The sequence below is a fragment of the Glycine soja genome, chromosome 18 (genome assembly GCF_004193775.1).
Source record: "Glycine soja cultivar W05 chromosome 18, ASM419377v2, whole genome shotgun sequence".
Classification (NCBI taxonomy): Eukaryota; Viridiplantae; Streptophyta; class Magnoliopsida; order Fabales; family Fabaceae; genus Glycine; species Glycine soja.
Window position 1 is genome coordinate 53,919,510 of NC_041019.1, and position 72,089 is coordinate 53,991,598.

The window sequence follows — 72,089 nt, forward strand, 5'->3', positions numbered from 1 at the left end:
AGCCCTCCATGCTAGTTGCTCACACCATCTTCTCCACTTTTGGCAAAATAAGGTTTCTTTCGAGAAAAAAAATAAAAGAGAAAAAAATAATTTTTTAAAAAATTAAAAAAATTCCCACGTGCAATCTTACTAACGCGTACACGTGACATCACACGTGACATGCTTACATGTCTGGTTAAGGGTCATGTAAGTTAATAATGGATCATGACTAATAGTAGGGACCTATGATAAAATTTTAAAATATTAGGAACCCAATTCGAAAAAAAAAATTATTAGGGACCAAATACAAAAAATGAGTATATATCAAGGATCAAATGCAAAAATCAACTATATATTAAGGATAAAAAAATAATTTTTTTTTCTTACACAACCATTATTATGGAACACGAAGGTAATAAATATTAATGAGTTAACAGTTAAATAGCGCTGTATTTATTTATTTATGTCTAGAGAAGCTTTGTTCTCTCCCATAATTTACATGTGGAACAAGCTTTACATTTAAGGAAACGTGGTTGTAACGATGAGATGTGGAATAAAATGCCATTGTTAACCATGTATATGAATTAAAAAAACTAGCGTATCTTAATATCCGGAGGCAACACCATGAGAAGGTTCTTCACCATGCAAAGGTATGAGAAAGGGTCATTGTATACATAAATATGTAAAGAAACTGTTTTTGGATTTGAACTTATGACTAATTGGTCACCAAGGCACAACTTTACCATTGCGTCCGGCTCGATCTCAAGAAACAAGATGAAAATTTCCTTGGATTAAGGTCAATTTCTGCAACCACTCATCTTGTTTTAGGGAATTGAAGATGCATATGATCAATATGTATTCGATGTGTCAAAATTTTCAAGTTGCTTGGTAATATATGTACAATAATTTGCATATTCCATCTATGGCAGCCGAGGCTTCGGATATGCGATTGGCTAAAGTCAAGGTTGATGCTGATTTCAATGCTCCTTGTGACCCCTCCATCCTTTATCCTGCTGAGGGCAACATGCATTGGTTCACGGCAGTGACAGCTTGCGCAGTTTTAGATGTTCTTGGTCCTCCATACTCTGATCCTGATGGAAGGCACTGCACATACTACCAGAATTTCCCTTTCTCCAGCTATTCAGGTATCTTCATATCCTTTGACAAATACTACTAAATAATGTCCATTGATTACCCTTTGTCCAACTTTTCTGGTATCTTAATATTTTTAAACAAATGATAATTAATATACTTAATCAAACTCATCTTTTCTGACAACACCCCATAAAAATGGGATAATTATAGGGTGGTCTAGTGAGTTTTGGAACTCCTATGATCCACTAATTTTGCTTGTTTGGGTAACCGTTTACGAGAGTTGATCTTGCTTTGAAAGTGAGGTGGAAGAAGGAAATTTTTTTGTTACTTTTTGATGAGTTAAAAGTAATTATGATATTTTGAAACGATGATCCATAAACTTAATTGGTGAGTGAATAATTTTAATATTTATTTATTAAGAAAAAGACTTAAATATATTTTTACTTTTGATAAGTTAGTGTTTTTTTTTGTCCGGTAAATTTATTTATTTATTTTAAATTTTAGTTGCTATAAATGGACATTTTTTCAATTTTGATTTTTATAAGTTTTTTTCGTCAAAATATTCTTATAAGTTTGTGTTTTAATTTTTTTAATTTTAGTCTCTTTTAGATTTCAATTTTTTATTTATATTCTTCATATGTTGGTGCTTATGAGAATCAAAAATTAAAAAGAATATAAACTTAAAAGGAACTAAAAATGAATTAAATTTTTACAAGGACTAAAATTAATTAAAACAATATATCTTCCAAGGACTATAATTATAAAAAAAAATACAAATTTACAAAGTCTAAAAATGAATAAATTTTTTAGAAGGACTAAAATTAAAAAAATACAAATTTTCATAAACCGAAAACATATTTTTAAGACTAGGAGAAAATAGTCTATATATTGACGGTTGCTGGAAAATTATCTTAATTGCAAAATTCATGGTCTGCCTTAATCATTTGGCTGTTAGCCTGTGTTGATGTATAATTTTAAAAACATTAAATAATTCATTTACCAATAAAAATCAGTGTATCATTAGTAGTCCAAAACTTGTAGATTATCACTCTATAATAATCCAATTTTTCAATCGTATGCACAAGGTAGCTAGTTTCCAAAGCCATATATTATATATCGCCCTTTATTGGCATAAATGTATTATTCAGTATTTTGGCGGCTCATTTCTCTTTACCTACATACAATGATTTGAATCTTTTGGAAATTTCAGTAGATGGACTATCCATACCAGAGGAGGAAAGAACAGCATATGAATGGCTTCAAGAGAAGGAGAAACCTGAGAATTTAAAAGTAGTTGTAAAGATGTACAGCGGCCCAAAAATTGTGGAGAACTAATGTTGTCATGTCACCCAACATCTACTTGTTCCTATGATCTGTTGCTGCAGTCAAATGATATTCCTGTTGATCATTTGTCTTATTCTATCCCATTTGATGCCACCCTTTTGTCCTCTTGTGAACCTTGGTCTATCTTTATACCCTTTTTAATTAGTATTTTTATTTTCTTCTTCATGGAACATGAGGCTCTTAATTGGTGCTGTTTTGTGCCTACAGTTAGTTATTATGTACATACAGAAAACAACAAAAGACAAACATGATGCTTACACTGGAAAATAGTATCAAAATGAAGGTGCATATTGCATAGTAATGAACTGGTTTTCTTTTTCTTCTTTTTTTTTTTTTAAAAAAAGATGTGCTTGCTTTTTAGCTGGATTTATTTAATTCAATTAGTCTGATGCCAAAAAAATGGTGCATTTAGTGAATTGGATGGGTGTATAGCATTGATTTTAAACTGAACTACTAATTGAGCTGCAGTTAAATAGCGAATGCATTGGTAAAGATATATTTTAAAATTTATTTATTCTTAGGAATCGAAGATAAATTAGTCAATTGAGTCTCTGGAGTATTTTAAAATTTATCATTCAACAATAAAGCAGGATAATATTTATAATAATGATCCAGTAAAAAAAAAGCTAGATACCTTGAGGATTTAGACTAGTGTTTTAAAATTCGGCTTGGATCGGCTTGATCAGAAAATAGAACCTACAATTTGTTCAATTTTGTTATTCGATCGAATGGATGTGCTAATGAACCCGTGTTAATGTTTGGAAAATCGGTATTAAACCAGTTAACATTGTGTAACTATGTTCGAGCTTTTGGCATTATACCAACATCAATAGAGAATAAGGAACAAAAGATATGCTTTTCTTTTTCATTTTATTCATTTAAAAAATATACATCTGATTAAATAATTTTCAAATGCAATTAGATATTAACATTTTGTATCCTATTTTTCTTAAAAACACTAATGGAAATAAGGATAAAATAATACAAAAATTTGATAAATGTAATTACTATCTATTTAACAACTATATTTTTTTAGGCTAGCGTCCGTGATTTTTTAAAGATATCTAGAATTGTCTAAGATTGATCATTTTAATGATATAATATTTATCCGATACTTTTGACGGTTTAAAACCGTCAGAAGAAAAAAGATATAACTTATACGGTTAAAAACTACCAAAATGTAATGGGTGTTAGCATATCAGTATTTTGATACAGAACCGCAAATATTTGTTACAACAATTGTTAAATACATAATAAATAGCATTTATCAAGTTTTTATAATGTTTTATTATTATTATTGTCGTGAAATAACAATATAGGATGTAATTTATCAATACCTAATCGTATTTGAAAATGCTTTAATTAAATGTATATTTCTAAATGAATACAATTTAAAAGAAAAATGCATCTTCTATTCTTTTTTTCTTGACATTGGTACAATGCAAAAAAAAAAAATGTATATCTCTGTATTCCTTATAAATTACTTGTTTTTTTTTCTTACTCGAAGGCCATGATTTATGTAGGAAAAGAAGACTAAGATGAGAGAGGCCTATCAATAAACAACAAATATCAATTGCGCACTACCATAAGGGGTGATAGGCCACGAATTTGATAGATCCTAGCTCACAGCACATTGTGAACACATAAATTATGTTGTTAACTAAGATCATTAACTTGTGGCCATAGATGCTATGGAATTGATTTGGTTTTGTCCAAAGTTTGTTTATTAGGGAAAAAATAGATATACCTTCCTTTGGCATTGCACCAATGACCTTGTCAAAAGAACAAATAATTTTACAAGGATCGAAGAAAGAAATATACCTTCTTTTTGGCATTGTACTAGTGTCAATAAAAAAGAAGAATAGATGATACCGTTTTTTTTTTTTCTGTATTCATTTTAGAAATATATGTCTAATTAAATTCTTTTCAAATAAGATTAGGTATTCATCTATTACATCCTATATTTTTATTTAGAGATAATAATAATAATAAAATATTATAAAACCTTGATAAATGCTATTTATTATGTATTTAACAATTGTTGAAACAAATATCTTGTGGCGTTGTGTCACAATACAGATATAATAACACCTAATATATACCTTTTTGCACTTTTTGTAACTATACTGATTATCATTTTTTAATGGTTTTAAACCATAAAAAAATTAAAGTATCTCGGGTAAATAGTTTGTGACAAAATCTTTAAAAAGTAATTAACATTTTTTGATGATTCTAGAAATCTCCAAAAAAATGACTATCATTATCCCAAAACAAATATATTTGTTAATTACATATTAAATTGCATTTATCTAGGTTTTAGATATGCAATCCATTTCGCCACCAAAAAAGAAATGGATGCAGAATATTAATATATATAAATTGTATTTGAAAAGTATTTAATCAGATGTATATTTTCGAAATGAAAATAGTCAAAAGGAAAAGTGTATCTGTAGGTGTACAAGACTTAGATAAGAGAGACCTAGTATTTAATTTGGATTACAAATATAAATTGTGCACTACCATTATACATGTGTATGTATAGGATGATAGGCCATGGATTTGCTAGATCCTCAAAGAAATGATTAGTGAACTCATAAATTAATGTTTTTAAGTAAGAACCTTAACTTGTAGCCATATATGTTGTGGGATTGATATAGTTGTGCCAAAGTTTGTTTATCTTGGGTTGACGATTTGATAAGTGTATTAAATGTCCAGGTAGTAAAAAATTTGAAAGTTTGATTGTCAATTTTTACAGAGACTTTGTTTTGTATTTATGTTGTATAATTTTCAATTTATAAGAGAAGAGATAAAATGAAGTAACTGATGAGTAGCAAGAATAGTAAATAATAGCAGATATTAGTAGACAAAGAAATTAAAAGAAAACAACAGAATTAATAAAGAATTCAATAAAATGAAAATGTCAGGACCTAGTATGTCTTATTTGTCTAAGATGTATTATTTTTGAATTTTTCTTTATCAATCACGTGAATTTATCATACCCACATCTATTAGATTACTTGCCCTTGATGTCTCATGATGACAAGCCTATTTTATTTATCTATCTCCTAAATGTCTTTGCAAAGATTCAATAAATAAAATGCATGAAGTTTTAATTTTAGATGTTTACTTTCATGCATGGACATAATGCAATTATTTTATGTCTAGCAATGATTTTATTAAGATATTCCTTCATTTTAATTCTATTAAAAATTACTCTCTGTCAAACGACTAATCCTTAAAACGGATACAAGCAAAACCTTTCTTGTATTCTTATTAAGGATTATTCTCTCTCGAGCACCTAACCCCCAAAGTAATACAAGGATGAATGATGCAAGAAATAAAAATTGAGAAAAGATAATAGGACAAAAAACACTTGTTGCATTGATAAATATGAAGTATGCAATACATCTCTTGATTTTTTAGGCCTGCTAGGCCCTAATTAAGGGATTAGCCTCTCATAACCATGAGGACCTTACACTAAGATAAAGGGGTATAAGAACGGGTGGAGGAGAAGGGATGGAAGAAAGAATAGAAAAAATGATGGGAGAGAAGAGAGAATTCTCTAAGGAAGAATTCTTAGGCTTTAGGTGTGTATGAGAGTGTTTTGAGACTCGGTGTGTCTTTTCTCCTTGGCTTGACTCCCTTTATAGTTGCTGGAGTGGACTTGGGCCTGCGTACTCGCGCTTAGTGTGCTCTGCTCGCTTAGCGCGGGTGCTTGTTTTTGCGTTAAGTGTGCAGAGCGCGTCGAGTGTGTCTTAGACGAGACCTGATGCTAAAATCTTCATATTTTTTATATTTTCTGCATCTTTTTGGCTTTTAATCTCTCATTTTCATATCTGCAAACCATGAATGGGAACAATTAGTCGTTCTTAGCAATTAAACATGAATAACTGCTAAATAATCATTTTTAAGGACATTTTCATTATATTTTTATTATTACAAATCGCTTATATTTAACCGTTATCATTAATTATGCTCAAAAGTTCAATCTAGGCAATAAGAGGAGAGGAGGGTAAAAAATTTTGTGATTCTCCATTTACATTTGAATTCAACTTCTGAAATCGTATAAATAATTTTCATGGAGAATAAAATATACCTTTCTTTTGGCATTGTACCAATGTCAAGAGTGAACGAGGAATAAAAGATATTTTTTTACTCTTTTTTTTTATAAATAAATTACATCTTAATAAGTACCTTTTTATGATAAAAGATTAGGCGAGCTCAAGCATCAAAATAGCCGCAAAAATCCCAACTAGCTAGGTTGGCACCTAATGGACTATAAACCATTTGCCTAAACAGACCCAAATATTATTAATAGAAAAAATAGTGAATTCAAACAGCAATAGGGAAACAATCCCTGTAAACTTTTTTGAGATTTATTGAACAATTGATATTTTTATATGATTGTCACAAACTAACACAATATTTACCCAATACTTTTGACAGTTTAAAATCACTAGAAAAGGATAATCATTGTGGCTACAAAACACTAAAAAATATTGGGTATTAGTATATCAATATTGTGACATAACACCACAAAATATATTTTTTACAACAATTGTTAAATACATAATAAATAACATTTATCTAGTTTTTATAATGTTTGAATTAATCTTATTATCATGAAATAACAATAAAGGATGCAATATGTCAATACGTAATCGTATTTGAATTGAAATAGATATATATATTTCTAAAATGAATACAATAAAAAAGAAAAGTGTATCATTTATTCCTCTTTCTCTTTTAACATTGTTTCATGACAACTTCTACTTGGTAAGCTTAGTTTCATGTGCCAAGTTGGGAACCTTTTTGTTTCCGTTGAATGAATGGACTTTTAATCTGACGGCCATTAGAGTTTGTTTGAAAATGGGTTAGACATTGATGATGATGGTTAAAGAAATAATATATATCTTTAATATTTTTTTCGTGTATCCGAACTAAAACAATAAAAAAGCCAAATGATGATAGCTTGATGAGTGGTCCACGTGAATTAGCACAATATTATGTTGGATTTAGGGTTAGTAAAAAGGTGAAATCGGTGGAAAATTTTTGCCAAAACGTAAGTTGGATGCAGAAATTAATAAAAAAATAGAGCAAAAAGTGGAATGCATTTATGTTAGGATAAAATAATGAAAGATAAAATTCACAAATTTTTAAAAAATAAGAGATTAAGTACATCAAAATAATTTGTTAAAAATTAAAAATTTCACCCACCCACCTTTACTAACCCTAAATGCAACACAAAATTGTGCTCATTCACGTGGACCACACACATCAAGACGACGCTTGTTTTAATTCTGATACACATTTGAATTTAGCTTCATTAATCATATAAGTAATTTAATTACAAGGAAAAAATATATATACCTTCGTTTTGGCACTGTACCAATGTCAATAGAGAATGATGAAGAAAACATATGTTTTTCTTTTTTACTATATTCATTTAGAAAATATACATCTTATTAAACACTTTTCAAATACAGTTAAATATTAATATTTTGCATCCTTTTTTTAATTTTTTAATTGTGACAGTAGGGATAAAATATTATAAAACTTGACGAATGCAATTTATTATAATATATGCAACAACTATATTTTTTTTGGGCTAGTTATTGTATTTTTCTTTTTTGAAATTTCTAGAACTTTCAGATTATTTTTTTTCAAAAACTAATATAATATTTACCTGATACTTTTTTATGGTTGAAACCTTTTACAAAAAATGCTTTAGCTTGACTGTTAACATATTAAAAATATTATAATACTAGTAAAAATATTTAAACTTATATTTGAAATGTTATTAATCTAATATATGTTGTAATATTTTAAATATTAAAGTACTAATAAAAATATTTACTACATACTTACAAGATGTGATATAAGTGACAAATAGCTTATGTTAGTAATTCAATCCCTCACTATATATGTGAATAAAGTAACATGGGGGAAAATAAATTTTCTCTTAATTAATATTTTATTTTCTTGAGAAATTAATCTCATAACTTTCAACTATAAAAGAATAGATTACTGTTAGCAAAAATAAAATAAAAATGAATAATTTATTTTAAATATGTTGTTGTAATGTTTAGCTTAACTATGAATTTTTTTGTTCTATAACATATTTAATCATATGTGTTTTTTGTTCTTGAGTATTATATCCAATAAATATTAACAATTTCTACATATTTCTTTATACTCATTATCCCTCTTTTTTCTTATAATTTACATTCAATATAAAAGGCCTGATCATGACACAGGTAAAAGGACTAATAGTGAAATATAAAGTTTAGTCTATTTAACAATTAAATATTGTTAAAGTAAATTATACTCCCATCTAGATGAGACTATTATATTGTTTTCTCTTCTGATAAGTTTATAATAAATTACACTACTCTCCCCTAGAGATGCGAGTATTGCATTGTTGTTTTCCTCTTATGTTAAAATATATAGTTTAGTTCATTTAATTTAATAGTCTGTTACAAAAATTGTAAAAGATTTTAAAATATATTTTAAAGATTTGTGTTTAATTCTATTTTACTTATATATATCTTTTTTATTTTAATTTTGATTACATTAAAATATATTCTATGAAAATAATAATTAAAAATCAATATTTTTAGATATATAATTGAATTTAGTATAATTCATACTACTTTATTTAATATAATAATTGATGATATAAATTATGCACATATATATATATATGTATGTATACGTATGTATTTCTTTATTTATCAATTTATTTAAAATATATGCAGTTGAATATATTAATTTATTCTAACTATGTTTATTTAATACTAAAACTTAAAACTATAGTAATATTTTCGTTGTTTTATAAATTTTTATAATTCCTTTTCTCTTTATTAAATAATGAAATGAAGCACATAAGTTCGTCAAATATGAATTTATCATGAGTCTATAAATAATAAAAGAAATAGCAAGATCATGCGCGCAGAAACAAAGCTCTGGCTTGTCTTCAAGTTTCGCTCACACCCACGAAAAAATATAAAAAAATAAAAAACCAACACTTACCTCCTAGCTCCGATATCTCCAAAATTCTCTACTCTCTCACTATTTGAAATCATCAACAACATCACCATTTCTCCACACCCATACACTCTAGAGCTTCTAAATAATCGTTGAAGAGGTAGAAGATGAACCATCCACCCCTCTACAAAAACATGACGATGAATCATTCATTTCTCTCTATACGAGACCAATTAACAACAAGACTACTAGAGAGTTACACCAAACACCTGCGCTAGAACGCCTGCATGTCACAACCTTCTTTGACTAAGTAATTTGAAAATTTTAGGATTCATTGTTCGTGATTAAGCGTTTCCTAATTTGTTCTTTTAAAAATGGTTATGCATATCAATTTGATGATATGACAATACCTCATTAAAAAAAATACTAATTGACTCATTAAACGTGAGTGTCTATTTGCCATGTACGCAATGACACTAATGATGTTAGCATGTTGGATGAACAATAAAAGGTTTTGTACTTATTTTGGGAGACTGAAGTATAACATAAAAAAAAAAAATTGGAGACTAAATTCGAATTTAAAATTTTATAAAAGAACAAAAAAACATAATTTATCCAATAAATATTATATAAGAGTTAGTTAATTGTGTTAGTTTGCAACATCAAGTTAAAGCATCAAATAAGTCTACAATTTATAGTGATTTTTTTTTTCTTTCCAAATAGTTTCAAAGTCAAAATTTGTTTTGGAGACTAAATTCGAATTTAGCGAATTTTAGAAGAAAAAAAAAATCCAATAAATATTATATAGTAAGATTTAATTCATTGTGTTAATTTTGCAGCATCAAGTTCAAGTATCGAATAGCAACAGAGGGGTTAGACTAACTTATTAGCCTATTATAAGATACGTTATAATTAACAATTACTCAGAGCAGTGGAAAAGGTGCAATAGTACATGCTAACCCATTGACAAGTAATAGTGGTTGAACGTTGGGTTTGAACAAGACCAATTCTACAAAACATTAATTAAAACTGCACAATGGAAAGGGTAAAACAGTTGATACATAAGTGAATATTACTTGACCTCCAATCTGAAGAACCTACACCGCTCGAAGAGGCGCCTTTATTAATTAATATCCTATGCCTATACGGTCGAAATATTAAGGCCTACGTCAAAATGTGACTGTATATATATATATATATATATATATATATATATTGGATGGCCTCTTTGTCATATATAGTTCTGAATTTCACACACAAGCCCCCAATGCTAGAAGCCAGAATCAAATACTTAATTATGTTCGGTTGCCAACTAGAATTAGGGAATGGAATCTAAGTTATTTAATTTAGTCAAGCCCTAAAAAATCCATTGGAGTTACTTAATGGCTAACCGATGCATACTTGTATGAATGTAAGCATTAACTCCACGAATTATTTAATTAATTATCACATTGACACCATTATATGTTTTATAATCCAACTATCATATCCAAATTATTTTAAATGTTTTCAGACGACATTTTAGTAATGATATATATATGATTTTTTTCTTTTATCTTTTTACTTTGTAGTATCTTTCTTGCTCCTCCTTAAAAATAATATATATATCTGTCATTTTCTGACATTTGGTATCTAAATATATTAAAGGGTAATACGTAACACTCAGATCCCGAGACATACACTTTGGGCTAGTTCCAATTTTAAAAGGTTAACCAAACATAGACGTTATTTAAAAAATAATGCAAAAAGACCTACAATATTTGATCGGGAACAACTATTAGAAAATGTAACAGTAACAGTAATTAAGGACCGAAAACTCAATTTAATTTAGCATTTGTCCTGTGACCCTTGTTTGGTGCGCGACCTTTGAAAACTTGGTAAGTTAATTATTTCTTCATATTGTATGATCAGGCTTTGAATGAGCATATTTTATGCCCAATAAATTACATTTATTAATAAAAGGTTTGTTTTTGTATGAAAGTAAGTAATTAACATTGGAAAATCGTGCAAAATACGTTTTTGTTTGAGACAAATAATATATTTTTTTTAAATACCCAATTATTTTTATACTATTAATGTGGTGCTATTCTGCCAACTAAAACTGAAATAATGTAAATGATCCGTAAATATATAGTATAACATATTTTTTACTATATAAGACAGATATAATAAACACTAGAGTTTTGTATGCATTTCAAGAATGTCATTGTAGAAGTTTTTTAGACGGTGAATCAATTAAAAATAATTATTTAAAAAACCAATTACCTTAATTACCATATATATAGCGTATGTAATCTAAAGATTAATTCAATTTAGATGAAATAAATCTTAAACATAATAAACATTTCAACTATTAATTACAGAAGGACATGGAAAAGATGAACACGATGACTAGTGTTAATTATATAATCAACTTGTACATAAATGATAGTATAAAACACCAAGTAGTATATTTTTATTATCCTTCGTGGCAATGCATTCATAGAAAGCAGGTCAATGGCACACTACGTTGACAGAAGAGCAATAGCTTACAACCATGCAGCGTGTGGACCGCGTAATAAGGCTACACCATTGACAAAGATTTCAGAGGTGCTCTCACTCGCCGCCATGGCTAATAACTGGTTCCATGTTGCAACTTTGACCACATACTCCATGTGACGTCCTCTCATGAGTACCAAGCTTCAACTATCAAATTAAGTAATGCACAACTTGTGTGTCAAAATTCTCCTTTTCAACCTCATTTATGACTCAGATTTGGGTGATCATATAATTAGTTTAACCGTACAATAATTATAATAAGTCCCACAAATATTATCTTACCAATTTGGTGTTGACATTTGAAGGGTGGTGGCTGCGTAATGGTAGAGAGCTATTGGATCTGTATTTCTTTAATTAGATTTATACCGTGTCTAGCTCATATAGTTGTTTGGTCTATAAGAGGGTATGTGTTGCACAATTGTGCCATTTGTATATTTTGAAATTGAGGGAACTCTACTTGAGAAATAGTAATAATTGAGGCCATGTCAAAAATGTCTAGCCCCAATGGTCCAGAGATAGAAGAGAAGAGAGTTACAAAGGTATATGCTACTCCTTTCCCTTCCCTAATCTTTCTTCTTGTGCATCCTATACTGTTTCTGAATAATTTTCTCTATCTTATATTCATGAGTGTCTTTAATTAATTAACAAGGTATATAGACAGCTTTCTAACTTTGATTGAATACTGATATATCTCAGGATTTTTTTAATTACATCACATCAATCAATCTATTAAATTTTTATTTACAGAGTTTGACGAAAATATAGAAAGATTTCTGTTCATGTAAAGCAAACCTTAACCAACCAAGCAATTATTCAATTGAATGAACAAATCACATGTAGTTTGGCATGAAAAATATGGAAGAGTAAAGAATAAAACAAAAGTTTCTCTTCAGGAATCAAATAGCTGATTAATTGTTATAATTACTGTTTGTTTTGAAATACAGGAAGATAAATTCAAATCTGCTAAAACTGAAATGGGTGAGGTGAAGGAAGAAAATGAGAGATTGAAGATGATGCTGGAAAGAGTAGAAAAGGACTATCACTCCCTTCAACTCCGTTTCTTTGACATCCTTCACAAAGATGTTTCAAAGAAGGGTTTAGCTGTTTCATCTACTTCCCTTGATCATGAAACTGCAGAGCCTGAGCTTGTGTCACTTTGCCTTGGAAGGAGTCCAATGGAGCCTAAGAAAGAATTAGCAAGAATTGGATACTCCAACAAACCAAAAGAAGAAGACGTTGGACCCAACCTTACTCTTGGATTAGACTCCAAACACCTTTTGTCAATGGAGGTTGTGTCTGATTTGAGTCCCACGAATAGCTCAGAAGAACCAAAGGAAGTTGAAGCTGAGGGAACAAATCAATCAGCAAAAGTGATAAATGTAAATGATGACGTTTCAGATCAAATGCCAGCCAAGAGAGCCAGGGTATCTGTGAGAGCAAGATGTGATACTCCCACGGTCAGTATCAAAGAACAATAACGCATCTTAATTTGGTTATAGAAAATGTTTTGTTTTTACTTTTTTAGTTTTTTTTGATAAATAATTATAAAAATATTGCTTTGTTTATAATTTTTTATAAGAAATAATATTTAAAAACAAGTTTTGCAAACCGTAATAAAGAGAAATCAAAGTGATATTTTTTCTTAGTATTTATGAAACAACCAACTATGCACGTATATTTTCATTCTTGTATTCTAGGATATGATATATATATGTGTGTGTGTAATATCTGGTGGTATGCCTTCCAAACAGATGAATGATGGATGCCAGTGGAGGAAATATGGACAGAAGATAGCAAAGGGAAATCCATGTCCAAGGGCATACTATCGTTGCACAGTTGCACCAACATGTCCAGTCAGGAAGCAGGTATACATACATATAGTTTAATTTATATGCCTTATCAGTGTAAACTTACTAAACATTGTCATCAAATAACAATTCACTTCATCATCATATTAATAAATTGGATAACATAATAAAATAGTAAATTCCTAGTGAATATCTGTCTAAAAGTATTATAAATTCACAGTATATAAGCTAAACTCATATATGCATTATTATTGTTGAATGCAAATTGAAGTTTCAGATGTATTGAGTAATAATACCCCAAATTTAATGCATGTATGACTTCAGGTGCAAAGGTGTGCTGAGGACTTGTCCATCTTAATCACCACATATGAAGGAACACACAACCACCCTCTTGCAGTTTCAGCCACAGCCATGGCTTCAACCACTTCAGCTGCTGCCTCCATGCTGTTGTCAGGTTCTTCAACATCTCACCTTACAAGCCACAATTCTGCATCTTTTGGAAATGCTCCTACCACACTACTCAATGGTGTGAGTTTCAGTCACCAGTTTGATGAACTAAGAGCCAAACAAATGTTATCACCACCAAACCATGTCTCACCAAATCTGTTTTCAACAATCACTTTAGACATGACTTCTTCAGCTTCTAATTCCTCCTCATCAACTCAATTCCATCATCGCTTACCTTCGACGATTGCTTCAATTTCAAACCCAAAATTTTCTCCAGCTAGTCTCAGCTTTTGTTCCCAAGATAATAACTTCATACCATCCATTTGGGGTAAGGGGGGTGACACTTCCACAACACCAATTGACAAAATCCCCATGACTAGGCCAGTTATCAAGGGAAATCAATATTTCCAAGAAAATTTCTATCAACAAAGCATAACAAAGCAAACTCCTTCCAAAGAAGCTTTGGCAGAAACAATAACAAAGGCAATCAGCACAGACCCGAGTCTTCGTTCAGTAATAGCTGCTGCAGTTTCATCAATAGTGGGGAATGGATCAAGCAGTGGGAACCAAGAGGAATCAGACAATGTTCTTGGTTCAGGGTTGAACTTAAAACTTGGGGAGCATTTTCAATTGGCTTCACCCAATCCCTTGAACCAGAATAGGAAAGAATGCTTAACAAGCTACTTCAAAAGTTTGTCCTCAAAGAATTCTGAGGCAGGAAGCTTCATTTTTCTCCAACCATCATTGCCATTTTCTTTCTCCAAGAGTAGCACAAATCAGGTCAACCATTATGTTCAAGAAATGAACTCACATCATTAGCTTTCTCTTCCTCTTTGACTTGGCCAAGATCCTATTATTTCATGTCAAAATATATAGGACCCCACAAATAATAGATTAAGTTTAGAAACCAAAAGAACGACTAGCTAGCTAGAAATTCATGTTGTCTCCCCCTACAATCTAGTTATTCAATTCCATTTTTGTAACACTCGAGCATCTGCTCAGAGTATAAAGACAACCTATTACAGAAATTATTACAAAAGTCTAGCTACTACTATAAATTTCATGCTTTAGATTGCTCTAAAATCAACGGACCATACAACGCAGTTCGCAAGGCATACATGCATGCCTAATGTTTAATTTTTTTCAATGTAGTTAATTATTTAACTAATTTATTTGCTTAGCTCTATCTGTCGAGTTTTACAATTATCTGGATTCATACTTTTGGAATAACAAGGCTAATTACCAAATGTTACGGACTGGGTATAGGCCCAATCCATGTAATCTACTAAGCCTACATGGTTTAAGAGATTATAAAACACGTGCATTGGCTGAGGGTAAAATCAAACACTTAGAGCAGAATTCTTCTACACCTGTCAAGAAGTAGCTTATAACTGCCCACAAGGGGACTTGATCTTGTGCCACATACTTTTTGCAGCTGTTGGGAGTATAATAGTTGAGCTTTTGTCCAACATTGAATAGCATAGCAAGTAACTTGTGTATTGGTATATAAAGAACTTTAAGCAATTGTTTAAATCAAGTTGGGTGTGTGTTAGGAACGCAAGCATAGGGTGAAAAGAACAACCTAGCTTTGAGGGCTAGGAATCTCCATAAAAGAGAAAGATAAGGAAGAAATTTGTATTATTTTTCTACCTTCCAAAGGAAAGATCATTCCTACATATATAGAGCTAAGTGCTCAGGGACAAGCTCCCGACAACACTAACGGAAAGGATAAAAGCAAATAACAAATATCCTAACAGAATGATAACAATATTATTCTTTTTAACAACCCACTATCTTATTAGCACGTTTTGCTCCTGCTAGCCATTCTGCACATACTCTTTCAAGTAAGCTGGTTGTACACCCTTCCTTTTGGGCCTTGTAGCCCTTGTTTCTTGCAGACCCCAGTATCAACTGTATCATTCCCGAGCCCATCAAGTAACACCTTGTCCTCAAGGTGTTACGAGTCCGTCCAAGTCTTCCAGGATCCCAAGGTCTGTTTCGGCGAGGCTCCTCTGGGTCAACAGCCGTCCATAATGCAAACACAGTTGGTTGGCGCTTGCGTAGGTCCATAGTATTCAGTTCCCATCTCAGACAACGTCATGTTTCTCCCTTTGAAAGCCTTGTCATTAGGAGCTGTTGCACGTCCATACTGAGCAACAACATTGAAGAGCTTGTCGCATGAAACGGCGGCGCGAGTGTGGCAGAGATCGAGTAGGTAGGCAGCAGGCATGGGAAGTAGAGGCGGCAAGGGTGTAGGGAATGGTTGTACAGGTGCAGGACATGGAGGCACAGTCGACATGGGAAGCGGAGCCGGTAATGATGCAGGACATGGTTGCATGGGTACGGGGCATGAAAACGGAATCGACATGGGCGACAGAGTCGACATGGACGACGTTGTCGGCATGGGTGATTGGCTTTGTTGCATCTTGAGAAGTCACAAATGTTTTTCCCCAAGTCTCATGATGACAAATCTATTTTACCTATTTATTTTTCAAATGTCTTCGCAAAGATTCAATAGATAAAATGCATGAAGCCGTAATTCTAGATACGTGTTTTGATGTTTGAACATAATGCAATCATTCTATGTCTAGCAATGATTTTATTATGATATCTTTTCCTTTTAGTTATATTAGAAGTTATCCTCTGTCGAGCGTCTAATCCCTAAAATTGATGCATGCACACCTTCCTTATATTCTTATTAAGGATTACCCTCTGTCGAACATCTAACCCCTAAAATAATGTAAAGATGAGTAATGCATGAAATTAGAATGAGAAAAGATAATAGGATAGAAAATACCTGTTGCATTGATAAATATGAAATACATCATACATCTTTTGATTTTTTAGGCCTGTCAGACCCTAATTAGGAATTTAGTCTCTCATAGTCATGAGAGCCTTGCACTGGGATAGGGATATAAGAACTGGTGGAGGATAAAGGACAAAAGAAGGAAATAAAAAAAATGATGAGAGAGAGAATTTCCTAAGGAAGAGTTCCTAGACTTTAGGTGTGAATTAGAGTGCTCTGAGCGCTGGAATGGACTTGGGCCTTCGCGCTGAGCACATCTTGGGCTGGGCCTAATATTTCGTATTTTCTGCATCCTTTTTGCTTTTAATCCTTTCATTTTTTATATCTGCAAGGCATAATAGGAAAAACATCAATTCCCAACTATTAAGTATGAATAACTGTTAAATAATTATTTTTAAAGATATTTTAACTCTATTTTATTATAAAAAATAACTCTTATTTAGTAGTTATCATTTACCCATTAGTTAGGTTCAAGTTTTGTCCATTTAAGATTTTTTTAAACTAAAAATTTAAGATTTAATGATTAAAATTAGAAATGAATTATAAGAATGAGAAATCACTCTAAAAAATTATTTTTACAAAATAAGTATATATATATAGGATTTTTTAGTATGAGTGTATTAGTAATTAACACTATAAATTTTAAATAGAAAAATCAATAAAATTCTTTATTGAAATGATTTTAACTTAAAAATATCATAGGATTTTACTATTCAATTTAAATAGTCATTTCTCTCTCTTGTCCTACCATTATTAAATTTTCAATCTCTCTCTTCTCTCATCATATAATATAATAATAAATTATGAAAATAAATGTATATATATTTTTTTATATTTCTAGAACATATTTTATATATATATATATATATATATATATATATATATATATATATATATATATATATATCCCTCGCCATCCAGTATTTTCGTGACTTTCCTTCATTTTCTCCACGATCCTATACCTTTTTTATTTTGCAAGAATGCTATCACATTCATCTTTGACAGAAAACAGAATAGATATATTTAAATGAATAATATATCCAACCGAGCCATATATTTATTTATGTTAGTTAAGTTTTGTAAGGTAGAGATTACTTTCTTCGGCAAGATATATTATAAAAAAATTTCAAGACGGCGATGTCTTCATAAAATTGTCTTGTATCACCGTCATAGAAGTTTACGTGAAGAAAAAGGAATATATTGATCACCAAACATTGCCTTGTATTTCTTCTCAAAAGCTACAGAAAGAAAAGACTGAAATTGGAAATCAATAGGTAAATTCTGTTCATTGTTATCTTGTATATTGTGTATTGTAAATTACACCAAATATTATATCATTTAATGAATTTTTATTATATTTTTAAAGAAAATCTACTATTATTTGAGAAGTTGTTATATTATTGATTATATTTATAAATATTATATATTAATATAAAATTATTTGATACTTCCTTAAAATACATCAAAATATAATTGACCGGTTTGTCATTGATCTGTTAAGGGTTTTCATTTTGTTTTTTCATTTGTCTCGCGGGTAGACTCTGGTAAGTTGTAAGTGCACTTATTGGATGTATGTATATTTTTTTTATATATAGAAATTGAAGATATATATCGATTGAAAATGAATTATAACAATTCATACATTTTATATTTAACTAACTGAATTAGATGTTTTATATATCAACTGTATATTTAATTTCTCTAAACCATTTTTTTTGTTTATTTTTTATATCCCATGTTGAATTAAATATTTCTCTTTTCTTACTTCTTATCTCTCCTAAAAATAGAAATAATTATAAAATTGGATTGTGTGTACGTGAAGATAATGTTACCATTATTTCAATATAAGTTAAATTCAAAGTCAACGATTTCTAGATATGATTGCTCTCATGCATACTCGGGCTATTTTTCTTTCTCAAATAATTGAGTCTCTTTGACATAATATAATTAGTTTTCCAAACATATATTATATCTTGCTAGTTGCCACACTCCCTTCATGATCCGTTTCCAAGCCACAGCCAAAATACAACATGCGCTTAGTTCTTTGTTTATTGTTGTTTTGTGTTTATGCAGTAGTAGTCCGTGTGGCAAGGTCAGATGTACGATATTCATTTTCCTCTATATCGTTAATTCCCAATATTGTATATATACTCCTCATGAATTAAAATCAATCTAAGTTACTATTCATTGATTAATTTCTTGATTTGAGGGGCTTGGACAACAATCACAAAACTGGTTAAACCATGGTGGAGATTTGTACAACAGAAGATATGCTAACAAAGAGCGTAAGATCAGCCCCGAAGCAGCGCCAAACCTATGTTTGAAGTGGGAATGCTTTGCTGGAAAAGATATCACAGCAACACCTGCCATATATAATAGCACCCTTTATTTTCCAATTAAGCTTGAATGGTAACATCTATGCGGTTGTTAAAGAAGCTGACGGATCGCTTGTTTGGAAGCAGAACTTGCAGAATCTGACAGGACTACATGGAACTGGCTTTGTTCTCAATGTAAATTGGACCGTGTCATTTTGATTAAAAAACTTCTTTTTTAGTGCTCTCTCATCCATGGTATATTAAAATTATCTTTATCATTTCTTGCTTCCTCACCCCAATAAAAAAATTAATATCTGACTAAAAACACCAACTAATAATTTTTTCTAGTGGTCATCATCATTTTTAATTAAAAAAACAGGATGCGACAAGTTTTTCTTACTAGCAGGATGCGACAAGTGATTTACATGAATGAAGTAATTAACATGCTTAATTTATTCTTGTTTTATATTTTCCCACTTTAATCATTCTTTCTACATATTGAAAAATTTGACAGTTTGATCAGTACAGAAATTTCTAAGGAACTTCTTGTAGTGAAAGGATACAAGAAAGGAAACAATTAATGTTTCACACACGGCTTCCTCCTACGATTTTCATTGGATTAAAAGTGAAATAAAGAGAAAACAAAAAGGAAAGAAATAAAAAATAAAATATTAATTATTTAGATGAATATAAATAAGAAAAAAATAAAAAAGATCATTTCTCTCTGTTTATTTAGATGAGTGAAAAAAAATAAGTAAAAATAAATAAATAAATATACATTATGTAATTTTTATAATAATTTAAATAAATAGATTTAACTTAAATAAATTTAATATTTTAAATATATTATATGTATTTAATTTATAACATTATATATATTTTCTATCTCTCTCCGTCACATTAATTACCCTGTCTTATAGTTTCTCTTTTTTTTTAATACTTTGTAAAATTTAAGTATGAATACAATTTGTGTTCTATTTTTTTAAAATATCACTTTTTCTTCGGTATATAATTACATCAATGAGTTTTCAATATAAAACTTCATCTATATTACTGAAATATTTACCATTTGAGGGACCCTAATGGATTTTTTGATAGTCCTCTGAATCACTTGTTTTGACCTTTTCGTCTTATTTATTGTGCATTTGTTCTGAACTCTCCACAGATGTTACTATGTGGGAACATTTTCACTGGATGAAAGCTTAACCATTGAGAAATGCTGTATATTTCGTAGAAGTTTTGTAAAACTTGATGCTCGATCTGGTACCATCTTGTGGAAGACCTATATGTTACCAGATACCAATAACGCGAGAGGAGACTATGCAGGAGCTGCAAGTTAGGGAAGCAGCCCCTCCATTGATGTTTACAGAAACCATGTCTATATTGCCACTGGAAACCTCTATTCTGCCCCATTACACATACTTGAATGTCAAGAAAGACAAAACAATCAAACTAAGCCTACTCAACCAGATGAGTGTATTGAACCAGAAAACCATTCAAATTCTATCTTGGCCCTTGATTTGAACTCTGGGAATATTACATGGTTCCGCCAGTTAGGAGGCTACGATGTGTGGTTCGTTGCATGCAACAATGCTTCAAGCCCTAATTGTCCTCCTTCTGGTCCTAACCCATGTAATTTAATTGTGGGCTAGTGATTTTATGGTCCACTGCTAACCCTAGTAACAGCACTGCTAATGTGACAAAACAGGCTAACCGGTAGTTTCTTGTGTCAAATCTCTTTTATTGATAGAAAAGCGCATGAAGATCTGTGTTCACTGACTCCAGAACGCTATGTAGTTGATAAAGGCCATCCTTAATTAATTTTCCCTTCCACTAAGACCTTCCCTTCATTTTGTGATTCGCAAAGCAAGTTGAACTGCGAAACTCAACCCAGATGTCATTGTTAGAAGTTAATTGAGAAAAGATTCTGTGATCATAAGTTCATACATAATATGCTTATGATATAGGGGCATTTGAGGAGTGTTAATTAAGAGCAGTATGACTAGTGGCATGAATTTTAAGGCTTGCACCATTACCAAATGCCAACTAGTCAAGCGATCCTTACCATTATGTTAATCGAATTCTTAAAGTATGTCTGGAGCATGTGTAACATAGTTGCTAGCTCTGCAATCAAAATACCAATCTAGAACCTAACAATACTGGGTGCAGACTACGCAGACACTATGGATATGATTTGCCTTATCTAACGTCTTTCATTGTTGACCCATATAGCTTTTATCAAACTTGCGGTAACGAATGATTGGGTTTGCAACACACCGCCTGATAAAAAAAAAAATCTATCTTTAGAGAATTTGCCACATCTTCTTCCTCTTCATGGAACTCTCTAGTTTTTTCCTCTCCAAGTCCACTGGTTCAACCTCCTATATATATTAATTGTGTACATTTGTTGCTATGTTGGCAGAGGGATTCAAGTTCAAATTGGACAGATTGTTGATAAGCTCCAATCCATCCTATTTTTTAAATGTGACAAGTTGAGCCTAAATTTCAACCCTAGTAAGGTGTTATTTGTTTAACAACTGAACATCAATTTGATTGTATTCACTGTCCAAACTTGAGCACGCTTGAGTGTTCAAATCCAACGTAGAGACAGGACTTCCTGCAAGTGCAAGGTTACATTCTGTGCACTTAATTTTATTAAAGTAATCATCCATTTTCAATCTTTCTTTTTTGTTTTATGGAACTTCATTTTGGGGAATGTGATCTTGGATATCGTATGTGCTCAAACTAAGCTTTGAGCCTCTTACCAAAGCTGGCGTGAGATTTCAATGTGAAGTAACAGTTTTGCAATGCTAATAAGAGTTATGGAGTTTAGTAACCATCCAAGTAGCAGTTTATTAGTCGTTGTTGTCCATTCTTCAAATCCCGAGCTAGACTTAATTCTACCTTCACTACTGATAAACTCTTTAGGAGGTCTTTTGGTTCTAAAATGTAACCAGCCAATTTTTTAGAGACGAAGGGCTCATGATACCGAGAAAGAAAACATGGTAGAAAACGTAAAAACGGTTGTATATTCTCATTGATTGTATCATTGACGATTCCATATTCAAGTCGGAGATTAAAGCCCGGATCTTGGTTGAGGAACTAAGTGACGAACCACTTGTAACAAAGCTCGGATCTTGGTTGAGGAGCTAAGTGACGGACCACTTGTAACAACGACTTTTGGTGAGTAAGATTTAAATTCAACTTGAACTTACAATATATATATATATATATATAGAGAGAGAGAGAGAGAGAGAGAGAGAGAGAGAGATTTTGGGAATGAGATAACATATAAGGAATAAAAATTGATACACCTAACACAACTGATAGGGTTCTTATGCTATCACTTAATTGGCTTCAAAAATTATTTTTGGCTTATTTAATAAAACACAAATGATAAGGTTGTTACAAGTTTGTATAAATATATTGTTCTGACTTAAGCTTTATGTTTTTTACATGGTATCTTTTGTTTGCGTATCTCTAGACTTATGATCATACTTAATGATAATTATTAAATAAATGTTTAAAATTCTATTAAATATAGAGAAACACAGGAAGGAAAATATATATCAGAATAGTAGTTTCCGTTTTATATTAATCCATTTATAATTTGTACTTAATTGATAATCACATAACTTTGAAACAGATAATTTTTAATAGCTTTTTTCTTTAAAAAAGCTAATAAAAATTAATTATTCTTTAAAATAAAACTAATACAAACACGCGTATTAATCACACTAATTGTTAGACACAGAAGGCAAAGAGAAACTTTCCACTCGTTAAGTTCAAGGAATACCCATAAGCAACATTGTATCCATGACCTACATATATGCACCCATTGCTGATTGACATGCCTCCATAGACACTGGCTTCAGTTTTATAGGACCATAAAATTTTCCCACTCTTGGCATCAATTGCATATATGTATCCCATTCTATCCGCGGATCCAGCAAAGGCAACTTCATTTGCTATACTAACAGGGCCATAAGCAGTGCTATTACCGGGGTTAGCTGTTGACCATAGAACTCTACCATTGTTGGCATCCATTGCCACCCACCCACCAGCTGTTGTAATCTTATTTGATGGTGCAAGAGTGAAATTTTTGGCATCAGAATTGACAATGTTGGTGTAAATCCTCTTTTCATCAGTTGCTGCACCCCATGATCCACCTCCTGCAAGGCCGTATGGTCCAGCTTTCTGTAAATTAATAAAAAAAAACAAAAAAAGAAAAAGAACAAAATGAAGAAGAAAAAAAAAGAATGAATGTATAGTTTTCCAATTGATAACAAGTTAGAGGCGCACGCGTATATATCAAGTTTATATTTAAGGTGTAAGAGTATCACAGTTATATTACAAATGAAAAATAATTTATGAACACCTAACATATACGTGGCATATACAGAGAGAAAAGAATACTTATGTAGATATGATACGCGATATGACTTAATAGAAAGAGAAAAAAAAAAAGGCCTTGATAGAGTGTTTGCCTTTGATATATATGAATGTTGATAGATCATCACTTGACACTTATTATAAACAAACTGAATTATCTCTCATATCATGTTTTGATTGAAAATATTGCAGTACGTAAGTTTTTGCAGTTATTATAGTGGAGATATAAACAAATGATGATTTAAAGAATATCCACCAGTTGTTCGTTGAAAAGTGGGGTGGGAGGGAGGGGGAGAAGAATAGAAAACCATTATACTATAAATTATCTGTTACCTTATACCAAATGAGGTTGCCATTATTCCGATCTAAAGCCCATGCAAAGCCACTTTTCTGGACCGCAACAACAATATCTTTCTTGGTTCGATTTATGTATATGGTCAACATCATTGGTGCTTCCCCAAAATCAATATCTGGTTTGTCTCCTAGAGGAGGACAATCAGGACTGGGTGTTGAAGTATCACTACATGGTAAGATTGATACATCGTAGCCTCCAAACTGGCGGTACCATATGATTTTCCCAGAATCCAAATCAAGGGCTAAGATTGAATTGGAGTGGTTGTCTGGTTCAACACACTCGTCTTGTTGAGTAGGCTGAGTTTGATTAAGTTGTCTCTCTCGACACTGTTGTATGCGCAACGGGGCAGAATAGAGGTTCCCAGTGCCAATATAGACGAGGTTTCTTTCAACATCAATGGAAGGGCTGCTTCCCCAAATGGCAGCTCCTGCATATTCTCCTTTTGTGTTTTTGTTATCTGGTAACGTATACGTCCTCCAGTAGATGGCACCAGATCGAGGATTAAGTTTTACAAAACTTCCACGGAATGTGCAGCATTTCTCAAGGGGTACAAGAGACTCCAGTGAAGATGTTCCAACATAATAACCTCTGTGGAGAGTTGAGCATAATGCAAAACATGTAGATGTATTTAATTAATCCAATTTTAAATGCATATAAAAAAATAAATATTAATCATATAAATATCAAAATTTAAAGATTACTTGACCATTTTAGAAAGTCGGTCATCCATTTAATAAAGCTCATCCATCTCACTTATCAAAATGATTATTATTAGATGTTTTTAATTTTGACTTTCACCCCGGTTCTAATCATTCATATGTTGGAGAGATTCGATGGGTACACCTGTGAACCACGAGCCATCACATAAGAAAATCGACATCACACTCTAACCCAAAACTTTAAGACTCAAGTAAGTTTATGAGTTTTCTTTTCATTTATCTGATATTCAATCTTTTCACTTTTACCCGATATGCAACTTCACCTTATACTTGTAACTCAACATCATATTTTCCCTTCTTCTCACTTGATGTCTCATGTTTGTCAATATGTATGATCGCACATAATAAAAGTGTCATTTATCAACAATTGGGATATTTTTCAACTGTTTGTGTTTTAGAATAATCGTTACTATAATTTTTGTGTGATAAAAACTAATGTATTAACATAAATACTAGTAAAAATTTTACTGTTTGTGTTTTAGAATAGTTTTTACCATTAATTATTCAAAACTAATAGTAAAATTTAAAGTCATGAATATCTGATTACTGCGTATACCTGGTGCTGCTCATTTCTGAAAATAGTAAATTAACTGGCACCCCCGAGGTTTTGTAAGATTGCACAAAATCTTTATTTTCTATCCCTTAGACTAATTTCCTTAATTATTTGAAAAATATTACGCTAACATCTCTTATGTATTACACAAACTTCCCTTAACTTCTTCAAAAATTTTACACAAAATTTTGCTTAAAGTCCTATAAGGGATGTTGTTGTAAATATTGAAAAAGCAGGGAGAGTTGTGCAGTCTCATGAAATCTTAGAATCTAACTTTTAGAAAAATTCATATTTTAACAATTATTATTTTAGTAAGTGATGGGATGAAATCTTTCTTCCTTTGTTTTCCTTTTTCTTTTCACTTTTATAATAAATTAATTTGTCAACATCATTAATTATATAAAAAAAAGAAACAGATTAACCGGCAAAATGATTTTTATGTTCACAACTTAAAAGAAGTTCCTTAACCCTGTGTTTGGATTGAGAGTTTTAAAATAACAGAGAATTTAAAATGCAAAGTAATTTAAATGAAGAAAATCAAATTTCATTCAATTGCAAAAATAATCTTTTTGGGCTATTAATTTAATTTGGATCATTTGGTTAATATCTACTTCTCATCCTTTCAAAACTCAACTGATTCGTCTCCACTATATTCTTCTACCTAAGAAACTTCTTCAACGACAATGGTCCAAAATTCTAACTATTGCAATATTCTCATTGATGGACCGAAGACCAAGCATTAACCATGTTTGAAGCTTTGCAACACTGATAGTATTGACAACGAGGAGTCACGACACCACCACGTTGAGGGATCCATGTCGACATTGTCGACGGTGGTGGTGAGGATGTCAGAACTTGTACATCGGTGAAACATACCTGCTGGCAGCAATCAACATTGTGTGTGTGCCATGTCTATCAAAGTTCCACAGCAAAGGATGCTCGAGTGTTGAGTTTTTCAATTTGTGCCCTCATCCCGGTTAAGGAATATCGTGCACCGATGAGTTTTCAGTTGTAGGAGGTCGCTGAAAATCAATCTCATGGAGTAATCTTCTATCATCAATAAGCAACAGAACCGAGAGAAAAGAAGTGTGTGGTGTGACGGGTGGAATTTGAAATTCCACCTATTTTAGGGGAATTGTAAATTCCTTATTTTAAAAAAGGAATAGAAATTTAAAGAAATATTCTGATGAAACATTTTCCTGAGTATCAATTCAAATACCCTAAAAAATTAATTACCCTCTTTAAATACTGTATCCAAATACACGGTAAATGTTTCTTTTGGTACTCTCATTAGAATTGGAGTTTTAATTTGGTAATATGTGTAATGAAGGTTTATTAAAGGTAAACATAAATATTTACTCGAGTGAAACTCAATTTTTGATTAGAGAACAACAACAAAAACATATGTAGTATTAATTGTATTTAAGTTTTGTCCTCCTTAACTAAATTATTTTCTCAAAAGCATCGTTAGTTGATTAATTTGTCTCTTCGTTAATTTACCATGAATTATTGGAGTGTTATAGCTGAGAAAACTGGAAATTAAAATCTTTAAATTCTTTATCAGAACAGATTTATTAATGGAGATCTTGAAGATAGATCAAAGTTAATTACAGGTAGAAGATGATGTTTTCTTTGCCACTTATTCATTAGCAAGGTTAGAATGAATGAGATTATGAATGGAGAACATTTACAGTAGTACTGACCTGTTGTAGTACGTTCCAGACATGGTGATGAGTGCTGCAGGATGGTAATCCAAAATGGTCTTCCACACAAGCTCACCGGTTTTTCTTTTGAGTGCAATAACAGCAGCAGGGCCATAGACACCAATTATCAGTAAATCCCCAGCCACTGTGGGAGTTGACCGTGACACTGTCGAATTTACATTCTCAACAAGGCCATCAGGTGCTTTCAGACCTGTCAATTTCTGCAAGCTCTGCTTCCAAACAAGTGATCCATCGGCTTCTTTAACTGCATAGATGTTTCCATTCCAGCTTGGAAAATAAAGGGTACCATCATATATGGCTGGTGTTGCAGTGATGTCTCTGCCTGCATAGAATTTCCACTTCAAACGTAGGTTCGGTGCTGTTTTGGGGCTGATCTTACGCTCTTTGTAAGCATATCGCCTGTTGAACAAATCTCCACCGTGGTTTAACCAGTCTTGTGATTGATGCCTAGGCCCCTAAAAGCAAGAAGAAAATGGGAACCAATATTTAGATAATTTTAATTAATGAGAGTAATCTTTAAAACTAGCTAGTTACACATGCAAGAGCTTTAGGGAATTAACAAATCGATAGAATGGGAGTCAGTATCATACATCAGAGTTTGCTGCAAAGACCATTACTACAGCATGAACGACATAAAATAACAGCAAACGAAGATCCAAGTGCATGCTGTATTTAGGTGGTCTCATGGAATTGAATCTAGAGATGGTGTAGCAATTTCCAAGATATATGTTTGAGAAACTTATTTCAAAGATACCCGCGTATATATGGAAAACAAAAGTGGCCTAACTATGTTTTAGTTTGTATTGCCTTCTATAATTTTAAGAGAAAAAAGATTATAGCCTTCTATAATTAGAAATATTTTTTTTCTTCTAAAATGTCGTATAAAGTAGGTGGAATGGATAAAGTATATTTCAGGCAAACTATTAGATGATTTTAATTGTTTGGTTATGCAAGTCATGGTTATTAATCATAATTAATGATATAATATAAATGATTTAGTGAGTCAGGCATGTCTAACTCCATTGTGGTCACTACTAAAATTAGGGTGAAATATATTGAGTCAGTGCATGCCTAAATTGATCTAGGTCAACGTTGAATTGATGAGTGTGTATGTGAAATTTATTGAGTTTGTGCACACCTAGCTCGATCGAGGCAAATACTAAAATTGATGTGTGTGTGTGAAATTTATAATGCACCCCTCGCTCAATTGAGAGGTAAATACTAAAATTGATGTGTGCGTTTGTCACATAGGAGAATTGTTGGTAGAATTCCACACAAACTAGCATAGCGTGGAATTCCTGCAGAAGCGCATGGTGATATGCATCTTTTCTAAACCTTAGGTATAAATAGATGGTTTTGAGATTGATTTGGGAGAAACCTTAGAGAGAAGAAAATACTAGGATCGGGATTGAGGCATAATCAATAGAAGATTTTTGTGTATTATGCCTATCAGAGTGTCTCACATTACAAGGAATCCATCCTTTCATTCTAGGACAAAGTTCACAGTACATCCAATATCTCTTTGTTCAAGAATTAGTAGAAGAAAGGAGCATAGATGTGCAGAAAATTAACACCAAATATAACCTAGCAAATGCTATGGCAAAGTCAATAATTAAAAAAAAAAGTTTATATATATGGTGTCACTCCTTGTGTATTATAAAGAACGTGTGCAACAAGGAATTGTCAAGGTAGAGAGATTTTTTGAAAGATCAGAATAGTGAATTTAAGTGGGACATTGTGAGAGGTAAAGCCACTTTGGTGGCATAAAAGGAAAATAAGGCATGGATGGCGAAATCTATATACCTCTACATATGCTAGGCCGGTGAATTGGTTGGACGATAGATATGCTTTTTAACGACATTCAATGCTTAAACTCAAATTGTTGGCTGTAAATTAATAGCAACCCATTTGATCATTATTTGCATCCCACTCAAGGGAGAAAAACATATAAGTGTTTCATCTACTTTATAGAAATTTAGGTGCATTATTCTATTATAAGAGAGGAGTGTAATTGTTTCCTCTTTAGTCTTGTTTGTGGTTTTTTTCTTATCAGCTAAGGGTTTTCCATGTTTAAATTTTGTGTTTCAGTTCCTATTTTTCAATTCTATTTTGGCTTATTCCAATTATTGAGATTTATGTTTGAGGAATTTGTTTCAAAGAGAACTGCACACACACACGCATATATATATATATATATATGGAGAAGAAAGAATAATAATATATAAACACTGTAACATATCAAATATTTTATTAATATTCGATTATTTCTCTTTATCTCTCTTTATCATTCTTATTATCTACTATACATACCTACATTTCTATCACTTCTATTTCATTTGTTTTCTCTCTAGATATCAATTACCCTTGGGATGTGGATTGATCATTTTCCGTGAAGAAAATTGGCCTAAGGATGAGGACAGCTAGACATTAAAATATTTGACTTTGAATTCAAAACATTAAATCATTTTTTAGTTTAAATATATTTTTTATCTTTGTAATAAATATTTAATTTTTTTTGTTTATTTTCTAATAATTTTTTTCGTTGAGTTTTTAATAAAACAATAATTTGACATTTTGTCCTTAACACTTATTTTAGTTTTTGATAAATTAGTAAATTTTGTATTTATTTCTTATTTATTTTTTTATTTGTTATTAGTCAGGACTAAAACAAAATTCACTAATTTATCAGGGACTAAAATAAAATATTAAGGATCAAAAATAAAATTTTTATTTTCTTAGAGATTTAACCTAAAACAAAAATTTATTAGAAAATAAATACAAAAATCAGATATTTATTGAAGAAGACCGTCCAAGTTTACAAAAGAACTCAAGTTATCAAACAAAACTTATTAAAAACATATTTGACTTAAAAGAAGACCGTCCAAGTTTACAAAAGAACTAAAGTTAAGTAGCGGAATAAAATAAAGTAAAATAACATGTTTTGAACATCATATAATTAAAATAGAAACTCATGCCTCAATGTCACATCCTATCAGAGTATTGTGTCCCAACATCCTTTAGGCCGAGGTTCTTTAAAGTCATCCACCTAGTCATTTGTTTCCATAAACACAAGGTTCGAGATCATCACATGATCCAAACACAAACAACACATAAGGAGTGAGTTATCACATTTCTAAATAAAATACATTATAGAAAATATTTATAACATAACTCAACTTAATACAATTCATGTCACTTCACCACTTTATCATTTAAAATTCATTTTTCAATCACCAATCACATTTTACATGAATCACACACTTAACTCAAAACATAACAATACTCACCAATTTCATAATAAACAATTCACAGGTGTTATGCAACAATTATACTAAGACTCAAGCTATATGCAATGTAGTACCATGTCAGTGAAAAATAACACTAGGACGCTTAGGAGTACATAACAAGATACGCCACACAATGAGTATGTCAGGTCACTTTCACTAAGTAAAATCATAAGGTGACCAGTTAGGATCACTCTATTTTGCGAGAATGTTCCAACCATATGGGATCAACATAGGCTTAAAGAAGCACTCAAATAGAGTGTATTTACCTCCAAGACCTAGACTTCGAAGAATCCGTTAGGGTCCCACCTTCCTGATTCACGTCCAACTCCTAAAATAACTTTTGCACACAAACACTGCTAATGAATTATATAATATCCATGACCTCACACTTATTTTCAAACATGTTTAACACATTGTGCTATAATTTAATACTTCAGGTTCCTAATTTAGAACCCTACACTTTCATTTTAACACCTCGCGCATAAACATTTTTTTCAAGGTAAACACCATTCGGATTATAGTATAACTCACACACTTATTCACAATGTTAACTCATTGACAAGTGCACCAAATTGTCTCAAGTAATAAAGTACTCGGAAGTTCGAGTATCGAATCCACAAGGACTTTGCTTGTACTTAGATTGATGCAAACCTAATTTACAAGCAAGAGATAAGAAATTTAAAGAAAGTGAGAGATAAAAAGAATAAGAAATTTAAAATATAAGATTAGGAGATAAGATAAAAATTTAAAGAGATAAGAGATTAAAGTAAAATATAAGAAATGTAGAAGATAGAGATAATGATGCTTATAGATAAATTCATAATTTAAATATGTTGAGGCCTAGCACGCCTAACTACCATTGATGTAATATTAATGTATTTTTCTATTTAATATTATTCTAATTTCCACCCACATCTACTAAAATACTCAACCTTGATCCCTCACGATGAAGAGCCTAATTTATCTATTCTCTCTTCCAAATCCCTTTGCAAAGATAGAATAATAAATCACATGAAGTATGGAGATGTATGCAAAGGCAAACAAAGTCACTTTATCCCTAGCAATAAATTGTTTAAATATCCTTTTCTAGTTCTTTAGAAATTATCATTTCCCAATGTATAACCCCTAAAACTAATGCATGAATGATTAGACCTACAATAAAGATGAAGAGCAAAAAATAGACAATAGAAATAGTAATTGTATTTAATAGATATTAAAAGAAGTTATATTTGTTAGGCTCCCAATCCAGAGGGTTTAGTTTCTCATAGCCATGAGAGGCTTTCATGCTAAGCGCGCCTTTGGGCTTCTTCGCAGACCTTTTTCGCGCTTAGCGTGAGCTAGCCGCTAAGCGAGGAGATGCGTTAGACCCGTCTTGTATGCTAAGCGAGCTATCCCAATCTTTAACTTTTCTTTAAGGTTTTCTCTTCAAGTTTTTGCATCAATTTTCCTCCAAAGCACTTAAGATCTTCTTCTTTTATCTTCTGCTGATAAAAAATTATAAAGATATTAATTTCTTCATTATTTTATTAAAAACAACAATAAAGTGAAGAAATTGTAATTATTATTAGCCAAAATTGACTATCAAATTAACTCAAATTTCGTAGTTATCACACAACCATATCCCATGTCCACAATTTAACATCTCACAATGTCACAATCCATCATCACATGCTCATGTGTGTTCCACAGATTAACACATGCTCAATTTTTTCCTTACACACAATTTCAATCACAATTTCATGATCCTAATATAATAATTTATCACGCTAATCTAGTAAATCTTGTCCAAAACACAAACAAATTATACAAAAATACTTCTCACAACATGAGGAGTAAAACTTCTCAAACAATTTCACATAATCATATCAAAATCAAAGGAATCAAAATCATAGGTCAAAAACACTAAAACACTAAGAACACTCAATTTTATCAACCAATTAGTATCAGGACATCGGTTGGCCCATCAAACACAACAATCTTGTAATTATAATCGTAAAAGAAGAATTACAATACAATAAACATCCCAAAATAAACCTCAATTTGATACTCTAAGGATCCATACATATGCTCTTTCTAACCTCAATTGCGATAAACTCATCCTTTACCTCTAAGAAGGCTCACGCGTGTAGTTCAACAGCGATATCGACATCTCTAACAATATCCTAAGATTTCTCAAATTTTTCCTCTGGTTGTTGTGCTAGGGTTTCTAAGAGGATTGTGGTCTCCATTTCACTGTCTTTGTGCAAGGAATAATTCTCTTTCCACAGACATTATTTCGTAAATCCCAACGGTGTGAGTGTGCGGAAATGAGTTCTAAATTCGATATTCAAATTTCACGATGATCCAATGGTAAATGAGTTCGAAATCTTAGTTTTACTGATATAGGTTTGGGTGTATTCGGGAAAAAAAGAAGATTTTGGGAGAGGGAGAAGGAAAAACAAATTTGAGAAGAATAGATAGCATAAAGATGTATCGTAAAATGTAAAAATTAACCTGATACATCTCTATTTATAGCTATGGTACTCTTAGTCTATTATTTACTTTATTTTATTCCCTATCAAATTAACCTTTTAGTCTATTATCTTCTGCTTATAAAAATGAACTCTATTTTATTTCCTATCAAATGAATAAATAAAAAATAATTTTTATTTTCTAAGAACATATATTTATTTTATTTACCTCAAAACTATTATTTTAATTAATAAAATTATTTCTCTTTATTTATTTAATTACAAAAATCTCACTATTTTCCTAATTTATTTTTAAATAAAATTCTTTTTAATTTATTTTACAAAAAATAAGATGTTACAATTTGTATAAAATATATTTTCAATTAATCAAATAAAAAATAATATAACATATATGCATATGAATAACTAAGAATTCAGCACGAGTATTAAGTTAGTATTTGATTATTGTATTAATATGATATTTGTCTAAATATATAAAAAATGACAATTGTCTTATATAATATTTAGGGGTGTAAGTTAGTGGGTTTGGGTTGAATTTGGTCGTGGCTCAACGCAAATATTTGATTACTGTGTCAAGGTCCACTCCCACAGTGGCAAGAGATGATTTACTGATAATTAACATGTATGGCCCTGCTGTTCTTATTTGTGTCAAAAGAACAAGTGGTGAGCTTGTGTGGAAAACCACTTTGGATTACCATCCTGAAGCATTCATCACCGTGTCTGGGACATATTACAAAGGGTCAGTACTACTGTAAATCTCTTGGCCCTTCTCCATTCAAATTGCCATTCATTATTCTAACCTTGCTAATGAACTTAGTGGCAAGTAAAACATCATCCTCTACCTAAAAGGGACTTTATTCTATGATATCTTTTAAGACTTCATTAATGAATAATCCCATAGATTGCATTAGGGATGTTTCCTGATTGTTTTGTTTATTTTTTCATCTTGTGTAGACATTCTGTCATCTCTTGGGTCACAATTCGTGGCCTTTTTGAATGAATAAATTCTGATTTGCCTTTCAAAAAATAAAAATTGATAAGTGCATGATTAAGATTTATTTCTGTACCCTTGTATGAAAATGCCATTAAATGCATCCATATATGTTGTGATCTTTCTGCCTGTGCTGCATTATGCTCAACTTTCTACAGAAAATACTATACTGGAATATCTTCAACTGAATCATCTGTACCCATTGACGAATGCAGAACATTTCATGGAAGTTTTGTAAAACTTGATGCTCAATCTGGTGCCATGTTGTGGAAGACCTATACGTTACCAAGTAACAATAACACGAGAGGAGAATATGCAGGAGCTGCTGTTTGGGGAAGCAGCCCTTCCTTTGATGTTAAAAGAAACCATGTCTATATTGCCACTGGGAACCTCTATTCTGCCCCATTACGCATACGTCAGTGTCGAGAGAGACAGATTTATCGAACTGGACCTACTCAAACAGACGAGTGTATTGAACCAGACAGCCACTCCAATTCAATCTTAGCCCTTGATCTGAATTCTGGGAAGATCATATGGTACTGCTAGTTAAGAAGCTATGATGTATGGATATTATATTGTAGAAATGTTTCAACTTCTAATTGTCCTCACCAAGGTCTCCGGCCAAATGCTGATTTTGGTGAAGCACCAATGATGTTGACCACATATATAAATCGAACCAAGAAAGGTATTGTTGTTGCAGTCCAAAAAAGTGCTTATGCATGGGCTTTAGATCGCAACAATGCCAACATTGTTTGGTCTATGGTAATAGATAATTTATAATGATGTAGTCTTCTGTTTTTCTCTACCTTGCAATGAACCACTGGTGTATATTTTATAGAATCTAATTTTTCCCTTATTTGTCGTATTCGTTTTCTTCTTGTTGTGTTATGTTTTTTTTCCCAGTTTCTTTTTCAGGAAGCTGGGCTGGATGGGGTTCAAGGAGGTGGATCATTGGGTGCCACAACTGATGAAAAGACAGTTTACACAAACTTCGTCAATTCTGATGCCAAAAATTTCACTTTTGCACCATCAAATGTGATTACCACGGCTGGTGGATGAGTGGCAATGCATGCTAGAAATGGTAGAGTTCTATGGTTGACGGCTAATCCTAGTAAAACCACTGCTAATGGCCCTGTTAGTGTTGCAAATGAAGTTGTCTTTGCTGGATCCGCGGATAGACTGGGGTTCATATATGCAATTGATGCCAAGAGTGGGAAAATTTTATGGTCCTATAAAACTGGAGGCAGTGCTTATGGAGGCATGTCAATCAGCAATGGATGCATATATGTGGGTCATGGATATACTGGTGTTGTTTTCAGCTATACGGGTGGAACCTCACTCTTTGCCTTCTGTATTGTCTAAGAATTTATGTGGTTAATGTGAATGCTTGTATTAGTTTTATTTTTAAAAATAATTGTTCGCAAAATTAAGTAATTGTCAAACATGTACAAAATATAAATGGATCAATAAATCAGAAATTATGAGCCTCATCTATTATAAGAATATTCTTTCATGATTAACAAGATCTTCAATATCTAAGTGCCCTTGTTGAGATACGTCATTCCTAAACTTTTGTTGTACTCTATGTTTTCTAAGCATTGGGCAGCCAGAGGAGGCCTTTGTTCTGTGTACCACTGCCCCTACTAATTTTATGTTCTGCAAGTCTCAGATTCAGCATTGGTTTGAGAGATATTAGCTTCTACACTCTATTACCTATATTCAAAGTTTTTTTTTTACTAAAAATGCGTAGTGAATACCTAGATGGATACTTGGTTGCTCAACTAGACATTCGGCATAGAAAACAGTAAAACACCCAGTCGCACAGCTTCATCTTGAATTTTACATTCTAAAGAGAACCCTTCTTGCATCTTCTGTTGTACTAACATACCAATTTTTAAATTGCTGAACAAGTAGAAGCACCAATATTACTGAAGGTTCATGTGTATCCTCCTAGCACAAAAAAGTAAGTGAAGGAATATAACTATATGAACAAAGAGCTCATGCTTGCAGAAATGGAAAAACTATGTATCCATAAAATCTTTAGCTCCATCTTCTCTTTCTTAACGTAGAAGACACAAAAAATTATGCAACCATAAAAACTTACTGATGACAAAGTCAAGCATGCCAGTTGAACCCCAAATATCATCAACTATAATGAAAAAAAGATGTCAAAACATTCTCAACATCAAGCTTCTCTAAGGAGGATTGCCAGATTCACGCATCTCCATTGAGAGTTCTGTTTCTGCGATCATAAAAAGGAAATAAACAAGGACGAAAGAAACAAAAACGTACAAACTAGAATTATTTAAAAACATACATACAAAGATCCAGAAGGATCAACAAGACTTGTATGATTTGCACCAAATCTATATACAGATTCACACTGCTTAAATTTTTGTCCCGTACACTAATCAAGCAAACACCTTAACTTTTAATGTCCAGCTGTTAGAAACTAAGAAAATAGTTTCAAGCAACAAGGTTACAACACAAAGTAACAAAGACATTGATGAAGTTAAATTACTGATTCTAGAGGAGGTCAATAGGCAAACAACAGTGGTAAAAAGTGTTATTCTTAATGATCTAATGAAGTATGGCTAGGGTAAAAAGATGAAACATTCTTCGCAAACATGACAACTATATAATCTATTTGGTAATAAAATATTATCAATCAGATACCAAAAGTGGGTCTAACTGGAAAATTAAAGGGTTCTAATTTTGGGAAAACACACATTTACCAACAATGGTTTGTATCATCTATGCAGTTAATTAATGGGGATCTATGGCACCTGCTGTTGTTATTGCTGTCAAAAGGACAGCAGGTGAGCTTGTGTGGAAGACCACTTTGTTTCTCATTGTATTCTTTTCTCGCTAATTAGGTTGAAACAAAAGGCAAATTAAGACTATCTACTGTGTGTGCCTTTACAATGATAAAGAAATCTGTTCAGTTTTTAGCTATTTATTTTCCAATCTCATACAAGTAATATGCACCATTCAGGATATAGACATCTTGAAAAATCAAAATGAGAATATTATTGTATTTATTAAATCAAATACAACATACATATCAAAAGTCCTATCTTGAAATATTATTGTATTTCTCATCAACCATAAAAACCAATTTAGTGGGTGTTTATTTTTCCATTTAGTGCAGCTGAACGTGAATCCAACAGTTTCCTTCTTTCTGATCAGGTTGTGCATCAGAAATTGGGAAATCTCCAGTCAACTGAGTTATAATGGGTTTCCAAACACACCTTACAACATGCCAAATTAAGTTTTCCCATCATCAAGTACAGTGTTGAATGTAATTATCAAGCTGTGACCTGACTCTATAAGTTATTAATATATATTAATTATTGTAATTAATAACCATGACTTGTATAATTAAATATAATGTATCCAAGTTGCATAATTAACTATAACTGGGATAGCTTCCTTGCAAAGAAAATAGTTCCTGTGCAGATGGGTAGTCTTTTAACTTTTGTTTCAATCGGAGTCAAATAAAATGAGATACAAAATAAAAATTGAGTTCAAGAAAAGTTTGGACAGAAAATTTTAAATTTTTATTCCTTAAAGTTTATTTTTTCTGTGTGTACAATGACGACAATAAGGTTCGAACCCGGAATCCCATGCAAACTGTCCTAATATTGACCGTTTGACAAGTGTACCAAATGTGCAAATAGTAAAGACTCAAAAATCCGAGTGTCAATTTCCTCAAGAACTTTGTTTTGTACTTGTTTTGGATAATTTCCAATTTATAAGAAAGATGAGTTAAAAGAACAATGATTAAACCATAGATATTAATAGAAAACAAAAGAAATAATAGAATATTCAATGAGATGTGAATGTTAGGACCTAACATTTCTTGTTTGCCTAAAATGTATTTTTTATATTTTTTTCTACCAATCAGCTGAATTTTTCCTACCTACATCTATTAGAATATTTGTTCCTGATGTCTCACAATGACAAGTCTATCTTACCTATCTATCTCCCAAATGTCTTTGCAAAGATTCAATATATAAAATGCATGAAGTTCTAATTCTAGATATTTGCTTTGAGGCATGGGCATAATGCAATCAGTATGTCTAGCAATGATTTTATTAAAATATCCCTTCCTTTTTGTTCTATTAGAAATTATTCTCTGTCGAGCGAATAATCCCTAAAACTGTTACATATAAAACCTTCCTTGTATTTCTATTAAGGATTATCTTCTCTCGAACACCTAACCCCCAAAGATGATGCAAGGATGAATGATACATGAAATTAAAATAAGAAAGGATAATAGGAAAGAAAACACATGTTTGCATTGATAGATATGAAATATACAATACATGGGATTTAGAAACTAATGGAGGAGAATGGATGAAAAAAAGGAATAGAAAATAATGAAAGAGAAGAAAGAATTCCCTAAGGGAGAGTTCTTAGGCTTTAGGTGTGTATTAGAGTGCTCTGAGACTCAGTGTGTCTTTTCTCCTTAGCTTGACTCTCTTTTTATAGTTGCTGGAGTGGACTTGGATTTGTGTACTTGCGCTTAGCGTGCTCTGCTCGCTTAGCGTGAGTGCCTGTATGCGCACTTAGTGCGTGCTACTTGCTTAGTCCAGGTATTTGTATTTGCGCTTAGCGTGCCTCTTCCTCATTGAGTGTCAGTGCTTGTTTTCGCGCTGAGCGTGTCTTGGGCTGAGCCTTTTTTTCTTCCTCAGATTTTTACTATTTTCTTCATTTTTTAGGCTTTTAATTCCTTTTTTTTCATATCTGCAAACCATGAATAAGAAAAACATTAGTTCTTAACAATTAAGTATAAATAAATGATAAATAAACAATTTTAGGGATATTTCCATTATATTTTTAGTATAAAAAATAACTCATATTTAACAATTATCTCCTAACCTCTCACCATTAGGTGGTTCCTAGTGGGTTTTTATTCCTTGGAGTTATCTTTCCTTTTCCTTTATTATGTAAGAAAATTTTAGATTTTTTTTCTTCTTTTCTCTCTCTTCATTCCATAAGTTTAATGTGAAGCTACTTTGAAGTTGTTTTGATGTCTTCTTATTCTTATTTAAATATGTTTACATTTTACTTTTATTAATCTAATAATATATCATGCTACATCTTGTTAATTCATATAATTAATTAGCAGAAAAAATAGTATGAAAGACTTAGTTTAAATAATAAAAAAATAAAAATAAAAATTGCATACAAACTATAATTCAAACTTGGGAATTATACCACAATCTTAATATGTTAAAATAAATAATACATATATAAACAAACATTAACTATCTAGTTCCTTTTATATAACTTTCTTTTGGCTATAGTGCTTTGGAACAACTTCTCTTTACTTTAGACCAAAATAAAAAGGTTAAATGTAATTTTGGTCTCCTATAATTTTTTATTTGTGATTTTGGTTCCTCTATTTTAAAAAATTTATAATTATGATCAAATTTTCAATTCTACATACATTTATTTCTTTTATTTTTATATTTGAATCAATTAAACTATTTTTCATGGTATCTTAGGTGAATATATTAGGTATAGGGTTTAATTATTAGACAAAAAAAATGCAAAATTGAGAATTGAACTAAAATTGGGGATTTTATAGAAGAGGGAACCAAAATTGCAATGAAGAAAAAAAATCAAAATCGCATATTAAGAATTATAGAAGACCAAAATTATGATTCAATTAAATAGAAAAAAGGAAATGTCGTTAATTTGGGTGCAAGAGTCAAGATGACACCAAGATCGTTATCAAAATATGGATGAAGATTCAACTAATGCTTTATTTTTATGTGCTAGATTCAAAGTCAAATGTTTGTTTTACATATACACACGAAACTCTGAAATTGTCACACCATTTACAGGTTCAATTCCATGGCACCGCCTAAATACAGCATGAACTTGGCTCTTTGTTTTCTATTATTTTGTGTCCATGCGATAGTATTAATCTTTGCCGCAAGTTCTGATGTATGATACTTATTCCCATTCCATCTATTGTTCTTGTATATATAGTTTTAAGGATTATAACTCATGAATTTACATTATCTCATTGGTTCATACTTGTTTCTTGCTTTTAGGGGCATGGACACGAATCACAAGACTGGTTAAACCATGGTGGAGATTTATTCAACAGAAGATATGCTTACAAAGAGCATAAGATCAGCCCCAAAACAGCACCGAACCTACGATTGAAGTGGAAATTCTTTGCAGGAAGAGACATTAGTGCAACACCAGCCATATATGATGGTACCCTTTATTTTCCAAGCTGGGATGGTAACATCTATGCAGTTAATAAAGCGAATGGATTGCTTGTTTGGAAGCAGAACTTGCAGAAACTGACAGGTATAAATGCAACTGGCGGTGTTCGCAGTCTGAATTGGACCGTGTCAAGGTCAACTCCCACAGTGGCTGGGGATGATTTAATGATAATTAATGTGTATGGCCCTGCTGTTGTTATTTGTGTCAAAAGAACAAGTGGTAAGCTTGTGTGGAAGACCACTTTGGATTACCATCCTGAAGCACTCGTCACCATGTCTGGAACATATTACAAAGGGTCAGTACTATATTGCAAATCTCTTGGCCTTCTTTCCATTTTCTTCATTAAAACTCTCTCTCACTCTAACTTGGTGGCAAGGAAAACATTTCATCCTCCACCTGTAATGAATTTTATTCTATGATATCCTTAAGACTCCATTAATGAATCTTATAAAGAATTCAAATTTTTCCCTGCTCTCTAGCCCTTAAGACTCCATTGTTCGTGGTATATTTACAAAGTGACAAACTAACAGTGCTATTAAGTAGATAATTTAGCTTTGTAATAAGAAACTTTCACTTAAAACACCTCCTTAATTTAGGGTATGAAAGTTTCTCACATAGCTAAATTTCTTTCTTACCCGTAACACAAAACCACAACCTTGTCTAGTTAGTACTATAACTTTGTTTGCTATAATTAATTTCATGAAAATATTGAAGTGATATATGATTATTTTAGTAAGTTTAACAGATGACCATTTTAAATTGTTGACGTGACAAAAGTAATCTAAATTTTAATAACTGCATGATTAAGATTTATTTATTACACATTTGGTATGAAAGATATGTACACATACAAAAAATTGTACAACATTTTCATGTCTATATTTCTCCATCACATTATTTATTACATTTCAAAATTTGCTATTTTAGTTGTATAAATTGATGTATATTTCACTATATATATAAGTAATGTTTCTCATATGAAAATACCATTAAATATATGGTTTAATCTTTCTGCCTCTGCTGCATTATGCTGAACTCTCCACAGATATTACTATGTTGGAATATCATCACAGGAATCACTTCTACCCAAAGAGCAATGCTGCATATCTCGTGGAAGTTTTGTAAAACTTAGTGCTCGATCTGGTGAAACGTTGTGGAGGACTTATATGTTGCCAGATAACAATAACAGAAGAGGAGAATATGCAGGAGCTGCCATTTGGGGAAGCAGCCCGTCCATTGACGTTAAAAGAAACCATGTCTATATTGCCACCGGCAATCTCTATTCTGCTCCATTACACATACTTCAGTGTCGCGAGAGACAAAATAATCGAACTGAACCTACTCAACCAGACGAGTGTATCGAACCAGAAAACCACTCCAATTCTATATTAGCCCTTGATTTGGATTCTGGGAAGATCATTTGGTACTGCCAGTTAGGAGGATATGATGTATGGACTTTAGATTGTAACAATGCTTCAACTCCTAATTGTCCTCCCCGAGGTCTCAGGCAAGATGCTGATTTTGGGGAGGCACCAATGATGTTGACAACATATATAAATCAAACCAAGAAAGATATAGTTGTTGCGGTCCAAAAAAGTGGTTATGCCTGGGCTTTAGATCGCAACAATGGTAACATCATTTGGTCTACGGTAATAGATAATTTATGATGTAATCGTCTTCTATATATCTCTCCCTTTCAATGAACCACATGTGTATATTGCTTAAATTATCATTTTTCCCTTTTTTGTCATCTTTTTTTCTTTTCTTTTTCCAGGAAGCTGGGCCGGGCGGGCTTACTGGAGGTGGAACATGGGGTGCAGCAACTGATGGAAAAACAGTTTACACAAATATTGTCAATTCTGATGCCAAAAATTTTACTCTTGCACCATCAAATGTGATTACAACGGCTGGTGGGTGGGTGGCAATGGATGCTAGAAATGGTAGAGTTCTTTGGTCGACAGCTAATCCTAGTAACAGCACTGCTAATGGCCCTGTTAGTGTTGCAAATGAAGTTGTCTTTGCTGGATCCGCGGATAGACTGGGATACATATATGCAATTGATGCCAAGAGTGGGAAAATTTTATGGTCCTATAAAACTGGAGCCAGTGTCTATGGTGGCATGTCAATCAGCAATGGGTGCATATACGTGGGTCATGGATACAGTGTTGGTCTTGTTTTCAGCTATACGGGTGGTACCAAACTGTTTGCCTTCTGTATTGTCTAAGAATTTATGTGGTTAATACGAGTGTTTGTATTAGTTTTATTTTAAAAATAATTGATCTCAAAATTATGTGATTATCAAACACAAAATTTAAATGGATCAATAGAATGGAAATATGAGCCTCAAGTATTATAAGAATATTCTTCCATGATTACGAAGATCTTCAATATGTAAGTGCCCTTGATGATGATGCCTCATTCCTAAGGTTGTGTTTGTTTTTGAAGATAGAAATAATATTGGAGATAAATTTTGTATTTTTTTTGAGACCCACACTTTTTATACTCTACTTAATTCAAAAAAAATTCTTCCACTTCCATCCCCTCTATTTCCATCATCTAAATCAATTGCATCCTAAATTCTTGTTGCACTCTGTTTTTAAGAGACTCGCGCATATATAAAAACAAAAGTGTGGTCCAATATGCATGAAGATAGACTGACATTAGATAATAATCTTTGTGGAATCTCTTTCGGGGTCTAAATTAATGAAACCCATGGTTGATGGGTAGTTTTCTCCTTTTGTTTCAACTAGAGAATAGAATAAAATGAGAAACAAAATAAAACCTGGATTTAAATAAGTTTTGAGAGCAACTCTTAAACGGTTTGGATTTAAAGTTGGATTTTCAAAATAACACCATTAATAATATTTACACACTCACAACTTTTTAACTGTCACAAAATGAAAAATTCTCAAATTGAAAATCTCAAACCCTAATTCTCTTTTTCCCAATTTTGAAACTCAAATCCTAATCAATATGGACTCTTATCCTTTGACTCTCACTCATTTAATTCAATTATTTGCGGTGATGCGAGTTCAAATTGAAAATGGAGGCAACACGAAGAAAAAGATCAAAGAGAGAGGATGATTTTGTATGTGAACATCTTGTTTGATGGTGTGGAGGTGACAATGTTCATGACAACTGCAAATAGGTAGAGGTGGCAATGTTCACACCTACAGGTGGAGGCGGCAACACAAAGAAGATTAAAATGAAGATTTGGGAGGTTCAAGAACAAAAAGGTTGAAACTATGGGTGAAGGTGGTGATGTTTGCGATGACAATGTTTCGAGTGACATCGACATTTGCAATGATGGCAAGGCAAAGTGTGAGGATCAAAGGAAGTGGAAGAAAGTAACAAATGTGTAAGGGAACTGGAGGAAGGGTGTGACATTAGGATTGGGAAGTTGAGGCAAATGATAGATGCCATGATTGTGGAGAAGCACACTGGTTTGGCTCCTGGAGGAGGAAGAAGAAGAGACAACCTAGAAAATATACATTTAATATCATTTTTTAGCCGCTTATATTTTTATATTTCTAAAAGAGTCAATTTTAAGTGAAGGAAATGATTATTTTGAATTAAATATAGAAGATAAAGGACTAAAGTAAATTTTGTAAAAGATAAAAAAAACAAACTAAACAAAATATAGGTTAAGAGACTAGATATTGGCCTAAAAATTAAATATGAAAAATTAAAATTAAGAAAGATGAAATTGCATATAAACTAATTAAAACATGGGAATGAGTAGCACAATCCTAATATATTAAAATACATAATCAAACACTCTTGTTACTTTTCGCTATAGTGCTTTCATCCAACTTGTTATATACTTTATATCAAAAAAGAAATAAAAAGGAAATTCATTAATTCTTGTATAAGTAGTGTCTAGATCAGTGGCACAAAGATTGTTATCAAAATATGGGATGTGGACAATGAATTATTTTAATGTGTTAAATTCAAAGTCAAATGTTATAATATCCAACTGTCCACCCAAGGGCTGGTCACTTGGTCTAGTGGTCACCAAGAGAGCTAATGGGTAGGATAAAAATGTATACCTCTATAGTGAGAGGTCCCTCGTTTGAATCTTAATTTTGAAAAAATATTCAGGGGAAAGAAGTGAATTGGTACAAGACCCAGCAAGATTACCTCCCAAGAAGGGAACATAAGGGTATACATCCAAAAAAAAATATCTGACTGTTCCCATGCATACTTTGGCCACTTCTGTTTTCCATATATAGGCGAGTCTCTTTTTCCCTTTATTATAGGTAAAGAAAATTTTATTAAATGAGAATAAATTGGATCAAGGCATAAGGAATGCAAGTTACCAGCTTCAAAAAGTCTGATACAGATCGAGTTATATAGAAGTGAATCAAATCAATAAAAAAACATAAAAACATATACCCTCCAAATAAAATACCCTTACTGAAGATATCATTTTATATCTGGTGGTTTATATAACCAATCTAAAATGTTAACCTTTTAGATTGGTTATAAGAAAGAACCGTTATAAAAAATTAACTTTTTAGATTGATCCTTAAAAGAATTGTTCTCAAAAGTTAAAGGTTAGATCGGTTATGCCTATAAGTGATCTAAAAGATTTTTATTTTTTTATTCCTTTTTAATAAAACTATTATCCTGGTGCATTTTTTTTTTCTTTAAGGGCTTCTCTATATATATAGCGGAATTTTAAACATTAAAAAGTTTATTTATAAATGATTAACTATTTAGTATGATTAATGTGTCCATTAAGTGTCATCGGTCATAACTACAGTACAATGTCTTTTTTTTTATAAAGCAAAACTACAACTGCAATATCAGGATGACAGTTTTTCACAGTTAGCGACCAGATAGGGACCATTGGATGAATGTTGATTTTTAGGAAATTTTTTTTTAACAAAAAACGAAGAGTAGAAGATGAGAAGTAATTTTATCAGTTTACTGTTCCAAACTGCGGCTCCATTAGGCCGGAAACGGCATCAAAGCCTGTGACAGGAGGGGAGGGTTTCAAAGGTTTTCTAAAACCTGGAAGATGGGAGAGAAGAGAATAAAATAAAAAGAAAAATGGGTTTGAGATTTGAGTAAATGATGGATCAAAATTTCATCTAACGATTCACAGTCAGTAAACATCTTACACTAACTCATCCATTGGATCTATTTTTTTTTTCCTTTAATTAGTTGCTAACTAATTCTGAAAAGGTTGAATTTGCCACATGTAAAAAGTTGCAATTTGTAGGGCTTTTCTTTGCTAATATTATTGATTGTTGATTGTTGATTATTGAATATTGCACTATAGTTTTTCTTTTGAAAAAGAGTATTGTACTGTAGATGTTGGGCACAGTAATTATATTAAATTATTATTCATTTATAAAATGAATACATGTTTAACATTCTAGTAAAAATAAAGAGAAACACGGAAAGCAAAAAATATATCAGAATAACAGTTTCTGTTTTATTGATCCATTTATATTTGTACGTGTTTGATAATCACATAATTTTGAAAACATTTTTCAAAAAGTTTTTGAACAATCACAAAAGCTAATGAAAATAATTATTCTTTAAAACACAACAATTACAAACACGCTTATTAACCACATAAATTCTTAGAACTCAACACAGAAGCCAAAGAGCCAGATTCCACCGGAAAAGTTAAAGAGATCAGGTCCCCAAACACTATATCCATGACCCACATATATGCACCCATTGCTAATTGACATGCCTCCATAGACACTGGCTCCAGTTTGATAGGACCATAAAATTTTCCCACTCTTGGCATCGATGGCAAATATGGATCCATTTCTATCCGTGGATCCAGCGAAGACAACATCATTTGCAACACTAACAGGGCCATGAGCAGTGCTGTTACTGGGGTTGGCTATTGACCATAAAACTCTACCATTGCTAGCATTCATTGCCACCCACCCACCAGCAGTTGTAGTGATGTTTGAAGGAGCAAGAGTGAAATTTCTGGCCTCAGAATTGGCAATGTTGGTGTAAACCCTTCTTTCATCAGTTGATGCACCCCATGTTGCACCTCCTGTTACCCCTCCTGGCCCAGCTTGCTGGAAAAAAGTAAAATAAACAAATAAATAAATGAAGAAGACACCTCATTTGGTTTTCCAATTGGCAATATCTCCACCTACTAAAAACCACCTTACAGAATTCAATCCTTCATGTGTTTATGAAAATGAATACATCGCATTATAACATAATTTATGTGTCGTTTCATCTTTTAATCAAGATCATTACTCTACACCATACATAAGCTTTTACAGCCAGAATTGTGGAAATATGAATAAATGTCAATCTAAAAATATCCACCAATCATTCATTGAAGGGGGAAAATAGAAAAATACTATACTATAACTTATCTTTTACCTTAGACCAGACGAGGTTGCCATTATTACGATCTAAAGCCCATACAATGCCACTTTTCTGGCCTGCAACAACAATATCTTTCTTGGTTCGATTTACGTATGTGGTCAACATCATTGGTGCCTCCGCAAAATCAGCATCTGGGTTGATACCTTGAGGAGGACAATTAGGAGTTGAAGGATCGACACATTCAAAGAGCCATATATCAACGCCTCCTAACTGGCGGTACCATTTGATTTTCCCAGAATCCAAATCAAGGGCTAACATTGAATCAGAGTGGTTTTCTGGTTCAACACACGCGTCTGGTTGAGTAGGCTCAGTTCCATTAATTTGTCTCTCTCGACACTGACGTATGCGTAATGGGGCAGAATAGAGGTTCCCAGTTGCAATATAGACATGGTTTCTTTTAACATCAATGGAAGGGCTGCTCCCCCAAACGGAAGCTCCTGCATATTCTCCTCTCGTGTTATTGTTATCTGGTAACATGAAAGTCTTCCACAAGATGGCACCTGATCGGGCATTAAGTTTTACAAAACTTCCACGGAATGTGCAGCATTGCTCAAAGGGTGCAAAATATTCCACTGAAGATATTCCGATATACAAATGTCTGTGGAGAGTTGAGCATAAGTAATGCACTAGTATCAGAAGCATAGGGATGCATGGATTGAACAAAATAAGTTTTAAACTATTAATATTTTAGTGCAGGGAATAATTGTTAGCATAATTTTTGTGTAATAGAAATTAAACTATTGCTATAAATATGTGATGGATCATGATAACAAATAATTTCATTGGTATATTGAAAATTGACATATATTGTTAGTTTATTAAATAGCAGTATAATGCAATTACATCCAGATGCTTAATTTGTTTAAAATATTAAAATAAGTGAAATTTATCAAAAGAAAAAAAAACTCTTCTAATTAATTATCAATTTATTTTTTGCTGGGGTCGATTCATTAAACTTGTGATCATGTCCTATGTTTTTCTTATAACTAAAAGTGGTAGAATGGGGAGACATCCCCAATATTACCAGGCAAGGCACCATTGACATGTAGGGGCTGTCAACAGGATTCTAGAAAGAAAAATTTTGCTCATGTGTGCCCAAACCGCAAGCAATTCCATAACTACTCAACTAGCTTTTAGACACCGAAGAATCTTCTCCCAAGGAGAATGGCCTACCAAATAAATTGAGGGTTAGGGAGATTCGAACTCGCACCCTTAAAAAAGGTTGGAGTTCATATTAAATCCTTAATCACTGATGTCAATTTGCATTAGTGATCAATTAAGTCCTATTTTAAATTAATCTAAAACAAAACCTTTAAAAAGATGCATATATAGTCTACGTAAAGTTTTAACTATTAATCAAAACAAATCATAGTAAATTTTAAAATGCTAAAGAATCGATCCGATCACAAATAATTTGCCAAGGAATAAGGAATCTGTGGTTAGTGCATATGCTAGTGCTTGCAAGTAATTATTAAAACAGCAGGTAGGAAGCCTTTCGTGTATGAATTTCACCATGTAACACTTTCCGTTTTTTAAAGATGGGGAATGATATATATAGATACTTTTATATATCAAACAATTTATTAACATTCATTATTTATCTTTATCTCCATTTTTCTCTCGCATCATATCACTTATAATAATATACTTCTCTCACAAGGTGTCAAATAGGATTGGGGTGTCTACTACGATCTCATTTCCCAATTAATTAGTTTAGTTGACAAAGGGAAGTAGAAAGAAAGAATCTATAAGGAAAAAAAGTGATAAAAAAATAAGGACTCCAATTGTAGTACTAACCTGTTATAGTATGTTCCAGACATGGTGATGATTGCTGCAGGATGGTTATCCAAAGTGGTCTTCCACACAAGCTCACCAGTTGTTCTTTTGACAGCAATAAGAATACAAGGGCCGTAGACTCCAATTATCAGTCTATCCCCTGCTACTGTGGGAGTTGACCTTGACACGGTCCAATTTACAGTAGTAACATAGCCAGTTGCATTTATACCTGTCAGATTCTGCAAGTTCTGCTTCCACACAAGCGATCCATCAGCTTCTTTAACTGCATAGATGTTACCGTTCCAGCTTGGAAAATAAAGGGTACCATCATATATGGCTGGTGTTGCACTGATGTCTTTGCCTGCATTGAATTTCCACTTCAAACGTAGGTTCGGTGCTGTTTTTGGGCTGATCTTATGCTCTTTGTAAGCATATCTTCTGTTGAACAGATCTCCACCATGGTTTAACCAGTCTTGTGATTTGTGTCCATGCCCCTAAAAGAAGGAAAACAATAGGAACCAATTAGACAAATTTTAATTCATGAGAGTAATCCATAAACTTATATACAAGACCTATAGGTAATTAACATCAATAAAGAGTGGAAGTTAGTATCATACATTAGAACTTGCTGCAAAGACTGCGTGAACACAAAATAACACTGAATAAAGAGCTAAGTTCATGCTGTATTTAGTCGATCGGCAGCATGGAATCGAATCTGGAGAGATGGTGTTGCAATAGCCGAGATATATACGTTTGAGAAACTTGCTTCAAATAGACTCGCATATATCAGTATATATAAGGACATTAATAAGTATGCATGAGAACAGTCGAAAATTAAAACATTTGACTTTGAATTTAACACTTTAAAATAATTAATGCAGTATTCGCATCCATATTTTGAAATTAATCGTTGTGCCATCTTGACTCTTATATAGTAAATAATGTTTATTTTTGTTTTTGTGTGTATTTTTGGCGGCTAAAGTAAATAGAAGTCGTATGAAAGCAGCACGAGGAAGAAAATGCGATAAAGAGGAACAAGTGAATAGCTTTTTAGTCAATGTTTGATTTATTTTTATATAAGTATATTATGTTTTTTAATACATTACTATTGTGCTCTTTATTCTTGTTTCAGTTTGTAAGGAATTTTTTCCATTTTAGTTTTAGTTGCACATATTTATTTTTTGTTAAATTAAGTCTTTCACGCTAAATTTTAGTTAATAGTAATTAATAAGAATGAAACAATGTATCATGTAATATATTAATAGAATAATAAAAGTAAAAAATTTATTTAAGAATGGAAAAATAAATTGAAAGTAGCTTCACATTAACCTTATGTTATTGAAAAGAAAAAAAGAAAAAATAATTAATTAAAATTTTCTCTTATATAACTGAAGAAAAAGGAAGTATCACTTTAAATTAAGAACAAAGAATTTAAAATTTTGTCTCCAATATCTTGAATTCAATTTTTCTTTCCTCCCTAATTTTATTCTATTCTTTTGTTGAAACAAAAAGTAAACATTATCCCCATTGACACAGGAATTACTTTCTTTACAAAGAAGTCATCCCAATTAATTACCATAATTAATAATATATTAATAATTTATATAGTCGGGACACCTAACTTATCAAGGTCAATACTAAATTTATCTATGAGAACGAATAATTGAAATTCTTTTGCCGTGCCCATGGTGGCGAGATCAAAATTTTGTGCTTTTTAAATTCACGAACTGACCTCATAATATTGATTGAATGGTGGTATGACAACAATAATGATAATGACGATCATAATTAAAATATTTTAAAATTTTGATGACTACATGAAAAATTAATGAATTCAATTATTTAATGAGAAATTAATGAATTCAATTATTAAATAAGTATTTTAATTTAAAATTTTATTTTCATCCGACGATAACTATTGAATGGTCTTACCTCTCATAAAAGATACTTCTCTCACTTAATATGTGCTCCCATATATATATATATAACACGAAAATTGAATTCAATAAAATGGTACAGATAATTCTTTTAAATTTTATTCCTTAATGTAATTTCTTCTTTTTCTAGATTAAATATGCAAGAGAAATTTTTAACTTTAATTTTTATCCTTATTTTTCTTTTAGATTAGACTATGTTTAGATGAACTTTTTCATTAGCTCTTAAAAGATAAGAAAATATGAAGTAAAAATGAATTATGTTTCGCCCATATATAGGTTACAAAATACTTATACATGCACCTCAATTTTTAGACAAGTGAGATGAGAAGGCTTCTATAACAGTTATAACATGTGAGAATCCAATTCGTTTTAGCTTCTTTTTATTTCTCCTATAAGTAGTTATAGAGAAATTTATCTAAACAGAAGCTGAAGAAAAAAATTTCAAGTTATTGATTTCCTTCCTAACCTTGAGGCATTCGGATGTGGAGAAGTACCTAGCCATAAACTTATACTCTAAGTCTTCGGGGTTTTGATCAAAAGGGAATAATTTCATTTAAAACTTAACAAACGGAGGTAATTTTTAATTAATTGCTAGATGGGGGTAAGTCATAGGAATTTTTAAAACTTATGGGTATGAAATCATAAAATAATTCACAATTGTGACTTTTTTAAATAATGAAGTCGTAAAAAGTTCAACCATTTTAATTTTTTTAATTATTTATATAAATTTATAAATTTTTCAAAGACTTCATATTCATAATTCTTTTTAATTTTTAAATTAATTTTAAACGACTCTAATGTTATTTTGATTTAAATATTATTTTATTTAACATTTTATATATAGTTGTTACTAATGTTAAGGATTTTATTTGTTTTGTAAATTAGAAAAAATAGTGGTGTGATTGTGAGAAATTTCAGGCATTTTGAATTCTTTACTCGCACGCAATTATAATATTTGCTTCTTATAATTTAGAATGTGATGACTTTGTTGATTATGTATACAAATTGAAAAATATTTACAAAGTTTATTAGCATTAGTTACATTTCCTTGGAAGTGATGAAAAAATGGTCTCACTATTAGGGTTCATATTTTATGTTTGATCTTTCAAAGCGACAAGACACATCAGAAAGACAAAATCAATAGTCGTATACATAATGAGATTGATGGATTAATTTCAAATAAGTCTAAGAAATATTCATTATGTAGAATTGAAAAACATAATCGTAGTCATTGTCCATACAAGCAAGTTGATCCCTAATATTGTGTCTACTTTTTAATTTTATGTTTGTGTTTAATTTGTAATGTTGAGGTTATATTAATGTATTATGCTATTTTCATTTTAAGAATTACTTTAATTACTAAATTATTTTTTTTGTTTATATTAAAATAATTATATTAATAAAATTAATTAATAGTACTATACGAAATTATTATTTTACTTAATGATTAATGTGAAAACTAATTAAAATAATATTAAAAAATTAAAAAAAATAAAGTCTTTAAAATATTGAATAATTAAAATCCAATGACTTTGAAGTCAAGAAAAATTTATGACTTTATATAAATAAATAAAAAAAATTAAAGTCAGATTTTTTATGGCTTCACTATTTATCTCGATTTGGGAATTAATTCAAAAAATATCCTCATTTGATAAATTCCAAATGAAATTATTCCTTTTTGGTCAAAACCCCCAAAGTCTTCCCAAGAGTTGGTTGTACTTCATGGTTTACAACCATTTCTTTGTGCATTTTCATTCAAGGACAATGAGAAAAATAACAACTATGAGTTTAAATATGTTTTTTTTTCCTATATATATAATATACCATTTTTTTTCAATTTTAATTTGGTCCTTGTAATTTTTTTCCTAAAAATAGTTCTTGAAAAATTTTATATTTATTTTTTTCTTTTTGTTATTTTTTTAGTTTTTATAATTTAATCCCTTTGAAAAAAAAGTAGGAACTAAAAGCAAATTATTCACATATGACAAGCACACACAAAAAAGTACATCATAAGGAATGAAATAAAATAACAACGACCAAAATTTTAAAAAAAAATAGAAGGATCATTTTAAAATAAATTATTTTTATAGGAACCAAAATTTAAAAAAAGAGCAGTATATTACATATGAATTAGAGATATATTTAAGCCTAACTTTATGCCATTATCTCTAAAGATATTTATGCAAGTTGTGCTGCAAATTTCCAAGAAATAGCAATGCTAAAGTTTGGGTCTTTTACATGGCTTCCTCTAAATTAATTTTGGAAAACAAGCGCAAGAGAAGAACTCTCTTTATTTCAAATTTTTTTACAACTTTGGGAGGTCCCGTGATTTTAGTCTCTGTATTTGATCTCTTTACTTTAAATTTTAAACAAATAGGTGGATTTAGTCTCTATTTGATCCCTCAATCGTAAATGTTCAAGGACTAAATACACTTAGTGTTAACTTGTTGGCAAGTGTACCAAATCGTCACAAGTAATAAAGTTCTCGGAAGTCCGAGTGTCGAATCCACAGGGACTTTGTTTGTACTTAGATTAATGCAAACTCAATTTAAAAGCAAGAGAAAAGAATTTAAAATAAAAGATAAAGAAAGATAGAAGATAACGTAAAAAAAGATAAGATATTTAAAGATAAAATTAAAAGATAAAAGAAAAGATATTTAAAAATAAAACCCAACAGTAAAATAAGGAATAACCACTTCTAAAAAACAACAATAGAAAAGCAGGGAATAAAATCTATATATTAAAATCACTAAAACTTGACCAGTCTAATTAGCCTAGATATATGGATTCAGAATTTGTGTTATCAATACCAGTGAACTAATTCTGCCCCACATCTATCCATCTACTTACCCCTGATGCCTTACGATGACAAGTCTACCTTAATTACCTATCTTCCAAATGTCCTTTGCGAAGACTCAATAACTAAGATGCATTAGGATTACATTGCTAAAGCATGGACATTGGGGCATTAAGTCATGTTAACCCAATGATTTCTTTCTTTTATTGTTCTATTAAGTGTTACCCTCTCCCGAGTGGTCTAATCCTTAAAACCGATTCACGCATTCATTCCTTATCCCTAATTAGGCTCTACCCTCTCCCGAGTGGTCTAAAGACTAACAGAAAATAAAGTCTGAGATGCAGAATAATTAAGAAAGAAAAGCAGATAAAAGAACCTGGAAGGAAAACTCTCTAAAAGATAACCTGATAATTTCTTCCTTTTAGTGTTCTATTAAGCGTTACCCTCTCCCGAGTGGTCTAACCCTTAAAACAGATTCAAGTATTCATTCCTTGCCCCTAATTAGGCTTTACCCTTTCCCGAGTGGACTAAACCCTAACAGAAAGCAAGTTCCGAAATACAGGATGTAAAAAGAAAGAACGATAAATAAATAAAAGAACCTTGAGGGAATTCCTCTTTTTATTGATAACTCTTGAAATGCTCCATACATCATTGGCTTTTTAGGCCTGCCAGGCCCTAGCTAGGGTGTTTAGTCACTCATAGTCATGAGAGCTTTACAATGAGAGGAGGGGTGTAAGAAAGAAAGGGAGTAAATGAAATCCCTAGGAGAGGGAGTTCTGTGGTGGTGTCCTGACTCTCTATTTATAGCTGCTGAAGTGGACTTTGCGCCTTTGTAGGCGCGCTTAGCGCGACACCCCGCGCTTAGCGCGTATTGGACTGGACCTTCTTCAAATTTTATTCTTTTATTCAATTTTTCTGTCCTTTTTGCTTGTTACACCTCCAATTTTTATATCTGCAATCAAAATTCGAAATTAATTAAATCTTTCCAAATTGAAGCATAAATAACTATTAAATAATTAATTCTAAGTTAATTTTAGACCGATTTTCCACTATTAATTCACTATTATTTAGCAGTTATCACTTAGGAACCAAATTGATCAATTTAGAACTATTGGAACTAAAATCAAGTTTGACCATAAGTAGAATGATAATAAAAAAGAGAAATTGTATAAAAGTGAGGGAAATAAATATTGTGTGCCAGGGAAAAACATAAATTTACTGTGTCATCTATTAGGATTGTTATATGGACCTAAGTTGTTGCCTTATGTTGTGTTTTCATGGACCTAATTGCTTACACTTTCATGATTACATTGTTTGAGCTAAGGTGTGTTAATGAAATATTCTGTACACATAATTTGTTAAAGGGGGAATTGTGGTGTTCTCGACTAGTGGATTTCACTCTTGGACACCTAAGTACCATTTGGGATTTGGTTACCTTGGAGGGTGGGAAGTGGGTATATATATATATATATATGCATGTATGTATTTGGATTTTATATTCAGGTGGAACTTATCTTTTGGCAGGGTCTTCATGTCCTTAATTTTCTCGGTTATAGCAGGAATGAGTAGTCAATAATTTTTGAACCATGTGGAGAAAAAATCGTGGGCAAAAACAACCAATATGGTTGAAGCTCAACATCACACAGTCTCCACGGCATTTTAACTCCTAAGGATGCATGGATACAGTGTATCACTGTCATGTGAGGAGCTATTTTTCAATTAACGATTTGGTGCTGCATGCTTCATTTTTGTTTGCATGTTTTATTGGTCTGTATACTATCACATTGATTTTGGGTGAACATGTTTATGGTAGTGTTCGTGGACTTACTGTACCGTTTTTTAGTCTTTGTATTTGCCGGATGGTCCGTTATGTGCATTTTGTAATTTATCCATAGACATTCCTTATGCTTACTAACAATAATATAAACTTTGGCTTATAACTTTGACATTCAAATGTAGGTTCGGTGCTGTTTTGGGGCTGATCGTATTCTCTTTGTGAGCATATCTTTGGTTGAACAAATCTCCCCCATGGTTTAACCTGTCTTGTGAATGTTGTCTATGCCCCTGCAAGCAAGAAACCAATTGGAACCAATTAGGTCAATTTAATTCATAGAGTAAATCCTTAAAACTATATATGCAAACTACAAAAAGGCTATAGGAAAATTAATAGAGTGAGAACTAGTATCGTACATCAGAACTTGTGGCAAAGATTACTACGGCATGATCACAAAATAACATCATAGATAGAGCTAACTGCATGTTGTATTTAGACAGTGGCAGCATTGGACCTGCAGCTGGTGTGGCAATTCCCAATATATATGTTACTTTGAAGAACTTATTTCAAAGAGATTCACGTATATATGGAAAATAGAATGGCCTATTATGTATGCATGGGGACAGCATGATATTAAAATATCTGACTGGGCTTTAACACGTGCATTGAAATAGTGCTATAGCATTATTCACATCCAGAATTTTTTAAGAAATCACATGTATTCTCCATGGGAGATAATCCTAGTCAAGTCAGACTCTTATATGAGTGAAAAGTTCTTTTTCTGAATTTTTAATATAATTGCATATCCTCATCTTAAACTCAAAAATACTATTTAAACTATCTGCAACAAATCTGTTGCCAAATTATTCATGTGCTCTGTCATATTCAAATCCATATTTTAAAACAATTTCTGAAACATGTTAAGTCTTTTACAGGAATTAATGATTTTTTTCGGTTTAAGTAACAAGAAGTCATATGCAAGCTCAATGACGCAAATAAAAGAAGAACAAGTGATTTTTTAAGTTAATGTTTTAATACTTAAGTGTGCTTATCAATAAAATGTTTGTAGTTTGTCTGCAATTTTGATCTTTTTAATTTTAAATGTTCACTTCTAATCTTTTTGGTTTTTCTGTTGTTAACTAAAATTAGGTCTTTCGCATTAATTCTATCGAATATTTAATGATTATGCATGTAATAAGATGTGGATATGATACTAAGTTGTATAAATAATTTAAGGTGTGATTTGGAAAACATCTTTTAGGGTGTATTACTCATGTTGGCTGGGATGTGTGCTTTCATTCAACCGGTTGTAATTAAACAAGTGGTTATTTAGTCAAATATCATGCAATGGAAAAGGATTTTTCTGTGGGATGAATGCTTTAGCTAGGCATTTGAGGATAGTAGTGGCAAATGTGGGGTACCGACCATGTGGTATGCGATTTTGTATTTCAACTTCGATGTAGTAAGTTTTCTTTAAATATGGAATACGTGGACGTAGACTGCTTGTGGTGGAGTTAAACCTTGTAGGGGATGGCGTCTATTCCTTGTGATTATCTTTCTGGTGTGGGGTTTGGTGTGATATTTTTAATGGACACTTGAGTTAGGCATAACTTGTGCACAATCTAAGTTATGTGATTAATAAAGTATGTTGCTTATAATTTTTTTTTAATAAAATGATAATTTTTAAATAAATGTTTGAAGTTCTGCTAAAGATAGAGAGAAACCCAGAAAGGAAATACATACCAGAATAATAGTTTCTGTTTAATTTATTGCTCCATTTTTTATATTTAATATGTGTTTGATAATTGATCACATAATTTTGAGAACTGTTCTTTTTCAAAAGCTTATCCAAAAGTCAAAAGAAATATAAATATTTTTTAGAACATAACTAACACAAACACGCATATTAACCACGTAAATTCTTAACAGTGCAAAAGGCAAAGAGTGAGGCTCCACCCGTAAAGTTGTTGATGAGAGACGACACGAAAACATTGTAACCATGACCCACGTACATGCATCCATTGTTGATTGACATGCCTCCATAAACAGTGGCACCAGTTTTATAGGTCCATAAAATTTTCCCATTATTGGCATCAAAAGCATAAATGGATCCCATTCTATCCGTAGATCCAGCAATGACAACTTCATTTGCAACACTAACAGGGCCATTAGTAGGGTTAGCCGTCGACCATAAAACTCTACCATTAGTGGCATTCATTGCCACCCACCCACCAGCGGTTGTAGTCATGTTTGACGGTGCAAGAGTGAAATTTTTGGCCTCGGAATTGGCAATGTTGGTGTAAACCCTTCTTTCATCTGTTGCTGCACCCCATGTTCCACCTCCTGTTATACCTCCTGGCCCAGCAGGCTGCCAGAAAAAAAAATCAGTTCACAAAAACACACACACACATATATATATATATATATATATGTATGAAAGTAAAGTTTAACAAAAAATGTTTTGTAGAAGACAAATGATAGATGTTTAGATTGTTGAGATATCCAAAAATAATTGAAGGTTTAATTGGTTTGCCAATAGCGCAGAAGAAATGATTTGGAAAGACAAATTCTCATCTAATTTTAATTCAATAGATTTGGTTCCTCTAAATTTTGCTAAATTTACAGCATAATAATTTTATTATGAAAATCATATCGAATTACAAATTAAACTTAATTTATGTGTCAGATCATCTTCTGAATTTCTGATTGAAATCGATCATTACTGTACACAGTACGAAAGCTTTTTACAGTTAGAACTAAGAATAGTGGAAATATGAATAAATGATAACTTAAAGAATAACCACAAGTTGTTCACTGAAAGGAGGGGAAACAAAACTATTATACTATAAATTATCTTTTACCGTAAACCACATGAGGTTGCCGTTGTTGCGATCTAAAGCCCATGCATAGCCACTTTTCTGAACCGCAACAACAACATCTTTCTTGGTTCGATTTATATATATGGTCAACATCATTGGTGCCTCCCCAAAATCAGCATCTTGCCAAAGACCTCGGGGTGGACAATTAGGAGCTGAAGCATTTATACATGCTAAGAAAAATATATCGAAGCCTCCACACTGGCGGTACCATCTGATCTTCCCCGAATCCAAATCAAGGGCTAATATCGAATTGGAGTGGTTGTCTGGCTCAATACACTCATCTGGTTGAGTAGGTTCAGTTCGATTATTTTGTCTCTCTCGACACTGACGTATGTGTAATGGGGCAGAATAGAGGTTCCCTGTTCCAATATAGACATGGTTTCTTTTAACATCAATGGAAGGGCTGCTTCCCCAAATAGCAGCTCCTGCATATTCTCCTCTCCTATTGTTGTTATCTGGCAACATATAGGTCCTCCACATTATGACACCAGATCAAGCATTAAGTTTTACAAAGCTTTCCACGGAATGTGCAGCATCGCTCAATGGGTACAAGTGCTTCCAGTGAAGATATTCCAACATAGTATCCTCTGTGGAGAGTTGAACATAATTCAGCAGAGGCAGAAAGACCAAATTAAACATATGGATAACAGAACTAAATCTTAATATTGCAAATGTCAAAATTTAAGATTACTGAAAAGATGCCTGACCATTTTGAAACGGTCATTCATCATACTTATTATTAAATGAATCATCAATTTAATCTCTGAAATTTTAATGATAGGTTAAATATATAAGTCCCTGGAATTAATAAAAAAAATCAAAGTAGTCCTTGAAGATCACCAGTTTGTAACTGAATTTTAATGATAGGTTAATTTGTAACTGAATTTTTTAAAAAAAGACAAAATGATTCCTAAGATGTGCATGTAGTACTGACCCGTTGTAATATGTTCCAGACATGGTGATGAGTGCTTCAGGATGGTCATCCAAAGTGATTTTCCACACAAGCTCACCAGTTTTTATTTTGAGAGCAATAATAGCAGCAGGACTATACGTTCCAAATATCAGTAAATCCCCAGCAACTGTGGGAGTCGACCTTGACACTGTCGAATTTACATTCGGAACAACACCATCAGTTGCATTCAGACCTGTCAACATCAGCAAGTTCTTCATCCAAATAAGTGATCCATCGGCTTCTTTAACTGCGTAGATGTAACCATTCCAGCTTGGAAAATAAAGAGCACCACCATATATGGCTGGCGTTGCAGTGATATCTTTCCCTGCATAGAATTTCCACTTCAAGCGTAGCTTGGGTGCTGTTCTGGGGCTGATCTTATGCTCTTAATTTGGAAGCATATCTTCTGTTGAACAAATCTCCACCATGGTTTAACCAGTCCTGTGATTGTTGTCTAGGCCCCTATATATGCAAGAAATCAATTAGTTCAATTAATTAATAAAAGTAATCCTGAAAACTATATATACAAGAACTATAGGGAATTAACGATGGACAAAGTGGGAATTATATAGTATCGTACATTAGAGCTTGCTGCAAAGACTATTACCACATGAACACATAATAATAGTAAACGAAGAGCTAAGAGCATGTTGTATTTAGGTGGAATCATGGAATTCAAACGGGAGGTGTAGTAATTTCCAAGATATGTGTGTGTGAAGCTTATTACAAAGAGACTCACGCATATATAAAAACAAAAGTGCGGTCCAATATGCATGAAGTCGCATTAGATAATAATAATTGTTAACTTATTGACAAATACACCAAATTGTCACAAGTAATAAAATTAAAACGAAAGTTCGAATGTCGAATTTACAAAGATTTTGTTTGTACTTTAGTTAATATATACCTAATTTGTAAGCAAGAGATAAGAAATTGTAATAGGGAGAAGAAACAAAAAATTGTAATTAAAAGGCAAGAACAAGAAAATAAACAAGATTGAATGCACTTGATAACTTCAGAATTTAAATATGTTGGGGTCTAGCATGCCCAACTATCCTTGATGCAATGTTAAAATGTTTCTCTATTTAATGTTATTTTAATTTCCATTCACATTTACTAAAACACTCAACTCTGATCCCTCATGATGAAGAGTTCAGTTTATGTATTCTTTCTCCTAAATTTCTTTGCAGAGATAAAACATTAAATTGCATGAAATATGAAGATGTATGCATAGACAAAATAACATCACTTTATCCCTAACAATGAGTTATTTAGATGTCATTTTCCAATTCTTTAGACATTACTATTTCTCAATGTATAATTTCTAAACAAATGCATGGATAATCAGACCATACAATATAATAAAGAACAAAAAAGAGATAATAGAAATTGGCATTGCATTAAATAGATGGTAAGGAAAGATTATATTACAAGAGCATTTGGCTGCTAGGCTCCCAATTGCAACAATGGGAGTTTGGCCATTGATTGCCTTGAGACATGGTTGATGGGGGATAAAAGAAGAAGATGGATGGATAGAGAAGGAGAAGGGAATAATGGATATAGAAAGAGAGTTTCTCTTATTTGAGATACTCAGGTTTATAATGTATTTATTAGAGAGTTATAAGTCTTGATGTGTCTTAAAATTCACGTGAACTTACATTAAGCAGGCCTTTTGGGCTTAACGAGTATGGCAGTGATCATGTGCTTAATGCAAGATTTGCATTAAACATGCCTTGGACTTCTTTGTGGGTCTCTTTTGCGTTAATCTTGTGCTTGCCCAATCTTCAACTTTTTCTTCAAGTTATTGCATCAATTTTTTTCTTAAAAGTACTTGCAATTTTTTTTTTTGAATTATGTTGGTCAAAAATTAAAATAATATTAAAATCTAAAATAAAAGAATTTTAATCATTTTTAATCAAAATTGACTATCAATCAAACTCAAATTTCACAGTTATCAATAATCTTGGTGCAATCTCTTTTGGGGTATAAATTAATGAAACCCATGGTTGATGGGTAGTTTTCTCCTTTTGTTTTAACTAGAGAATATAATAAAATGAGAAACAAAATAAAAATTGGATTTAAATAATTATTGAGAGCAAATCTTAAACGGTTTATTCCTTAAAGTTATTTTTCTTTTATTTAATTATGAAAGTCAATCTTTAATTTGAATTTTTTCCTTCTTTTCGTTCCGATAAAGGTTAGTAGTGTAATTCTATTTGAAGTTATTTTTAATCTTATCTCAGTATTTTATATATTTTAAGTTTTATTAATCTATATAATAATACATCATTGCACATATTGTTACATTTTTAATAATTATTAGCAAAAAAATATTATTAAAGTCTTAAGTTTTATAATGAAAATTAGGACAAATAACTTATTTGGTTCCTTATCTTATTTTTTGGTTCATTTTTATCCTTTATCTCTTAGAAAGTTTATATTAGTGTTTTATCTTTTGAAACTGATTCAAAATGCTCCTTTTGTTAGTTTAAAAATAGCAGCATTAATAATATTTAGACACTCACAACTTTTTAGCCGTCACAAAATGAAAAATACTCAAATTGAAAATCTCAAACCCTAATTCTCTTTTTCCCAATTTTGAAACTCAAATCTTAATTAATATGGACTCTTCTTCTCTAACTCTCACACATTTAATTCAATTATTTTCTATGATGCGAGTTCAAATAAAAAATTGAGGCAACGCGAACAAGATCAAAGAGAGAATGATTTTGTATGTGAAAATCTTGCTTGACAATGTTCATGATAACTACACATAGGTAGAGGTGGCAATGTTCACACCTATGGGTGGAAGCATCATGAAGAAGATCAGAATGAAGATTTTGAAGGTTTGAGAACAAAAAGGTTGAAACTATGGGTGAAGGTAGTGACATTCGTGATGACAATGTTTGCAGTGGCAACGACGTTTGCAAAGATCACAAGGCAAAGTGTGAGGATCGAAAGAAGTGGAAAAATGCGACAAATGTGTTAAGGGAACTAGAGGAAGGGTGTGACATTAGGATTGGGAAGTTGAGGCAAATGATGGATGCCATGGTTGTGGAGAAGCACGTTGGTTTGGTTCTGGAGGAGGAAGAAACAAAGAACCTAGACAATATACATTTTGTAGCATTTTTAATTTAGCTGTTTATATTTTTATATTTCTAACAGAGTCAATTTTAAGTGAAGGAAAGGATTATTTTGAATTAAATATAGAAGATAAAGGACTAAAGTAAACTTTATAAAAGATAAAAAATCAAACTAAACAAAAAAATAGGTTAAGAGACTAGATATTAATATTGGCCTAAAAATTAAATATGAAAAATTATAATTAAGAAGGATAAAATTGCATACAAACTAATTAAAACATGGGAATGAATAGCACAATCCTAATATATTAAAATACATAATCAAACGCTCATGTTACTTTTCGCTATAGTGCTTTGATCCAACTTGTTATATACTTTATACCAAAAAATAAATAAAAAGGAAATTCATTAATTCTTGTATAAGTAGTGTCTAGATCAGTGGCACAGAGATTGTTATAAAAAATATGGTTGTGAACAATGAATTATTTTAATGTGTTAAATTAAAAGTCAAATGTTATAATATCCAATGTCCACCCAAGGGCTGGCCACTTGGTCTAGTGGCCACTAATGGGTAGGATAAAAATGTGTAGTGAGAGGTCCCTCATTTGAATCTTAATTTTGAAAAAATATTCTGGGGAAAGAAGAGAATTGGTACAAGACCCAGCAAGATTACATCCCAAGAACTGAACATGTGGATATACATCCAAAAAAAAATATCTGACTGTCCCCATGCATACTTTGGCCACTTTTGTTTTCCATATATACGCGAGTCTCTTTTTTCTTTATTATAGGTAAAGAAAATTTTATTAAAGAGAATAAATTGGATTAAGGCATAAGGAATGCAAGTTACCAGCTTCAAAAAGTCTGATACAGATCGAGTTATATAGATGTGAATCCAATAAATAATTAAAAAAACATAAAAACATATGCCCTCCAAGTAAAATACCCTTACTAAAGGCATTGAATCTACTTTAAGTTATTTTTATTTTTATTTAAATGTTTTATATATTTAAGTGTTATTAATCTATATAATAATACATCATTGCACATATTGTTACTTTTTAATAATTATTAGAAAATAATATTATTAAAGTATTAAGTTTTATAATGAAAATTAGTACAAAAAAGTCAACCTCTTAAAGAGTAGCCCTCTTAAAAAGTCAACCTCATATTTTCTTATAAGGTTGAGTCCTTGAGTACTAGTACCTATTGGCATGTTTCATAGGACTCAATGTCCTTTGTTTTTTTGTTTCATAGGACTCAACGTCTTCGTCTTTATATTTCACAAGACTCAATGTCTTTTGCTTTTTAGTTTCATAGGATTCAACGTGCTAGTCTTTATGTTTCACAAGACTCAACATCCTTTGTCTTTTACTTTCATATGACCCAACGTCCTGAACTTTATGTTTCACAGGACTCAACGTCCTCCACCTTTAATTTTTGTTTCCTTAGACTCAACGTCATCGGCATGTCTTTATGTTTTCATGAAAACTCAACGTCCTCTGTGTTTATGTTTTCATAGGACTCAACGTCCTCTGTCTTTATGTTTCCTTGGACTCAACGTCCTTTGTCTGTGTTTTCATAAGACTCAACGTCTTTTGTCTTTATGTTTTCATCGGATTCAATGTCCTCGTCTTTAAGTTTTATAGGACTCAACGTTCTCTGTCTTTATGTTTTCATAAGACTCAACGTCCTTTGTCTTTGTGTTTTAATAAGACTCAATGTCCTTTGTCTTTATGTTTTCATCGGATTCAACATCCTTGTCATTAAATTTTATAGGACTTAACGTTCTCTGTCTTTATGTTTTCATAAGACTCAATGTCCTTTGTCTTTATGTTTCATAGGACTTAACGTCCTTTGTCTTTATGTTTTCATAAGAATCAACATCCTCTGCTTTGTGTTTTCATAAAACTCAGAACCCTATGCTTTTTGTTTCATGAGACTCGTTTCCTTATCTTGTCATTGAACTCAAAGGTTTTTATTTAGTTGGTACATCAAATTCTTTTTTTTACAAAGATTCTTCATTCTCATGTTGTGATCAATCGAAGAATAATCCGAACAAAATTAGTGTTTTTGTCTTTACTTATCTTTTACTTTTAATAAAAGATAAATAAAGAGGGATGACTGTCAGACCCTAATTTTTTCTTGCTCCAAAAGAAAAAAAAAAGAAAGAAAAGAAAAATTAAAGAAAAGGTATAAAAAATAATAATAAAGAAGAGAAGAAAAGAAAAAAAAAATGAATGAGAAAAAATAGGAAAAAAAAGAAAGAAAAGGTAAAAATTGTTTGTGTGACCTATTGGGTTTTCAAATAGAGTCCATCACAACAAAAAGAGGATATCAATCTACATAAAAAAGGAAAGAAAGAAAGTCTGAAAACTAATGCACATAGCAGTGCGGATCCCGAGAAAGACAAACAGATCAATCACATCACGCCAATTAATTAATATTGTATTGTAAATATCTTGTTACCCATCTTATTTTTCCCACGTTTCAATCCTACATCTTTAATTACTAAGTGTATTCTTCACTTCTATTCTATCTCTTTCCATTTCCATTATATTTATCTGATTTGGTAGTACTATGTCAATTATTTATTTATTTTTGCAATTTCGCATTAGCATTTTTTAGTACACACTTACACTATGTGCTCTCCATGTTGGGTCTCCAACTTTCTTTGTGGTGTTTCAATAAAGTGTGAGAAAATTTTGTGAATGGCATGTTAGATCTCCGACTTGCTTGAGTTCATAAAGTTTATCACAAAACTAAAGTCTTTTTCAAAAAGGTAACATTCTCAAATAAATTATCACTCAATTCTCTTTTTAATTTCCATGTACTTCATACGGGGTCTTTGACTTGCTTAATTGGCAGTGTTTCAATAAGGTGAGTAAATTTTGTAAATATTATGTTGGGTCTCCGACTTGCTTGACTTCAAAGAGTTTACAACAAAACCAAAATCTTTCAAAATAAAATAAAATAAAATCAACTCAACATGCAACCTCTTTTTCTATAAAGAACTGCATAAGTCTTATTTCTTCATTACACCTGAGGATACGTAGGAGCGAGGGCAAATCACTTGTCAATCAAAAAAAAAATCTAAAAATCAAATCAAATCTCTTTTGTTTCTAAAAATAAAAATTTGATTTCCCTTTCTAAATAAAAGAAAATATAACAAAATATAACTCATGTTTTCAAGGAAAGATAAATAATTAAAATTTAAAAGTCACTTTATTTTTTAAGCGCACTCGATTAAAGACTGTCATTTTCATGATAGACATGTGGGGTGCTAACACCTTCCCTACGCGTAAACGACTAATCTTTTTTCTCCAATAATAGACCATTCCTTATTCTTTTTTATTTTTCTGATATTTTTCTTAAATAAACATTGGTGATAACTGTCCAAGTTTTTTATTTTTGAAAAACAATTTATTTATTAGTTTATTTATCTGATAATTTTATTTTATTGTTCCATCGTGACTTACGTTGTGACTCCCCTAAATTTGTCTATATTATTTGACAACACAAAATTCTCGATCAATCATGTATATTTTTCCTTCTTGCAAAATTGTCTGGAACTTATGTACATTTTTTCCTTTAATAGAATGTATAAAATCGCTTGTCTCTTTTATGAAGATGCATAAAAAACATACAATATAAAATATTAGCATATATATATATAGAGAGAGACGAATCAAGACCAAGAAATTCTTTAGGCTGTTGGACAAAATAAGTAATTTTCATCCAATTTCTCCTCAAGGTCAACATAGCTAGCATACTCGCAGAGGCATGAGAAATGACTTTTTAAAAACATTTGTCAAAAATAAAGGAAAAAGAAATATTAGAATAGAATGAAAAGAAAAAAAATAAGATTTTTTTCCACTTTTGCTCAAGCTTATATAGAGACTGCTATGTATCAATCTAATAACAGTCAGAAATGGTAATAAAATACTACTTCAATTAATAAGTACAGATAATATTCAAATTAAAAAGTTTCATCTATTGTTTTAAATAAACTATAATTAAATTACACATTTTAGCGTGGCAAATGACTAAATCAAATATTGAAAATAAAATGTATATTAAATAACTTGATCACCCTCAATTCCTTGATGAATCCATCATGTATAACACACTTAATCTATTTTTACTCCAATCCGTAGGACTTTAAACTCCTAATAAAAATGAAGCTAGGGATCGATGGTAAAATTTATATATGTTGTACCCAAACCATATCCATTCTAGCCATCGTACATCAATTCACCAAAGGATTGAGGTACATATATAATCTACTTAGCCAAAACATTAAACATAACGGAGGAACTAGACCTAATTTTAATTAACAACTAAAAATTAAAATGATTAGATGTGAACAATTGAAATGAAAAACAACAAAATTGCACACCAACGACAATTATATCGACGATAAGCACAATTAACTCTTGGCTAGATAGTTGAAATTCAACACGAAATTCAACGATAAGCACAATTTTAAAACTCTATAAAAATTTGTAGACTTAATTTATTCAACATGAACTTTTAATTTAATGGCTAGATAGTTGAAATTCAATATATAAAAAGACTTATTATGTGATGTAACTTTACAAAGCATTATTCTTGACTTAATCTCTATTCATATTCATATGTATATAGTCATAGTTAAATTTCAGCATTGACCTCCATCGAGTTAGATGGACTATGTCTATAAACTATTAATGTATCATTAATTATGATATTTAATAACTAATTTATAACCATTACTTGCACAAACATACAGAATGTATCTAAGTTATCAAAAATAGGTGTACTAAGTCAATAGATTATTAAAACCATTAATTATTGTTATTAATAATTAATTAATAAGTATGACTTGCATAACATAATGTAACTAAGTTCGGTAAAATAGGTAATGTTTATCTACTCTATAGTTTCTTTGTAAAGAAAATAGTTTGCACGCTGGTATCTAGTCTTTTACCTTTTGTTTGAATTAGAGGATAAAATAAAATCAGTGTAAAAGCAAAAATTTAAATTAAAAAAAATAAAAGAAATCTTAAAAACATTTATGCTATTTTTCTTTAATTAAATAAGATAATTTTATATTTGTTTTTTTATAAAAAAAACTCTGTTTGTTTTGTTTTTGCATGAGGTTAACTAATTTAGAGCTATTTTCAAGTTCTTGTTATGCTTTCTATTTTTATTTAAATATTTTATATTTTTAAATAATAAGGTTAAGTTATGAAACTTTATATATATATATATATATATATATATAAAACATCCAAGTATTCAAATATTAACTAAATATCTATTCATGTGTTCCTCGTTATAATGTTCTTTGGACCATATTTCTTGCACATGACTTCTCTTTAATTTAGACTGAATAAAACGTTAATTCCTCTAAAAGATCAAGACAGTAAAAAGATTGTTTTAAAATACGGATGTGAATAATATAATGCTACCACTGTTTCGGATTAGGACCATCTAAAGTGAGATTGCTTTATTTAGAAAATAGAGTGAGTTTATCTTAATCAATTATTCAACAGTTCAAATTATTTCAATTTTAACTTTTTAAAATAAAAAATAAACTTTTATCTCATTGTTGTTATCGCACTCCCTCTCTTCCTCAGTAACTCTATTTAAATACCATTGTGGCCAAAGTGTTGTTCTTACAAGTATCCTTATCTCTTTTTGGCATCCAAGTGTTGTTACAAGTATCACATGCTGCCAATTTAAGCTTCTGAATATAATAGCAGGAGGTTTTGGGGAATAATATTTCATATTATTGTTCATTAGACATTCTTCATCTCTTTTTTTATCACGTCATATTATATGATATGCTTTTTTTCTTTCTCTTATCTCCAGGGTTCGGCAAACATCTTTCTCAGATAATTAATAGGAACTTCATGGTCAAATTAAGAGTTTACTTTTACAAGAAAAATTAGAAGAATATTTTATTGGAGGCAATAAGAAGAATACTTTATTTAATCCTCTCAGCCTTAATTACTGAAAAATAATTAAAATCATAAACTTTCCTGTAGGTGACTGGCACGAGTTTCATTGATAACGGTTAAATAAATGTTGATTTTGATAATGAAAAATAAAGTAAAAATACTTTTAAAAATAATTATTTAATAGTTATTCATGTTTAATTGTTAGAAATTGATGTTTCTCCAATTATGACTTACAAATATAAAAATTGAAGGGATTAAAAGCAAAAAAAAACTACAAAAATTACGAAGAAAAGTTGAGGATTTAGTCTCTGGCCTAGTCCAAGGCGCACTCAACACACCGCACGCGCTAAGCATGCAAGTAAGCAGGATTGAAAATAATTCAAGTCTCATATCGGTTAAAAGTAATCTTACATTAAAATATATAAGTGAGGGACAACCCTTACTCCTAGAGCTAGTTTTGAGGTTAAGTTAGGCTCAAAACTCACTTTCTAAGAAGCACTATAAAAAAAATATGCATGCATTAGTGACATCCAAAAATCATACATCATAGGTAAACAAGGCATACTAGGTCCTAACATCCTTATTCTATTGAATTCTCTAATCAACTATTTTGCTCTCCATTATTTTTTCGCTATAACTATCTGTTATTATTTACTGTTTTTTTACTTATTCATACCACTATTAACCTCTTCTCTTACAAATTAAAAATTATACAATAAAAATACAAAACAAAATTCCTGTAAAATTCGATACTCGAATTTCTGAGTTTTAATACTTGGACATTTAGTGCACTTGTCAACCTGTTAACACTCATCATTGAAAATTATATATAAAAATAATTAAAACTAAAATGTTGTAAAATGGATATAATCTTGCATAATACAGCACAATGTCATTTCCCTATCAAACCTAGTTTGAATCCAACCGTCTAAAACTTTCATCGCCAACTGTAGTTTTCTTTATAAAATAATATTGCACTGTAGTTGTGATGACACTCAATGGGAAATCAAATTAAATTGTTAATCATTCATAAAATGATAACTTTAAAGCGTTTAAAATTCTGCTAAATATAAAGAGAAACCCACCAGAAAGGAAAATATATAACCAGAACAATAGTTCCTGTTTTATTGATCCATTTATATTATTTTACGTGTTTGACAATCACTTAATTTTGAACACAGATAGTTGTCAACAGCTTTAATTTTGTAAAAAGCGAATGAAAAATAATTGTTTTTTAAAATACAACTAATACAAACAAGCACATTAACCACGTACACAAAAGGCAAAGAGTGAAGTTCCACCAATTAAGCCGAAAGCAGGCCCCAGAGCAACACCATATCCATGGCCAACAAATATGCAACCTTTGCTAATTGACATGCCTCCATAGACACTGGCTCCAGTTTGATAGGACCATAAAATTTTCCCATTCATGGCATCAATTGCATATACAGATCCCATTCTGTCTGCGGATCCAGCAAAGACAACGCCATTTGCAACACTAACAGGGCCATTAGCAGTTCTGTTACTAGGGTTAGCTGTGGACCATAGAATTCTGCCATTGCTGGCATCCATTGCTACCCACCCACCGGCGGTCGTAGTTACGTTTGATGGTGCAAGAGTGAAATTTCTTGCCCCAGTATTGGCAATATTCGTGTAAACTCTCTTTACATCAGTTGCTGCACCCCATATTCCGCCTCCAGATAGCCCGTACGGACCAGCATTCTGTGCAAATTAAAAGGAAAAAGATAAACAAATTTTAAATTCATAAAGAGTTAGAGAGCGTGTACAGACACACACACACACTATATATATATATATACAAAAAATCTTTTGGCATTTTTAATTCTAGTAATAGATTTGGTTTGTCTAAAGTTCACAGTATAAAAACTCTTACAGCCTTAAAACAAGCATATTAAACTCCTTAATCTATGTTTCACATATTATGTTCTGATTGAAATCATTATTCTATACTATTAATAAGCTGTATAAAGTCAGAAGATTGGAATTATAAATAAACAATTTAAGGTAATATCCACCCATCTTTCACTGAGAGGGAGATAAAAAAAGAAACTGTTATTTCCTCCTGTATTAAATCTAAGGGAAAAAAAATCAAGTCATGCTAATTAATTAAGAAAATCATTTAAAATTATTTAGCTTTATTTAGATCAATTCGTTTAAACTGTCTTTCATTGGAAAATGGTTATTGAAAATAAAATGTCAGTGTTTAAGAAATAGTCTCACTAAATTATATGAAGTTGATTGAAATTTGCTTATATATTTTAAAAGAGTTACTAAGTTGTTATGCTACCTTGAGAAATCTAAATGTTATGGAACAATTATTTTGTGAGCTAATAATTGAATGAAATTGGAAAACTAAGAGAGAGGGGGGAGGGGACAAGAGATTCTCAATAACAATACCAAAATCCTTAAATTTCCAAAGATACCGCAAAATTTCTCATATTTGAAACCAAAAGAGAGATCGAGTATATATATTATAAATTACTGCATATGGTATTACCGTGCTCCAAAGGATGTTGCCATTATTGCGATATAAAGCCCATGCTATGCCACTTTTCTGAACCGCAACAACAATATCTTGCTTGGTTCGATTTATATATGTTGTCAACATCATTGGTGACTGCCCAAAATCAACATCTGGACGCTCAGCTTGAGGAGGACAATTAGGAGTTGAAGGATTGATACATGCAATGGTCCATATATCAAGGCCTCCTAACTGGCGGTACCATTTCATTTTCCCAGAATCCAAATCAAGGGCTAACATTGAATCGGAGTGATTGTCAGGCTCAACACACTCGTCTCCAGGTTGGGTAGGCTGAGTTCGATTAATTTGTCTCTCTCGACACTGTCGTATGCGTAATGGGGCAGAATAGAGGTTCCCAGTTGCAGTATAGACATGGTTTCTTTCAACATCAATGGAAGGGCTGCTTCCCCAAATGGAAGCACCTGCATATTCTCCTGTTCTGTTATTGTTATCTGGTAGCATATAGGTCTTCCAACGCATGCGGCCAGTTCGAGCATTAAGTTTTGTGAAACTTCCACGAAATGTGCAGCATTCCTCAACAGTCGGTACAGCTATTTCCAGTGAAGATATTCCGACATAGAAATCTCTGTGGACAGTTATGGTATAGTATCTATTTAATTGTAGAGCTATTGATTTTGAGAAATGCTAGCAACACTCACATTCTCTTTCTAATATTCTCTCTACTAAAAGTTAGAATTTATTGAAAATTACAATTTTAGTTGCTCTCACTTCTAATTTAAAAATGTCACAGGTTAAAATTTGTGATTTCCAATGAATTTCAACTAATAATAGAGAGCGTTAAAGAAAATATTACTAATATTCCTCTGGTTAATTTTTATAACGAAATGAAAAATAAATTTTATGCAGTGGTACTGACCCTTTGTAGTATGTTCCAGACATGGTGATGACTGCTGCAGGATGGTGATCCAAAGTGGTCTTCCATACAAGCTCACCTGTTGTTCTGTTGACACAAATAACAACAGCAGGGCCATAGATTCCAATTAGCAGTGAATCATCTCCTGCCACTGTGGGAGTTGACCTTGACACTGTCCAATTTACATTTCTAACAAATCCCGTTGCACTTAGTCCTGTTAGATTCTCCAAGTTTTGCTTCCAAACAAGAGATCCATCGGCTTCTTTAACTGCATAGATGTAACCATTCCAGCTTGGAAAATAAACAGTACCACCATATATTGCTGGTGTTGCACTGATGTCTTTGCCTGCATTGAATTTCCACTTCAACCGTAGGTTCGGTGCTGTTTTGGGGCTGATCATACGCTCTTTGTAAGCGTATCTTCTGTTAAACAAATCTCCACCATGGTTTAACCAGTCCTTGTGATTTTTGTATACGATCCTGAAAGCAAGAAACCGATAGTAACCAATGAGATTAATAATTTTAATTAATTCATGACACCCACAAGTGTTATAGGAAAATAATAATAGAGTGGGAATAAGTATCATACATCAGAACTTGCGGCAAAGATTACTACCGTGTGAACACAAAAAAACAGGAAAGAAAGAGCTGAGTACATGCTGTATTTGAGCAGTGGCATTGAAAAGAACGTGGAGAGGCCAGTGTGGCAATTGGCAAGGTATATGTTTGAGGAACATATTTCAAAGAGACGCGTGTATATATGGAAAAGAGAAGTGGCCTAAGTAAACATGAGGACAAGTTGGGTATTAAAATTTTTAACTTTGAGTTTAACACATTTAATAAGCAAATTGTTAATTCGACGCCTAACAACCCATTTGACACCTAAAAGAGTGATAAAAGAGAAAAGAAAAATATAACTATAATAAATAATATAATAAAGCGAAGTAGTGGAAGTGCTACTATTAATGAGGTACGTAAAAAAGTAAGGTGTACAAAACTCATTACTCTTGAAAATTAAATAAGCATTATTAACAGTAGTGAAAAAAAAAATACATTTTACTTTTCCCATTTTACATCAATTGTATCAGAACTAAT

At 31.6% G+C, this 72,089-nt stretch overlaps 7 protein-coding genes and 3 pseudogenes across 8 annotated transcripts in view; 5 read left to right on the plus strand and 5 right to left on the minus strand.

The window, feature by feature from the left end:
• The window catches only part of LOC114397737 (plant cysteine oxidase 2-like), a 7,404-nt gene extending 4,681 nt beyond the window's left edge, over nt 1–2,723 (plus strand). The window contains exons 4-5 of one of the 2 annotated variants that reach the window (XM_028359922.1): nt 909–1,124; nt 2,285–2,723. In XM_028359922.1, the coding sequence (XP_028215723.1) occupies nt 909–1,124; nt 2,285–2,409 (341 nt within the window). In that variant the 3' untranslated portion in view covers nt 2,410–2,723. The remainder of the gene's footprint in view (nt 1–908; nt 1,125–2,284) is intronic. The other variant, XM_028359923.1, reaches the window with a different exon arrangement.
• Nucleotides 2,724–12,332: 9,609 nt separating this feature from the next.
• LOC114395160 (probable WRKY transcription factor 72) lies at nt 12,333–15,268 on the plus strand. Its single transcript, XM_028356869.1, has 4 exons — nt 12,333–12,482; nt 12,888–13,400; nt 13,695–13,808; nt 14,076–15,268. The coding sequence occupies exons 1-4, from the start codon at nt 12,426–12,428 to the stop codon at nt 15,015–15,017; spliced, it is 1,626 nt and encodes a 541-aa protein (XP_028212670.1). The 5' UTR covers nt 12,333–12,425; the 3' UTR covers nt 15,018–15,268.
• Nucleotides 15,269–19,207: 3,939 nt separating this feature from the next.
• LOC114397413 lies at nt 19,208–34,357 on the plus strand (annotated as a pseudogene).
• LOC114396046 (polyvinylalcohol dehydrogenase-like) lies at nt 22,910–27,806 on the minus strand. The gene is made up of 4 exons (XM_028357939.1): nt 27,653–27,806; nt 27,042–27,517; nt 24,045–24,654; nt 22,910–23,516 (listed from the first exon to the last, which is right to left on the minus strand). Exons 1-4 carry the CDS (start codon nt 27,746–27,748, stop codon nt 23,064–23,066), a joined length of 1,635 nt encoding a protein of 544 aa, XP_028213740.1. The 5' UTR covers nt 27,749–27,806; the 3' UTR covers nt 22,910–23,063.
• Nucleotides 34,358–34,459: 102 nt separating the features above from the next.
• On the plus strand, nt 34,460–35,173 carry LOC114397414 (annotated as a pseudogene).
• Nucleotides 35,174–39,582: 4,409 nt separating this feature from the next.
• LOC114396130 (polyvinylalcohol dehydrogenase-like) lies at nt 39,583–42,533 on the plus strand. Its single transcript, XM_028358025.1, has 4 exons — nt 39,583–39,769; nt 39,880–40,355; nt 41,106–41,709; nt 41,835–42,533. Exons 1-4 carry the CDS (start codon nt 39,677–39,679, stop codon nt 42,282–42,284), a joined length of 1,623 nt encoding a protein of 540 aa, XP_028213826.1. The 5' UTR covers nt 39,583–39,676; the 3' UTR covers nt 42,285–42,533.
• A 2,957-nt stretch (nt 42,534–45,490) lies between these two features.
• Nucleotides 45,491–48,969, minus strand: LOC114396011 (polyvinylalcohol dehydrogenase-like). The gene is made up of 4 exons (XM_028357907.1): nt 48,829–48,969; nt 48,233–48,705; nt 46,430–47,033; nt 45,491–46,113 (listed from the first exon to the last, which is right to left on the minus strand). The coding sequence occupies exons 1-4, from the start codon at nt 48,889–48,891 to the stop codon at nt 45,655–45,657; spliced, it is 1,599 nt and encodes a 532-aa protein (XP_028213708.1). The 5' UTR covers nt 48,892–48,969; the 3' UTR covers nt 45,491–45,654.
• A 7,527-nt stretch (nt 48,970–56,496) lies between these two features.
• Nucleotides 56,497–58,100, minus strand: LOC114394793 (polyvinylalcohol dehydrogenase-like). Its single transcript, XM_028356467.1, has 2 exons — nt 57,581–58,100; nt 56,497–57,087 (listed from the first exon to the last, which is right to left on the minus strand). The coding sequence occupies exons 1-2, from the start codon at nt 58,076–58,078 to the stop codon at nt 56,626–56,628; spliced, it is 960 nt and encodes a 319-aa protein (XP_028212268.1). The 5' UTR covers nt 58,079–58,100; the 3' UTR covers nt 56,497–56,625.
• On the minus strand, nt 58,071–59,220 carry LOC114397415 (annotated as a pseudogene).
• Nucleotides 59,221–68,675: 9,455 nt separating this feature from the next.
• LOC114396024 (polyvinylalcohol dehydrogenase-like) lies at nt 68,676–71,704 on the minus strand. Its single transcript, XM_028357924.1, has 4 exons — nt 71,584–71,704; nt 70,998–71,474; nt 70,097–70,706; nt 68,676–69,300 (listed from the first exon to the last, which is right to left on the minus strand). Coding segments are annotated over exons 1-4 (1,548 nt in total). The 5' UTR covers nt 71,586–71,704; the 3' UTR covers nt 68,676–68,841.
• Between the last annotated feature and the right edge of the window lie 385 nt (nt 71,705–72,089).

What these genes read in the sequence shown, in the direction of transcription:
- LOC114396024 (XM_028357924.1), bottom strand. An exon ending in TCTGGAACATACTACAAAGG is followed by an intron (nt 70,707 to 70,997) that starts GTCAGTACCACT and finishes AACTGTCCACAG; the next exon opens with AGATTTCTATGTCGGAATAT. An exon ending in GCAACATCCTTTGGAGCACG is followed by an intron (nt 69,301 to 70,096) that starts GTAATACCATAT and finishes TAATTTGCACAG; the next exon opens with AATGCTGGTCCGTACGGGCT.
- LOC114394793 (XM_028356467.1), bottom strand. Translation starts at nt 58,078, where the DNA reads ATGTGGAGGACCTATATGTTGCCAGATAACAACAATAGGAGAGGAGAA. An exon ending in GCAACCTCATGTGGTTTACG is followed by an intron (nt 57,088 to 57,580) that starts GTAAAAGATAAT and finishes TTTTTCTGGCAG; the next exon opens with CCTGCTGGGCCAGGAGGTAT.
- LOC114396130 (XM_028358025.1), top strand. Translation starts at nt 39,677, where the DNA reads ATGGCACCGCCTAAATACAGCATGAACTTGGCTCTTTGTTTTCTATTA. An exon ending in TCTTTGCCGCAAGTTCTGAT is followed by an intron (nt 39,770 to 39,879) that starts GTATGATACTTA and finishes TCTTGCTTTTAG; the next exon opens with GGGCATGGACACGAATCACA. An exon ending in GTAACATCATTTGGTCTACG is followed by an intron (nt 41,710 to 41,834) that starts GTAATAGATAAT and finishes TTCTTTTTCCAG; the next exon opens with GAAGCTGGGCCGGGCGGGCT.
- LOC114396011 (XM_028357907.1), bottom strand. Translation starts at nt 48,891, where the DNA reads ATGAACTTAGCTCTTTATTCAGTGTTATTTTGTGTTCACGCAGTCTTT. An exon ending in TCTTTGCAGCAAGTTCTAAT is followed by an intron (nt 48,706 to 48,828) that starts GTATGATACTAA and finishes TCCTTCTTTTAG; the next exon opens with GGGCATGGACACAAATCACA. An exon ending in TCTGGAACATACTATAACAG is followed by an intron (nt 47,034 to 48,232) that starts GTTAGTACTACA and finishes AACTCTCCACAG; the next exon opens with ACATTTGTATATCGGAATAT.
- LOC114396046 (XM_028357939.1), bottom strand. Translation starts at nt 27,748, where the DNA reads ATGAGACCACCTAAATACAGCATGCACTTGGATCTTCGTTTGCTGTTA. An exon ending in TCTGGAACGTACTACAACAG is followed by an intron (nt 24,655 to 27,041) that starts GTCAGTACTACT and finishes AACTCTCCACAG; the next exon opens with AGGTTATTATGTTGGAACAT. An exon ending in GCAACCTCATTTGGTATAAG is followed by an intron (nt 23,517 to 24,044) that starts GTAACAGATAAT and finishes ATTAATTTACAG; the next exon opens with AAAGCTGGACCATACGGCCT.
- LOC114395160 (XM_028356869.1), top strand. Translation starts at nt 12,426, where the DNA reads ATGTCAAAAATGTCTAGCCCCAATGGTCCAGAGATAGAAGAGAAGAGA. An exon ending in AAGAGAAGAGAGTTACAAAG is followed by an intron (nt 12,483 to 12,887) that starts GTATATGCTACT and finishes TTTGAAATACAG; the next exon opens with GAAGATAAATTCAAATCTGC. An exon ending in CAAGATGTGATACTCCCACG is followed by an intron (nt 13,401 to 13,694) that starts GTCAGTATCAAA and finishes CCTTCCAAACAG; the next exon opens with ATGAATGATGGATGCCAGTG.